This window comes from Tetrao urogallus (genome assembly GCF_951394365.1).
Source record: "Tetrao urogallus genome assembly, chromosome: 7".
Classification (NCBI taxonomy): domain Eukaryota; kingdom Metazoa; phylum Chordata; class Aves; order Galliformes; family Phasianidae; genus Tetrao; species Tetrao urogallus.
Window position 1 is genome coordinate 41145763 of NC_136820.1, and position 72089 is coordinate 41217851.

General features: G+C 40.3%; 3 protein-coding genes across 3 annotated transcripts in view; 1 reads left to right on the forward strand and 2 right to left on the reverse strand.

Annotated features, from left to right (window-relative positions):
* Positions 1-21845: 21845 nt before the first annotated feature.
* WDR37 (WD repeat domain 37) lies at positions 21846-49702 on the reverse strand (the record flags this gene model as incomplete). The annotated part of the gene is made up of 13 exons (XM_079538665.1): positions 21846-21977; positions 23057-23171; positions 23560-23694; positions 33189-33330; positions 33829-34066; positions 35386-35462; positions 37674-37718; positions 39894-39965; positions 41347-41482; positions 44005-44069; positions 44221-44316; positions 46509-46605; positions 49565-49702. The coding sequence occupies 13 exons, from the start codon at positions 49700-49702 to the stop codon at positions 21846-21848; spliced, it is 1488 nt and encodes a 495-aa protein (XP_079394791.1).
* Positions 49703-63208: 13506 nt separating this feature from the next.
* Positions 63209-65843, forward strand: IDI1 (isopentenyl-diphosphate delta isomerase 1; the record flags this gene model as incomplete). The annotated part of the gene is made up of 4 exons (XM_079538105.1): positions 63209-63350; positions 64273-64365; positions 64932-65062; positions 65526-65843. The coding sequence occupies 4 exons, from the start codon at positions 63209-63211 to the stop codon at positions 65841-65843; spliced, it is 684 nt and encodes a 227-aa protein (XP_079394231.1).
* A 2414-nt stretch (positions 65844-68257) lies between these two features.
* The window catches only part of GTPBP4 (GTP binding protein 4), a gene marked incomplete at both ends in the record, with an annotated part of 10057 nt that continues 6225 nt past the window's right edge, over positions 68258-72089 (reverse strand). The window contains 6 exons of the mRNA XM_079538710.1: positions 68258-68410; positions 68957-69091; positions 70218-70283; positions 70676-70873; positions 71470-71570; positions 72010-72061. Of these exons, the coding sequence (XP_079394836.1) occupies positions 68258-68410; positions 68957-69091; positions 70218-70283; positions 70676-70873; positions 71470-71570; positions 72010-72061 (705 nt within the window). The remainder of the gene's footprint in view (positions 68411-68956; positions 69092-70217; positions 70284-70675; positions 70874-71469; positions 71571-72009; positions 72062-72089) is intronic.

The window sequence follows — 72089 nt, forward strand, 5'->3', positions numbered from 1 at the left end:
CGTGGCTTTCCTAAAATGTTCTTTTATCTTCTGGGAGGATTACTCAAGGAGTGATGCAGAGATCAGAAGTAGTAATCTGTCTATACATTTGTCTCACTGCTTACTTATCTCTCTTGAAGCAGTGTGGCAAAAGCAAAGATTGACTAAATCTGAAAATATCCCCTTGTTCACTGAAGGAGTGATGCAGAGGTCATGCTGTCCCAAAAGTGTCATTGAGATGTACCAAAACATAATTTTGGCCCACTGCTGTACAAGACCATCAAAGTAAGGCATAACTGTTAATTTAACACAACTCCATTGTCTTCAAAGGACTCAGACTACTGTAATGGAGCAGAATTCACTTTATGAAGGAGCCAGGGTGTTAAGGTCAGATGAAATAGGTACATGAAAGCACTTCATCATTCCTTCTCCTTGTACTTCACTGTGCAATTCAATAATTTGCACCACTGAGTGCCAAAGCAGCCTGCTAGTGTCTCTAGACAAGGCTGGCTGAGGATTACCCTCTGAAATGACATTAAACTGGTGAAGCATTTTAGTGCTTATAGGATTGGCCAGCGAGTGCCATACTCTAATCCTGCTTCAAATTCTTCACCTCTTTTGTCATATTTCCTCCAGTTTTCATGGGGAGAAAGCTCTATGCAGCCATTGCAGTGAAGATTAGTCTTTCATGAGAAGATGGGAAGGACAATTCAGTGATCTCACACATGGCACAGCAGTTCAGCACCTCTGTTATGGGAGCAGATCCGTAACATTATTTTCAGATGTTTCTCTTCTTTTTTTATTTTTTAATAAGCAAGCTCAGTTTCTGATGTTGATTCTTTCTCCTCCTTGTCTCTTGCTCCAAGTGTCCCCAACAGAAAGCAGTAGCATAAGTCCCAACGTTTAAGTGTCATAGTGACACATAGGTCCAGTGCTGCTGGGGTACCCTGCCAGCTAATAGAAACAAATGTAAAACAACACATGAAAAAACAACAAAGGAAACTAAAAACACATTTTAAAGTAAGTGGCACTCCATCTTTTACAGGAAGGTATGCAGTAGCTACTGACATCATAGTTACTGGTATTATCATCACTGATGAACAGATTGATACTTCTTCCACCCTCTATGGTGCTATCTTAACACTGGGGATGTTCTATGCCACGTGGGATTGAACCAACTTGGAGATGTTGGGTATTAGAGTTACCTGGAGACCCCCAGACTGGTTGGGTTGTGCCTGGGGCAGTTGGAGAGGGTGTGATCATTTGCTTTCACTCAGCCTTTGTGTCTGCTTCCCTCACCTGTAATAGGGCCATAGGAACCATCAGGGGTGATTAATGCATTATTGTCACCAGTGATAAGAGAGCACGGTCATGAGCCCTCCTGGCCTTTAATAACTGCAAGCCAAAGAAAGGAAAACAGCATTAATTTATATTCATTACAATAAATTAACAGACTAGAGCCCTTCAGTCCTTTACGTCCCTCTCCCCAGGCTCTGGCAGCAGCAGCTGGTGTTGAGGAGATGGTAGGGGCTGCCCAGGAAAAGAAGCAAACCAACCAGCTGCCCCCAGGTCTGCTTACAAATGAAAAAGCTCTCAGTGTATCCAAGGGGCTCCTGCAGCTCACAGGCTTTGGAGCATCTATGTATTTGTGTGTATGTCTGTGAATATATACAAATATATGTTATTTGCTTAAGAGCTACTTCCCGTGTGCCTCATCAAGACATTGGCTCATCATTTGGCCAGTGCCCCCACTACCAGTAAAATAGGTATAAGAGGTTGTGTGTCTCTCTGTTTAAGCCCTTTTTCCCTTCTCTTCCCTCCTCCAGCACATCCTGCCCTCTTGCTGCCATTCTCCCAAATGGCTTCAAATCACTAAGCTGGCAGAAAACTGACACAGCAGAAAATATGATAAATGCTTTTAAGGCTGGAGAGTTGAAGCCGTTTTCCAGAGGGTCAAAAGGCTGAGGAGCTGTGGGAGGCAGGGAGGAGTGGGGCACAGAGGGGATTTCCCTGTTCCACAGACTCATCCTCAAGCACCAGTAGTTTCTTCCTTATTTCCCCTCATTTGGCAACGCTGCACAATTTGTCTTTCCTCACCACCTCTGAGTGCCTTGGACCCATTCTGGGACACCCATAGGGAAACCGCAGCCTCGTGAAGATGCTCCGTCAGCACAGCGATGCTCTGCACTGGCTCTGGGGAAAGGAGTGAAGTCATCCCAGCCCTAGCATTAAATCAGCAACACTGGCATTTCCAGGGATGCTGGTGAGACAAGGCCAGACTTCTGGAATGCTGATCAGTGCATGCAGGATGGTCTGCGAAACCCAAATCTAAGGAGGACTGTTGTGGCTTACCCTGACAGGTGCCTCAGCACCACATAGTCATTTGCTCACTCCCCCAGGAAAAAAAAAAAAAAAAAAAGAAAAAAAAAAAAAGCAGAACTGAATGTATGTAACAAGTGCACAAGCAATTGCTCACCACTCTCCAGCTGATGCCCAGCTATCCCCCAAGCTCCAGAAGAGACTGAGATGTCCTCCCACCCCCTTCAGAACTTCTGCATGATGTCATACGGTATGGAATATCCCTTTGGCCAGTTTAAGTCACCTCTCCTAATTCTGTTCCCTCCCAGTTCCTTGGGATTTTCATTGAGAACAGCCTTGGCTCTGTACAGCACTGCTTCACAGCAGTTATGAGCATCAGTATGTCAGGAATACTGATTTTCCCCTAGAACCAAAACATAACATCATATCACACATGGAAGAAAACAATTCTGTCCCAGCTGAAACTAAGACAAGCAGCAGCCTTACAGCTCTGCCTACTCCCTGCACTCCTCTATGCCTACCTCACTCTGAGCACATCATGGCCTTTCTATGGCATTTCACAGGCAGAGCTGAAGATTAGTTCCCTGGAAACAGATTTTTATACATAAGTGTATGGGAACTGCTGAATCACAGCCTGAACCTCTGATTGATCTCCTGAGGTGAGCAATGAGTCAGCCACAGGGCACAGGTGAAGGCAATTCAGCTGTGCTGCCAGAAGAGGTGGAGCCTGGCTGTGCCTCTCCTAGGGCCATTTAAGAGCTGGCTACCAGTGGGGAAGGATCTCTTCTGAAGATCCCCTCCTCTGGCATTTCATAGTAAGCCCCAGGATACAGGTGAGCATTCTATCTATTCTCTTTTGTTATAGTAACTGTTTACCCAAATTCTCTGGTGTATTTCATAATTATAACATCTGTACATTCATTGATTGTACAATAGGTCAGATGCTTATTCTCAAAATATTCATATTGGAATATGCTCTCTGGAGGTGTGGTGGATGTCTTGTTCTTGGAGGTATTCAAGGTCAGAATGGGTGGCGCTCTGAGCACCCTGACAGAGCTGTATGTGTCCCTGTTCATGGCAGGGAAGTTGCACTACATAGCCTTCAATTGTCCTTTCTAACTCAAACAATTTTGATTCTTTTATGTTATTATCCATAGCATTTCTAGTCCACCCCTTGTCCTTACCACAGCAGTGAATCACACAGGTTTATATAATCATCTCTTTCTGATAGAAAACCAACAGTGTGTTAAGTTGGCCATAGTGAAGCCCTGCAGATAAGCAGCGCCTCTACAAGACCACATGTTCTTTGGGCAAAACAGCTTCCCACGAGCTTTCCTGCCACCTACACACAGAACTCAACATAAAGGGCTCTGCCTCAGTGAGAAAGATTGTATGCAATGACCCTGTGCCCAAGGAATGAGTCAAATGGTAGGGTACCCTCCAAACATCAGTTACCGTTACCATCTGGCTGGCCCTGGATGTTCGGAACTATGTAGCTTAGCATAGAGCATCAAAGTTTTTGAACAGATCAAAGCACCCACATGATTTCTTTATCAACAAATAAGGAAGGATGGCAGCTAGACTTTTTTTAATAGAATGTATCAAAATAAATGTAAAATCTGTTATTATGTCATATGATATTATGGTGTGTAACTGATAATTGTGTTAGTAACATGTTTGTTTATAACAAGCATACACACACATATTTTAAAACATGCACACTACCTGAAGCAACCTGTCTTCTTGTCACTTCAAAAATGAATGTTAAAAACACTACAGTAAAATCCCACAAAGCACTACTCCAATATGGGTTTGTTTTTTATGCTTCCCAAGAACAAAATCCAGCCAAGGAAGGCCCCAGTCCTTCCCAAGCAGCAGGGCAGCATTCCTCCCCCCTCTCTTTCTTGCGTGACCCACAATGAAGCAGCCAAAGTTGTAGGATCCACTCTTGGCTCTCATGGCTGCCTCTTCCCTGCTGTGCTTGGGGCAGACCTGTACCAAAGCTTTCAGGTGTGTGTCTCTCCTGCCTGCCAGTAACATTCTGAAATGCTCTGTATTTCACTGCTGGAGTAGTTAGGTGCAACATTTATTTTTTTTTCAGATCTTTCTATCCATCACCCGGAACATATAGCTGAGATGTTTGGCTCCAGTACACTTACATGGTAATCAAATCATTAGCCTGGGGGAGGCATAACACATTAATGACTTCAGAAATGTTGGTTAAATTCCAGTCCTGATCAAAGAGACCAGAATTTATTGTCATTCCTCTAATAGCTGTGTGGTAACCAAAATGAAATCAATTTGATGAAGATAATTAGCTTCCCATCTCTATCATCACACACTTAGAACAATTAGGTAGAATGAACTTCCCCTGCTAGCAATATGATACTGTTAGCACAGACTAAAATACTTCAATAGCAACAGTCAGGAAACCTTTACTGAAACAACTGTTTCTTAAATTAGAAGTTGCTGGTTCACCAGAATCTGAATGTAGTCCCAGGAGACTCAGTACCATGTGCACCAGGTCCTGGGCAGAGCTCACAAATGGACACTGGAAGAGGTCTTCTAGAGCAGGCTGGCATCATTTCAGGACTTTGCCTGGGCTGTTGGATGTCCACAATCGGGTCTTAGAACTCCACCTTCCTGCTCCTGATGAGGGGAGGCAGTGACCACTGCTGGAGCAAGACTGGTTCCTCCATGCTGAGCCAGAGCCATTCCACTGAACACAGCTGATGGCTTCTGAGGAAGCCTGTTCACTGAGCCCAGGTGATGTAAGGGAGGATGCTAAGGTGAAGCTCAGCAACAATTCGGGGCAGGAGGGTGGCTGCTCTGCTCCCACCAGCTGGGATATCTGTAGGCTCTGTATCCCACCTCTCCCATTTGCCAATCTCTGAGCACAATTATTTTTCTTACTGAGAGGTCTTTGTATCAGCTTACAGCTGAGCAGGAAAAGCAAATTATACATTTGCAGAATATATGCAGGAAAACTACTTCCAGTTTTGTACTTATTGGACCCAGAATTTCTTTTTGCCCTGTCTTACAGACAGAATGTATTAGCGCCCACGCTAATCAGATAATGGGAAACTTGATTTGTCCATATACTCATTAACAAGCAGTCAAAATGCTTTTCCAGTTTTCAAAAAAATAAAATATTCCATTTGTGAACACTGAGCTGATACTCCTTTAATTTATTCTGAATGTCTGAAAACATATATAATTGCATGGGCTTTAGCAGAAATGACCCGTATCTTTTCAACACAGACCTTCAGCTACACAATAACTGTTGCCAGCACTTTGAAACAGAGATGAAAACTCAGTGACTTAGGAACACAAGACTGACTTCTGGTCAAAGATTCTGGAAACTTAACCCAAAATTTCATTCTGTGCCTGTCAAAGAAACAAGATATTTTACTCCTCATGTTATGCCATTTGGAAATAGCAGTCTTTGTATTTCCTTGTATTTTAAAACCTTACATTGTTCTATATCTTAAAAGACAACTTTTCAACAGAAAATTACTTTTTACTTCACTTCTATGCAACTTCTGCCTTTGCATTTTCAAGAAGTCCCTCTAAGTATCTTCATGTTGTTTAGTGTTGCACAAAAATTGGCATAACATTTGATACAGGCTTTCCAACAGCACCTCCAGATTTCACAGTGAGAAGGATTTTTATAGATGAGGTAGAGGCTCTGTTTTCCAAAATAAAATCTGCTATATGCTCTTTTCTTTCCCCATTGGGCACGCCTTTTGCTGCCCTCAGATTCCCCCCTAGGCACATTTTAGATAAGGGCGACCTATGTCTCCATATCTGAAAGTCTCAAAGTTTATCTGGCTGCAGAAATTTTGGAGACAAAGTAGTGAAGTAGACAAGAAAGGCAAAAGGGAAAAGGAAAACATTAGCATCACAGTAAATAGTGATTCTCAATCTCGCTCAAGGTGAGGTGGAAAGAGGTCCCAACTTGAGGGCTGGAACCATAGGCAGACACTAATACTGCTCTTTGGAGAAACTGACTTATTTGATTCTTCCTCTATCCTGGAAAAGGACTATGAATTAATCCTCTCATTTTATGTATAATGAACAAATTAATATAAAAGAAATAAATCTACCATAAGCTATGAAATGTGAAGCCATTTAACTGGCTTAAAAAGGATCTGCTGATGGAGGCTGAGAGAACATTCCTGAGAACCATCAGTGCCGCTTATACTGTTCTTATACCCTTTTCTAGAATCATCCTTAATCTATTGTCAAAAACAAAGGGTAAATAGAGGTTGGCTTGGCCCACTAAAGCCATTCTGTAATATTTAACTTCTATTTTTTTTAATTGGTAATCAGTCCAGAACCAAAGCAAGCATCCCTTATGGATCTTGTAGGTCATTTCCAACCTTGGTGATTCTATGCTTCTATGATCTTATTGTTCTCAGAATGTTTTACTAGACCTTGCTAGACCTTGAAGCTGTTACTTTAATTTCTTTTCAGTTGGATCTACTGGTGTGTAGTAGAACATGACTGTAACCTCAACCAGAATCTGAAGAGCATAGTTTATGTGCAAGGCACTATGCGTATTTGCCATGAGTGAATCAGGAATGAAGGCTGTAAAGCAATTAGACCTAGGAAAAGGTGATAGAACTCTCAATGAAGAAACCACACAAATTATTCCTGTACTTAATCACAGACTCTGATATTCTCAGTGGAAATACTATGATGAATAATTAGAGCAAATGACCAGAATTCTTGTGCAATGAGCCCTGTGTTAATTGCCCAGTGTCCATTCAAATACAAAAAGTACTAATGAAGCACACAGTCTCATCATCTTCAGACTGACTTTTGATAGGTCTTTGTTAGGTCTTTGTTAGAAGTTATTCACCCAAGAGAAATAGCAGAACATGGTGAACTCCAGTACAGGGCCCTGTCTTTCATCTGGAAGTGAATGTCCTTCAGTGGGACCTGACTCAGAACTCCCATAGAGACCCCAATCTCTCCCCAGTTATTGCTCCTTTACTGCATTGCATGCCGCACACATTTGATAGCAGTGATGATGGATAAAGGGTGCTTTTTTTTTTTTTTTTTCTCTGTTTCAGTGGGACAAGTGGTCATCTCTAAGAGACTTTTTACTGACTATGGGATTTAGGAGATGATACTCTCATCCTTTCAATGAAATGAGGTGTAATGCAGATACCCTGCCCATTCAGAAACTCACCAGAGTTACCACAGCCAAAGAGTAAGGCAAGCAAGGAACATGTGCCTTCAAAGCAGAAATGGACGACAGAATGCTTTTGGCATTGCTGACTGTTTTTTATTTATTCCCCATGCAGGAAGGGGAGCATCTGGAGATTCTCTGGACCTACGTGAAGGTTAGTTTGATCATGTGGACTGAAGTCTAATCTGAAACTTTGCAAACAAGTTATTTTCATACATCACCTTTAGTTAATCAGCCAAATGCCCCAAAATACCTGCCCCCCCCCCCCCCACACACACACACACACGGCACTCAAATTGGATCTCAAAAGCTGTCTTGAAAGAGTCAGCCACCTGCTGTTGGTTGGCAGTGGAGAACAGCAAGAGTTTTTGTTTCCCCCTTCCTCAAAAATTATTTGAGATCCCTAGATGAAAAGGTATTCCAAGTGCAAAGTGGTTTTGCTTATAAAGTACTTAAGAAACACAAGTCTGCCTCGCAGAACTCATTTCAAACAAATGAACAACATTTGAAAACATATTATGGACATTATTTCTTCTCCAGCTGAACTTCATCTCTTGAATTTAGTCTTATGTTATGGTCTGATTATTCTCTGAAAGAATTAAATTGGAGAAGGGAAGAAATGAAGGTATTCCCTGGAAATCCTTTCATTTTATTAAAGTCTCTGTTATTGCTTGTGTTGTGTTTGTCCAAAACACTCGTCAAGATTTCATTACCCCAATTTAAAACAGCAGCAGTATGTCTAAATGCGGTTATGACTGAAAATGAAAGCATTCTGCAGTATTTCCAGAGAGGGCAAAGCATGCTGCTTTCCTGGGCTGAGTTTAAAGAAAATAGGCTATAGATAATATACACATTAATCCATCAAATATCACACTACAAAGCGGCATTAATATGCTAAAGGAGAATTTATAGCCCCAAAGCATGAGTGAGTCAGACAGAAGTTACCCTTTCAGCTGAGTGACCAACACTGATCAGTACAGAAGTGATCAAATGTAACTGCTCATTAAGCGCCATGAATGAATGGCCCTCTGCAAGATTAATTAGCAGCAGCAACTTCCCCCAAAAGAGCTTGTAGAGGGACTCTGTAAGAAACCAGCCCAAACGTGCTGAGGCAGAAAGTCAGTGGAGCCTCTTGACACTGGTGTGTACAGAGTAGTTGGGAAAATGAGGCCTGGTTTCAAGCAGCCCAGGAAGACCTGTACAGCCCAGCATACTACAAGGCAGGTGTGGAGCATGCACAGAAAATGAAACATTGAAGAGCAGAGAAAAGGTGCCCACAAGAGATGGCTTTCAGGAGCAGTGGTTTGCATTGTTGCCCTGTGTGAGAAAATGTTCAAGATCTGTGAAAGGAAGGCTCAGGCAAGGTCTGTCACCTTGGGCTGATGGCCGTAGGTTGGACAGAGCAAGAAGTCAATGTATTGCATACCCTCAGTGTGAGGTATTACCCCTTCATTTGCCCAGTGTTCAGGACAGGGAGGAATGGCAGCTCCAGCCTGGAAGGGAGAGGTTCTTAGATGCTCTCTTGGGTTCAACCACAGCCTCATCTACTCATCTTTAAAAGCTGAGAGCTGAAAGGCTGTTTACAAGAAGTGACTGCTTATGATCTACTAGCTTATGTTTTTCTAGGAGGTTTGCGTGATTTGCCAGCTCGAGGAGCACAAAATAAGTCTAATGACTGTATTCCAAGTCTTCAAAAGCATTTCTAAGGCCTGCAATCTATAAAGAATATATGACGGCTTAGGTTAATAGCATAGGGTGGCTGCCACTTAGCCTGGGACTAGGTTGTGATAAACACAAGCCCATTGCACAGAGAAAAAAAAAACATATGAAGGATGGAAAAAATGAGATAATTATATGTAGATATCTTACTTTTTTAAACCACATCTTATCCTAGGAAAAGCATGATAGCTTCCCACACTTCAGAACTGCCATTTTACTCAAAATATGTTGGAACATAAGCAAGAAAGGGATGTAAAAATATAAGAGGTTTGGATTTAGATTTGTATTTCTGTAAATGTTTCATAAAGACCTCCCAGATACTGCTCACTTATTGGGAATCACATGGTTACTTGAAATTTTGCATACATACCTACAGAGCATACATGGGAGTTTATCTCCTATGATAGCAAGACCACTGGTTATGCTGGGCTGCTACTGCTCTTGCTGAGGCTGAGTGTTCAGGAGCTTGTCCCATTTAGGGAATTACAGAGCAAGATCTTGGCAGAGCAGACAGCATGAGACAAAACTGGTCCATAAGTTTACAGGGCAGGGTTTAATGAACTCTTTGAGTCCACAGAGGGTAGCAGTGCCTTAGGTGCTAAACATGTTTGTTTATTGCTCCACCAATTCTCCTCTGTTAGTTAGAGTTTATGCTCTGGCCAAATGAACAAGTTTTGGGGCAATTTTTTGTCATTGCTCTGATTCAGGAGAAGATATTTTATTGAGAAATTGATTGCGTACCAAAGGCAGTATTGGAAATATTCCTGTATCTGTGTAAAGTAAATCTTCTCATAAAGTTCATGATGTTTTCCACCTACACGTTGCTTTTATAGTTGGAGCTGGGACAACCTGAATATTTCTGTGCTTTGGGTTATTTCCTTTCTGATGTGCCAAATAACAGATATCTCTTTGGACTGAAAAATACATTTTGGTTGACTGCAAACTCCTAATTTCATTCGGGTATCTTTTTACTTCTCAGCCAAAAGTAGTAAATACTGCTTTGTAATTTTGAAAAACTATAGTAATTCAAAGCAACGCTGTTTTCAAGGGTAGAAAATGAAAATCACATTGGGTTGGGCCAATTGTTTTTTGCCTAAATCCCAAAAAGACATTGGAACACAGGGGCGTGAGAGCCACCAGGGCTGGCACTGCCCCACCTCTGGTTTGTAGCACAATGCCGAGCAATGCCGCAGTTGACTTACTGCAGGCATGCACCAAGACCCTGCACCCACCTGCCAAATAAAAACCTCACTTTAGTGATGAGAAAACTGTTCTTCTGATCTATGAGAAACTAAACAGCATAGAAGAGTCTGATTAAACACTTTGCCTGATTAGCTAAAACACTTTTACTATCTTTAAGCACTTAAAAATCAAGCTGAGATCTTTTTACTGTTTTTTTTTCTCAACATGGCGCAGGCTTTCCACTCCCACAGTAAGCATCAGCTCCCAGACACCTGGGGTTATCTGGCCCATGGAGTCACCTCAGCACCTTGCCCCTCCAGCCTCTGTCCTACCACAACTCATTCCACCGCTCTGGTCCCACCACCACCACCTCATCCCATCACTGTTGGTCCTGCCACAACCCGAGCACCAGACACGGGGACACAAAGAACAGGGGACACCCTGGGCTTGATGGCTTTTCATGGTGTCCTCCGGGAAGAGCTATCCATAGTGTAGTTTAAAATTACTGAATCAATGGATGTCATTAATATCTCTGGTAGGATGCAATTGTATATTGGCACTACTTGCATCTGCTGTCAGCCAGATGTCTGCGAGATGTTTTATTCTACAGAAAGATTCACGTCTGGGTGTTCAATCAGTAGAATATTCAGTGTGTGCAATCCCAGAGACCAGCACATTAAACTCAAAAATATCTAACACCGCAAACTTACATACTATACATCTAGCCCTGCAGAGCAACAGAATTAACATGATGTAAATGCTGGAGACACAGCTATTTAAAACCAAAAAGCTTCTGTGCCTTTAAAACAGCTAAACTCTACTTTCAGCGTTATGCTTTACTAAATATTGTGATGGAAAAGTTAATGGGAAAGGACTAGGTGAGCCAGGGGAGGGAGTCACTTTTCTTTTTATCAGCAGATCTAAAATTATGCTACTTTCATGGTTGTTTTAAGATATTTTGTCGACAGCATTTTTCAAAGCAAAATACCACCACTGCCCTGACAGACCAATTATATTCCCTTACAATGTCCTACAGGCATATGAATTATGAACCAGCGCAGTTCTGCCTGCCTCCATAGACAAACTGAACATGCATAATTGTGTATTTTCCCCATCCGCGTGTCTCGGTGTGCCCCCTGGTGGCTTTTCTTCCCAACGACATCGCTGCGTGCTCCAACCTCCCATGCTGGGAATGCTTGAGGCCAGCACTTCTGCAAATGCACACAATGAGAAATTTCAGGAAAGAAAATTAAGGCAAATGCAACCTCCATCAGCTTAGTGGTAGGAGGCAGCTGCTGCCGCGCACAGATCAGAACAGAGCTGCTGTCTTGCCACAGCCCAGTCACTTCTATTACTCTTCCCTGAAGTTCTGATGTAGTTTGGTGCATTTGTCTTTGAAAATCAGCACACTTGGAAAAATGGAACACGGAAAGCTGATGCTGTTAACAAAACTGCTTTGGTATAAAAGAGATGGGTTCTCTTACAGGGAAAAATGGTGCAGTCCAAAGGCTGTGATAATTCACAGCACACATTCTTTGTGAAACCCTTGGACCGACCAGAGATGCTCTCAACACACATGTAAAGGGCCAATCAAACAAGCACCTGGGCTTCACCTGCAGCAACTGGTGGAAACATCAGCCTTGGTTTGTGAAGGTGAGAGCAGTGGCCATGAGAAGTGAAGATATGTTAAAGATCCCTCCGCTCTGGAGACCTGCATAGGGTCAGTTAGGAGACAATTGAGTACCAGCAGCCTTTTCATGGACAGAGCTCACAAATAAATCTGGTTGGCATTTCACCAGCATCTCACGGACCCAAGAGCCAAAGTACAAGCCCCAAAACTTGGAATTTACATTGGATTTAATGACATTTTCTTGCAATAAGGGTGGTGAAACACGGGAACAGATTACCCAGAGACTTAGTGGATGTCTTAGTGAATGTCTTTGCAGACATTCAAGGTCAGGCTTGGGGCTCTGAGCACCTTGATGGAGCTGTAGGTGTCCCTGTTCATTGCAGGGGAGTTGGACCAGATGGCCTTTAAAGGTCCCTTCCAACTCAAGTGATTTTATAATTCTATAAGGTAGTCAGACCCCAGAGCAAGGAGCCTCCCTCCACAACACTTGAAACTTAAAAAACTATGTTTTCAATCATCTTCCAAGCACCCCCAGAAAGGGGATCCCAAACACGTCTTCACAGCTGACCACCACCAGTCCCAATCTCCATACCAGAGCTGACATTTCCACCAGCTGACTCATGTACTTGAAGAAAAACCACTCCACGGTATCAGCAAATATTTTGTATAAACCTCTCTGCTTATTGGCATTTTCATGCAAAGTCCACACATGGATAGAGCTGCAGCCTGAGTCCACTACTGAGCTCCTCTGCCTTGAGGCTGAACTGCAAAATGGCTCGACTTGCCAGGTTAAGGCCTGTGTTTGCATTGTGAAATAGTTTATTTCCAGCATGAGCTCCACACCTTGTTGGCAGAACTGTCTGTGTTTGGAGGTCATCTGTTCCATTGCTTCTGGAGAAGAGGAGATAATTTTAAACACCTGTAATCAGCTTATTAACAAAGTGGAACAGAAGTTAGATACCATTTCTCCCATGATTTTATACTTGTAAACTTCAGGAACACAAGTCAGAGGAAAAAATCAAAAGAGTATTAAATAAGGATCAAGATCAAATTAAGCCGGATTAAAATAGCTCTACATGTTATCGAGTACAACACAAGCCTTTGTTTCAAGGTGGTGTGGACATCCAGATAAATTAATCTTTTGCCTTCAGGATAGGAAAATAAACATAAAGGAGGCTATTTACAGAACAGATTCATTGGATCAAAAAGGAAAAAGTTAAATATGGACTTGTTCTAGTGTTTGCTTTTACCTTTCTCTCACAATTCAAGTCACTTTGAGATAGGCACTAAAAATACCTTTTTTAGTGGAAGAGAGGAGATCAGAAGGGGACATCTCCATATCTGTGACTTTCCAGTGAGAACAGAAATATGTTATATTTCAAAGGCACTTCTATGTGGCTCAAGGTAATAACTCAAAGTAGATGAGACTTGCAAATACTCAATTGCTGAAGAAACACTGAAGCCAACAGAACAGCATAGATTCAAGGGGTTCAAGAGAACTGAAATACATCTGGATGCATAACATTCATCCAAAACAGAGTACTTGTAATAGTATTGACATTAAACAGTGTTCCTAGAGCACCTAAAGCAAGGCACATCAGTACTATAAACACACATGGTAACTTGTTGGTTCAGGACCTTACTCTCAAGGAGGTAACTGAAACATTGCACGTCCTTACAGCAGTGCACCTGAGATCCAATAACAGGAAGTGCTGTCCCTTTGGTAAGAATATCATCTTTCTTAAATTTCAGTTATTAATCCAATGTTCTACGAGACTGGGGGGAGGACTTTTGGCTTACTTTGCTTTTCTTTCAGGGCTGTAATCACCTTGATTTCTCAGCCTTTGAAGGCATCAGTGAGGCTCCATCTGAGCTGAGACCCATGCCCTGAGATTTACCTGGTTCCTGCTCAAATGTTCCCAATCCTCAGCCCCCTGGTATCACCGCACTGAGTCACACCATCTTCCTCCAAAAGAAAACTGGCAAAGACATGATGTCAGCTTCCCTGTCCCACAGCCTGTTCCTCCTACTCTTCCACAGACACTCATTTTGTCTGGTTTTCCATCTTCTAACTCCTTCACTTGCCTTAGTGACTCAAGCCTATCGCCTTTACACCCACTCTCATCCTCTTCTGAGCATTTTCTGTCCTTTTCATATACGTTTCTCCTACACACACACACATCAAAGCTTTCACCAGTGTCTCAAAAGCTGAACTGGGAGACACCAGGCCCTGTCCTGTGGCACCACAGGGCCCCGCCACTGGCATCCTTCTGGGCCTCCATGATGACACACAAACCCACCTCTTTCTACATCTGTTCCTTCTACCCAAATACTGGTTGTCCCAGCTTCTCCCCATTCTGGTGATGAGGAAGTAGTTTTCTTTTAGTTTTAATGCAGTGCTCCACCATTTTGTGATGTCGTCACATCCTTCTTTGCACAAACGTGTCCTTGTCTGTGAAGGACAAAGCACTAAGACCCACTTGCCATTTGCTCATGTTCCCCATGCTGCACCTCCAGCACCCACTTGTCCCCAGTGAGAACCCCAATGAGTCAACAGAATGGCTGTGAAGGCATCTACAGGTTATGATGGCAATGATGATACTGGGCTAACTAACACTAACTTCCCTTACATTGTTCTCCAGAAATCCCTCAACCTACTTGTCTCTATTCCCAACAGAACAAAACTCAAGGATTGGAGATGGTGTTGCTTGGTGACATTCACCTTTATTTTTGCAGGAGTATGGCCCTGTCTACTATTTCCTCTTTCCTTCAGTGCACTGCCCATAGTCTGTTTATAGTATCTTCTCTTAAGAACTTGTCAGTGCTTTTTTCAAAATAAAATACTAGCCTGACAAAAATTGAATTATTAAAGATACCACTGAAAGCACATGCTTGCAACAGAGCGAGCAAAGGACAAGAAAAACACAGCTAAAAGGTAGATGCAGGGCCCCTTCCAGCATGACTATTCTGTAACTGCAACATTCAATTTTGCTCCAAGAGCTGAAGAGATGTTCTAAGCAGCAAGACTCAAATGCAGATAAAAACCACTCAAATGCAGAGCAGGAATGAAATTGTGTGAACCCACTCTTAAAAATGCTCCTCCCAGAGGCTGGGACCCCACCTGAAGTGGGAAGAGGACATACACCCCCAGCTCTGCAGGAAGCTGCCCACAGCCCATTCCCCCTCCAGCCTTGGCTGACAGCTGCCTTCTCACAGCTAAGGCTCTTTCCACCTGATTTTGGTACTTTTTCATTAGTACTTGGTCACAGAAGCTGCTTCCCATTAGCTCACCCACTTATTGATATTCAGTGCTACCCCCAAGTTTAGCCCTGGAGAGATCAAACCATAACCCAGCACACTGTGCAGAAACGGGGCACCAGTTTGAAAGGTCAGATCCCCATAAGGATATGATTTGATTCTTCCATTTTGCTTATAACAGAATTATTGGGATTTTTATACATATATTTGGATGAATTCAGTCACCCAAATCACATAACAGACTTGCTGAGGACTACAACAGCACCCTTAAAGACCATCTAGTCCATACACCCTGCAGTGAACAGGAACACATACAGCTCAATCAGGTGCTCAGAGTCCAGTCCAGCCTGACCTTGAGTGTCTCCATGTGCCATGACTTCTGCACTGGTTGGAAAACTTTTGCAAGAGGAGCAATGAGAATCTGAAAGAATGTGTTTACTCAATCAGTAAGCAGCTGTATCTGGAGCTGACAGAACACAGCTTCAGTTTTCTAGTAGTACAATCCAAGGAGCTTTAACTCAAGAGGGAAAATCATCTTTCTAGCTTTCATATATTTCATTGAACCATGCATTTATGCTCAAGAGCTTCTCAGTACGTTAATTTGGTAACAATATAAAATGCACGCAAAATCAGGGAATGGTTTTCAAAAATAGGTACCTGAAGTGCCTTATTCCATACTGAGGTATGCGAGTCTGATCCCCCTCCTCCCTAATGCTTTAATCCTCCCCTTCAAGTTTTATCATCCTATCAACACGAATATAGCAGTTGTTGTTCAGTGTGTCAGACTGTCAGATCTTTTCCTTTATGTTTAGGGGTACTCTCCTTAGTATGTATTCAGCAATTGCAGCTTCAGAGGACAGGCTGTTCCACCAAAAGATGCTGGTTTGGTTTTGGACACACAAGGCTGCAAAGTTTTAGATAAGGTTTAAAAACGAAAGGAAAATAAAAATCAGGTTTCTATCTCTATCCACATTAAGCACTTGGGAAAAAAAATGGTAACTAAAAATATTTAATACTAAAGGTACAATTTCAGAACATGACCTTCATGAAGCCGACCTGTTGCATTCCTTTCCATCAGCTAACAGTTTTGATGTAGGCGCAAAACACCATGTTTCCTGAAGACTGACTCTATTCTTAGGTGTGTATTTAGTCTAAAAGCCATTGAGGAAAACTGAAATCAGAAATTTGAAACCAAGAATGATCTTTTTAATCACTTGGATTTGCAATGGAGTGTTTTCAAACTTTGTCATCTAAGCGAGAATGTGAAGGAAGAGCTGGTTTCATCTTTCCCAGAACAAAGGTAATTACTGGAAATAGAGCGGTAACTCCCTGATGCAATCTATCCATGGAAATGCCTCTATTTTGGCTTGGTTGAAAAGATTCTTATCACTTCAAATTAAATTGAGATAAACAGAATTAAGGCAAGTGTTCATTTTGGTCTGGAACCATGCTTAACCTTAAAATGCAGAACGTTTCTTTGTAAACTAGCCACGTTTCTTTGGAACATGTGACATAGAACAGTATTTATTTCTTTTTTTTTTTTTCCCCAAACCAATTGTTCATGCAAATAGGAAGAGATTTCCACTCAAGAGTGGTTCCTAACAAGACACATCATGCTGTCATACCTCAAGTTGGTAGGACAGAGCTTGTTTGCACGTAACATTTGTGACCCTGCACTGCAATCCGTCAGCTACTCGAGTAATCACAGCACCATTAAAACACTTGAAGTAGAAAACTGAAATTAAAATAGTGTTTTATATAACTGAGTTTTTCCTGAAACCAAAGATATTGAAAACAACAACCTGTTGTTATTAACACTGAAAAGATCTTTAACATCTAGCAGTACCCATTCTAAGCTCTGGATGCCTGTTTCCAGCAAGCTCAGTCCCTGCCCTTCTCTTTCCACTGGAAGTAGGTGGGAACTGTGCAGTCATCAGCAGCTGATAACAACACCTTGAGAAGCACCAGGTCACCTTATTAATTAGCTTTGCTGTCATTCCACAGGCATCTGATAGCTAGAAAACCTGTTTCCATTTTCAGTATATATATATATACTATATATATATTCAGTATATATATATATAGAGACAAAACTTTTCTACTTACAGCTCCCTTCTTTCATACATTGACACTTAGGAATGTCCTTCCTAAATGTTCCTATTTAGGAAGAAGTATGAATGCTTAAATTCCTAATTCCATACATAGCACTAAGCCACTCTTTAAAAACTTGAGAAAGCTGTATGAAGAGCCAAAGCTGCTAACTGAGGCACTTAGGTGAGGTAGCACTCCTACTCACCAGCCTCACCTCTTTGCTGCTGAGAAATGGACACTGATGAGCAGCAACCACAGAATGTTTGCAAAACTGCCCTTCTCCAGTATGCTGCCTCTCTCCAAGTCACTGGGACATTCTGACCAGGAGTTAAAGTTTGAATTAAACCAGATTTCTGGGTAAGCTCCTGCAATTACTTCTCAAAATTATGAGCTGTGAGAATTAGCAAAGGTAACACTACTACTTAAAAATTAAAATATCTCAAGGCTGATTAAGCTTTCAGGGATATACCTCTGTCTCACTGGAGCATTAAATAAAAATTCTGTGTCAGTCAAGAATAGAGCTGCAGTTCTCCTGCAGCTCTTCAAGTTAGAGTAGACGTTCTACTGAAAACATTCATTTATGCATGCTACTTACTCACAGATTTATAAAAGAAATACATCTATGCTTCAGTGTACGCTCATCTTCAAATCCCGTCAAGCCAAAGAATGAACAGAAATAGCCTTTGTAAAAATATTACCTGAGACATATGTATATTACCTAAGACAAGAGAAGATAGAAGTATCACAAGTTCAAATCAGTTGCCATAAGCTCCAATTTAAATCCCTCAATTAAAAGTTACTTAAATAAATAAATAGAGTGCAATACTCTATCTCAATCCAGCCCCCAGGTCAGTTTTGTCACCTAGTAACTTTGGTCTTTTATTTCATCATCATCAGCAACACTAAAAGTCATTTTCCAGAGGCCTAGAAATCTGAAGGTTCAAAATGTGGCACACTCAGATGTATTCTGCACTTGGGTACTGGCTGGCAACACTGCTCAAGCACCTGGAACCAGATGACATGGCCCACTGAAACAACAACCCTTTTCAACTCTGCAAAGCTCTGTTTCAAAGGATATGGGTGCAACAAGCAAGCAATATTCAACCTACAGAAATAATGATAGCAGCTTTTAGACCATTAAAAATATTGATTTATATAATACTGTGAAAAGTCACACGGAGACTTCAGTAATCTGCAAAACAAAACGTATTTACAAAATAGCTCATACAAAACCAAAGACAACAGTACAAATACCAAGACTGAGCACCTGCCTATGTCAGCATGACCAAGTGCATGCCCTACTTCAGGGGCTCACCTGGCCTTCTTCCTCAGCTGCACTCATCATTGCACTGATAATTAACTTTTTGAGTAAGAGAGCAGAAAACAGATAGGAAAATCATTTGATTACTAATGAGATATTAATATTAACCTTAATGCAAAACAGAAGAACAGTAACTTGCAAAAAAAAAAAATGTTGAATGTTTTAATGCAGTTTTGAATCATAATGAAGATTAAGATTTTACATCTATAAACAAATTAGCAGAATAATAAAAAGTGGTTCCACATAACTTATAAATTCTTTTTCCAAAAAGATGGTTTTCACAGATTTAGGCAACAAATAAGATGCTGCATTCCAGATCTTTCTGATTTAAAAGCACACAAAACTTGTGAAAACTGATGTGCATTATTTGAAAGACACAAGCTTGATTTTGCCCAGTGATGAACATTCTGTGAAGTTCTGAATATTCTGCACAATACTGAAACTGTAACTGCAACTCTTCTCCATTTTATGAAATGTTGGACATTGTTCAATGCTGAAAAAGCTCTCTCTAGAATATCCAAACCTATGAAATGTTTCTCACGTGTTTAATCAGCGCAGTACTGTTCACTACCACTGCTAATGTGTGATTTGGCTTCAAGGGAAGTGGAAACTGGGGTTTAATCTTCAGTACAGTATATAAAATTAAATGAAGAGATAGTTTATATCTAGTTGAGTATTCGCCTGCTCATAAGAACGTGGCTGTAGCACCTTGTTTGATATTTCTTCAAAAATGAACGCATATAATTGTCCCATTCTGGTGCCAGAGGTCTGTTCCTCTGGTGATATAAAAAGTTTGCAGCAATGATTATCAAACTACATAGAGTCTCATGGTCCTGTATTACATCTGTATACTGGAGACATTTAAGCAGTCGATTCAGGCTAGCAGGACCAAAAGCAGCGACCCTCTCTCCCTCGCCGCACATAACTGACGGTCGGGCCATCGCTCAAGATGTTACACACAAGCTCTGCTACAGAAACTGCTTGTGCTGGCTGGAGAGAAACTTCTCTCTCAACTGAAAGAAAATGTGAGCCTTTTTCCTTAAAGAATAAAATCTGTCAACATCAAATGGCTTTAAAAATCCAGAAAAAATAAGTGAAAATAAATGCTGACACCATCTTTAACCCTTTTTATCAGGAGACTTAAAGCTCTGCAGCCACTTTCCTCAACTTCACTAGTTCTGGTACTTTAAGACTGCTTCAGTACAATTCTGTATATAACTTCTACCTCAAGAAAAAAAAAACAGAAAAATACACTATGGAATTCAAGATGAAGCTACTATGATGGCTCATACTACAAAGATATTAGACTCGTTTTCCATTACATACCTTGATCTTCCACAAAACCAATTCTAGGACTCTAATTTCCCTGCAACTATTCAATCCCATCCCATCGCACTGCAACGCTTTTACATGTCAGCCAACAAGGAATCCAATTAACACATCAGCCCTGAACCGCGTTGTAGAGGACACGAGCACAGTTACAGCTTCACATATTCCAAAGAATGAGATAAAAAGTTCCAATTACTTATCTAATGGCAGCCCAGCATAAACTTTCCCACTGTAACAGCACACTCTTAGCTTACCCTCACCCTTCATCTTCCAGTGTGATATGTCAAACAGTTAGGGGCAGGATCTCCCTCTAGCTAAAAAGAAGTGTCTGACTGAAGCAGCCTTCCTGTTCTTTTGAAGATGTCAGCTGCCATTTGCACTTACATAAATAAGCAGCAGTTGTGGTATAACACCGCACTGCCAGTGCAAAAAAGGCTGGGCACAGTGCGGAGCAAAAGCAGAGTAAGATCATTGGGGAGAAAGAAGGGAGGTCTACATTAATTATCCCGTGTACGACAGTATAAGGACTGCAACAGCCCCTTGCCACAGCTGAGAACACAAAGGTAACAGATGATGTTTACTTATCATATTGCTCCATTAGCCTTAAGTGTTAATTATGTTAAGGATCACATTAAGTATGATTGTCTTTCCTCTCATGTAAGTAAACAGTACTTCAGCCAGAGACCAAAAGTGCTTTTTCCAGGCTACAGAGAGATTCAGCGTATCTTGACCAACATTCACTTTTGAGGTAGTACTAATTTACTTTGTATTGCTGGCTCAAAAAAAAAAAGAAAAAAAAAAAAAAGAAAAAAGGAGAAAAAAAAAAAAAGAAAAAGAAAAAGAAAAAAGGAGAAAAAAAAAAAAAAGAACGCATTTAAAGTATACTCATTGTAGGTATAGGAAAAAAAAAGACAAAAAAAAGATAAAATTATATCCTTTCTGGGCAGATCACCAAAAAGAAGCAATCCTTCTTACAAAGGTCAGCTCACATTCACTGGTAAAGTCAAACTTTCATAAATGGTTTATAACAATAGCTATAAACTAAAGTGCTTCAAAATTTGCTTGACTGGATCATAATATTCTGGATTTTTGCTAGTGTGAAATGCCATGAGATTTTTAGAATCACTTTATATAAGAAGGGCAGAATGAACATTTTCTTTTTTCCAAAGAAAAAGTACAAAAAGCTTTCAGAATACACCTTGCAGTCTATAATCACTACAAGTTGTTTATATTTTCCTTCTCAAGTCTACTATTTCTCCCATAACTGGACTGAAAATGGAGTTGAAGTAGCACTATACTGCAGCACTAAAAATAACTGTTCCAATTAGATGCAAACAGGAAAATGTTTACAATCATACAACTAGTGAAATTCACACTTCATTTCAAACTTTTAGCCCTGCAGATTCTTTTTAACACAAGGCAGATATGTAGATCATGGAAAAATGTAACAGACTGCTATACACTCTCTACATTAACTACATCAGTTTCACATTTATGTCACAAATGTAATGCCCTACTGTTTATCTATCAAATGCTAAATAACTTATGAACACTTATGTGCTCTATGCAACAGTGAACATATTGACCAGTGGATGCCAAAACATAAAAGTTCATACACAGGACAAACTAATTTAAAAAAGAAAAATCACATTTTCTGTACAACTCATGCAAACTGTGCACAATGTGGTAACAAGAACAACATCTGCTGAAGTCTCCATTTAAGGAAGAGCTTTTAGACCAATAGCAGACTGGTATTCAGAGAAGTCTGCAGAAGTACAGCAGTCCACGGCAACATAAAATGCAAAAATTCTTCCAGCATTTCACTTTTCTTGTAACAAAGCAGGGATATTGATGTTCCAGCCAATAGCCTGACGATCAAATCCACAGGTGAAGAGGTTACATATTGGGTGATCTTCACTCCAGGCGGAGCAGCACACCATTCTTCTGTGGCCCTACAACAGATCAGGAGATGTCAGTATTACTTACAACGTTTTTGAAAGCTTCTGTGTCAACAAATTGGCAAGAGTCAAAATGGAAACTTGCTAATGCTCTACATTTTCATAAATAGAATTTGCGAATCCTAAAGGTCATAGTTATTTTCATCTGCAAGGTAAAATCTTTCTGATAATGAGACTGCTTAATGCTGGCACTGGGTCCAAAAATACCGGAGCAAACAAACAGGAGTTCCAAAACTTGAGTTTTTCACAGTATGCCTGCTATCTAATTGGCATTTTATTTACAAAAGCAAACTGAATTTTGATTTTACCACTTTTGCTTATAAAAGCAACTTTAAAACTAGAAACAATTTGCTGGCAACAACTGTCTTATGAACCTGCAAGATGAAGTGTTGATTTTTCTTTCTGTCAATCGTGTTTGTAACTCAGAAAGGCTAACAGTACAGTGGGAGGAATGTCCTACTGAGCAAAAATAATGCCCTATGCATTGTTCAATAGCAACAAGAATACCCCAAGGAGGATTCTGACAAGTGCTCAAGTAAAACAAATAAATAAAAAAATCCTCCATTTCTGTTGTGTCAGCTTTAATGAATACTAAGGAAAAATAAAGAAAAAAAAAAACTAAAAATCACAGTAACGAAGGTAAACAAGAGGTAAACAGTTAACAGCTCTTCAAACCCTTTTGTACATTCTGTCAGCTGTATCTACATGCATCCATGATGTCCATAAAGCTTGAGCAATATAGGACAGTCAGATTCACACCAAGACATGAAAACACATTTAAAACGCTCAAACATTTTTTTTTTCTATTTCACAGAGAAGGCAGACATTACTACCATTTTCACAAGGGGAAAAACGCCATGAGACTCAGTTCAAACACCATTTCAAATGCCAATGAAAAAAATCTAAAATACGTCACTTATTTGCATGCTGGTCATTTTCAGTTACAGTCTACACGTACAGTTGAGTGTCTTTCAGCATTTCTTCAGCTTCTGCACTAAAGACATCAAACCCTATTTTTATCCTTGTATAAAGAGAAGAAGAGACATACTTTAAGGGTACAGGAACTCCATTACCTGTCTATTACTGCGAGGGAGGCGTGCTAATCGCACTCCTGACATGTCAAATAACCTAACCTGTCGGTTGTCGTGGGGAAGGGCAATGATTCTTTGGCCAACACATACATTAATCCTGTGCAGAGAGAAAAAAAAGGCGGGTTATGCATACAACAGTGAGCCTGGCAAACAGAACTCGACAATGCAAGTTTAAGATCTCAAGAAGTGATACAGCTCAATTCCTCCTGGATAGAATCCATGCCAAAAGTAAAGTGTATTAAATTGTTAAGATAGTTCATTGTGCCAGATATTCTAACAGGCTTAACTTCTGCATCCAATATAAACGTCTCAGAAAAGCAATGCAGTGTATTTATTGAAAATGAATGCTGACTAAAATCTCTAGTTTATTAAACCACTTCAGACCTTTTTCAAAATCTCATAAATCTCACTATACAATTCTAACTACAGTGACTAAAACTAAATTTCTCTTAATTAAGAAAATAATAATTTGAAGGTCTGCTTACCTATTTACTGCAGAATCCGTACGAATGGTAGCAATAGGAGACCTCATGTTTTTCAAATCCCAAACTTTTACAGTACGGTCATCACTACCAGAAACAACATTGTCTCCCACAGTAAAAACTGCAGATGTCACAGTGCTAAACAATTAAGAGTAAAAAAGAAAACTGTCAAGCCCTGAGGTTTGTTATTAAACTAGCAAGCGATTTAAAGTTTCTGTTCCTATGCTTCCATTAGAATGTACAGCTTGTTTTTCCCCTTCTCCTTCTGTGGAGAGTCAGTCTGGAGGCATTTCTCATATTCCATTTATAATAATGGAACAGGAAATGCATAGCTCATTAAACCTTAATTCACTTTTGAAGTTCTGTATTAATGTGAACATCAGACACCTACAACTGAATCACTAGTACCCAATAAAAGACTTCCCCATGTGAGATTGTAACCAACGCTATTTTTAAAGCAATCTAAACATGGTACTACACACAAGCACAGAGCTTCCAGAGTAACTCTGCTAGCAGCAGCTATCTCAATCTAATAATTTCAAATTCTGATTTTAATCCCTGTTTTACGAGTAGCTTAATTCTAAGTCAGGTAAGACGCATGGCAAGTAGTAACATCATGAAGCATGAGCAGCCAGTCCTTTAAACGTCACTCACTATGGATACAAATGGGCAGTCAGCCAGAGAATGACTATCAAGAACCTTTCTACCAAATAGAAACACAAACTACTCCTTCCAGGAACCATATTTTATGTACTTTTATGTATATGTAATTGTTAAATATTAATTCTATTCACATACACAAAGGATTTTATTACATTTGGATTTTATACTTTCCAAGAACAGCATACTGCTGAGCCGAACTGAAAAATTCTCATGACTTCTTTTCTACATCTTTTACCTATTATTTCATAGTAAGCAATTAACACTTTTGTACTGTTTTCAGTTAAATACTATGCAGATTCTCAAATGAAAACCAATTATTTTCTGTGCTCAGAGCGCACTAGCAAAGCATTTTTTCTGCGCCTAAAATCATTAGGGAGGCTTCTCAACTCTGTTTCTACAGAACTGATTTAATGACCTATCTTGTAACTGGGGTCACGCATATCAATTTCGTAGAATTTAGTAATTTTAATTTAAGTTGTCAGTCGTTACTGTCACTTTGGTTGTTCTGCAGAAATCTGAATTCATGTCCTATCCAAACTGCTGATTGAAATTAGCATTAGCCAGGTCACAATGGACCAGTTTATGTGAGCCTCTTAATTTAAATTGACACCAAATTAAGTTTTAATTAGGATGAAGGTCCACTTTACTCATGACACCAAGCTTCCTAATGCATTATTAGAGTGCAGCTAAGCTATCAGAGAGATGCTTATAACAAGAATCAAGAGGTCTTCACCTAATCTTCTGGAATTCATGAACCAAAAGACAAAAAGCCAAAAGATACATGAAGGCCACAGCAGATGAATCTTTCAAGAGGCACTTTTGCATTTGGGAAGATAATTCATTCACACAATCAAATTAATGCAGACTAGAGTTTGAGTGTTCTTTGCACACAACTTGATTTCCGCTTGCCTAACCTACACAAATCTTACTAATTTTCTTCATTTATTTTCTCACCAGTTCTTCACATAAGCTGCAAAAAAAAAAAAAAAAAATGCTTCACACCTCCATATTGCTGCAGCACATTGAAATAAGGTTTAGAACTTTCACACTATTAAATCTGTACACTTCACACACACTGTGAGCCCTCCTTATACATGACAGTATGAAGAATTCGAGTCATGGAAAGGCTCCACGTGAGTGAATACACACACAGTATTTTAGTATTCTGCTACCAACACACAGATATGATCTGTTTTCCCATCATACATTTTATTCCAATTATAGCTGGAATATGTTCTGAAACTGCCTTAAAATAACCCTCCAATTTTGGATGCTTTTTTCCACAACTTTAAACAGTTTTCCAGCTTCTTTGATCTCATATTGGTTCTCCTTTATCGCTTATCACTGTCAAACATAGTTAAGTCTTTTTGACCACATAAAGTTCTCTTTCTTAGATTTATCATCTTTCAAATGAAAACAGTCAAAGCCATTGCCATGCAAACAGAATGTCAGTCCTAGATTAGCTCAATCCTTCCTGCTCCTGTCAAAAGAAAATGATTTTCAAAATAAAACAAAATCTTCGTCTGCACTACTTTCAGTTTAACTATTCATACAGATGCTACTGGGCGCATCAGGAGAAAGTCTGTAAAACAGAAGAGCTGTGAAGCTTCCCCTGTAGCACTCTGATGACTGGGTAAAGGATAGACAGGCAAAAGAAAGGCCTGGAGCTGTTGGAGCAGATCTAGAGGAGGGCCACAAAGACGATCAGAGGGCTGGAGCACCTCAACTCCTCTGTGAGGACAGGCTGAGAGAGCTAAGGCGCTTCAGCCTGGAGAAGAGCAGGCCTGGGGGACTCATAGCAGCCTTCCAGTACCTGAAGGGGGTCTACAGGAAAGCTGGGGAGGGACTTTTGGTAACGGCATGTAGTGACAGGACATGAGGAAATGGTTTTAAACTGGAAGAGTTTAATATCTAGTCTGATTTAGACTAGATATTAGGAAGAAATTCTTTACTGTGAGGGTGGTGAGACACTGGAACAGGTTGCCCAGAGAGGCTGTGGATGTCCACTCCATGGAAGCATTCATGGCCAGGCTGGATTGGGCTTTGAGCAACCTGGTCTGGTGGGAGGTGTCCCTGTCTATAGCAGGGGGTTGGAACTAGGTGATCTTAATGGTCCCTTCCAAACCAAACCACAATATGATTCTATGAAAAGGAAGACTGCCTTGCATTTTTCCACGACACCCTGACAAGTGTGTTTAGTAGTCTTCATCCACTGACTACCATCCCAAAATTCATCACTGAAAGGCACTGCTGACTGGGATATGCACTGTTTGCAAGCACAAGTGACTACAGAAATAGCCTTTCTTGTTAAAAGCTCAGAAATCAGAGACTAGATGTAAAAGCCCTACTTACTGCAAAATAGCAACAAGAAAGCCTACTTCCTGAGTAGCAAGCAAAGGAAAGTCTGTGATGGGAAGAAATAAGTTGACAGAGCAGCCAATACACCAAAAACCTTTCGGTATTGCCTCCCTGACTCCACTCACATCAAAACATTAAAAGACATCGATCTGCATTTTCACTTGGCCATTTTTACTTTCCATCATTAGTAATCTTCAGTTTGTTCTAACTAAACTTAAACCTGTGGTTAACATATCCTTGGCTACTTTAATAAAAAGTGTCAACAAAAGATCATCAACCCTTGTTAAGGGAATGCTAGAAGACATTAGGTTTTTAATAAATCAAACAGATGACAGGTATCGTAGGACAGTGGGGAAAAAAAAACCTGGCAAAAAAGAAGCAGTCTTATGACACTTCAAACCATGGGTCCCAGGAGGAGTTTGGTGTGCTACAACTATTCTCCAGAAAAGCTTCAGCCTCTGCCAAACCCCAGCAAAACTCATTTATCTTGTCGTAGGGAGCAGCCGAGCGTGTACTTCCAGCTGACAGCACGGCACTTCCTCACCACACACCACTGCCCGGCCTCGAACATTCTGCTCCCTCCGTGGGTCTCAATCAACAGAAATACTGTAGTGCTAGCACTCCTCATTAGGCCGAACAGCTGTCTCCCCAGTCATACTGAGACACAAAACTGTTTTGCATAACAATCTGCTGAAATTTCACACACAGGGAGAAAAAAAAGTGATGTTGAAAATGTTGGACCATGAAATGCTGATGCAGAACACTTACTGGCAATGCATCAAAAAAAAAAAAAAAAAAAAAAAAAAAAGTGAACACTTCTGTTTCCATTTTGATTTGCAACCCATACTGGGATTTGCAGTTGAATGCTTGGAGAAAACATGCTTTCCTGGCAGCAGAACTAGCGGGCACATGGACTAAGTTCATGAGTGCTAACAGGCACGAGGGACTAAATTCTGGAGGAAATGAACTAAGAGAGCTTTCAGATAAATATGTACACTAAATCATAGTTAAAAAACAACATTTAAGTGTTCAAATATGGGTCTTACATTGTAAGTGGTAACATTCAGGAACTAAACCTGAAGAAAGATGTATATTCTATTAGGGGAATAAAGCACATCCTTACACAAAGCAGCCCACAGCCTGACGGGAAGCCAGGAACTGGGTTTAAAACCCACAGTTATGGACAATAGATGCCAGCCAAAAGGACTGCTGCCCTGGACACGTAAATACTCTGTGAGGAACACACCAATACCTCCACATCTGAGTGCACAGTTAGGTTTTAGGAGCGCTAACGGACCTCAATGCCCAGAAGACATAAGCATACAATTCCCTAAGTCTATTTCTGAGTTTATCTCCCAATATGAGCAGAGCTTTTTCCTCCAACTTGAGAAAGGCTAAGAACAAGCTATGAAAAAGTAACATAGAAAAGGTGGGAGTTGAGAGACTGTTGTTAGCACTGAAATGTCATTTTCTAGCAACTAAATCAACAACGCCTATTCCAGAGACATGTGCTTCATGATACCCAAGAGAAAACAACAAATATCTCCTTTTCTTTCTAGCTTTCTTAAAATAATAAAATGATGCAGTACTGAAAACCAATCAGTAGCTTTTATGAGAATTACTCAATGGCAAGTTAGCAAATTAGTTATGGTGTCTTTAAAATCAATTTCATTACCTTTAGGATGGAATAAAAAAGGTTCATTTATCCCTGCAGTATTGCTGCATACATTATGTAAGCTTTAGAACAACAAAACACTATAAAGTGTTAGACTCCACTGAATAGGATACAAAGAAAAGGTCTTTGGCCACACTCTTATGTGGGTCAATTAAAAAAATACACACACACACACACACAGAGCACTTTTTAGAGCATGCATTCATAAACAGAGTTTAGATTGGCTCTGGGCAGCCTTGTCTAGTGACCCTGGTGACCCTGCACATGGCAGGGGATTGAAAGTAGATGATCATCGTGCTCATTTTCAACCCAAGCCATTCTATGATTCTCCAGGATTTACTGCCCACATCTTTTTTTGAAGTGACTGCAATGTCTAACATGAAGGGCATTCAAAATTTGTATGTTACATATCCAATCCCCTAACATAAAACGTGTAATGGATTTTCTTATTTTAGCTTTTAACTTCAATTCCTTACTCTTCTAGCTTAAAGAGGGCATGCCACTGGTTATACAGCAGAGAACTGGCTAAGGTAAGATCAGTCACTTAAAACTTTTAAGTAGCATTTCCTGTAGGAAAACCTCCCTGCAACTGATTTTCACCACAATCCTATGCACTTTTCTTTTATAGGGCGCAGCAATTAAAAGTCATTAGCTTTTCATTATTTTCTTAAAATAAAGATGAAAAAGTATTTCAAAAACAGAAGCAGTCTAATTTTCCTCATTAAAAAAGTTACAGAACCTAATATCAACTCCATAACCTCATATTTTAATGCCTTCCCCTCATAGTTTGACTATATATTATAAGTTGACTACTACTAATCATTGTGTAGTAATTCAAGTCATGTTGCCTTTATATGAACATGGCAGTGACAGCCTAATTAAACAATTTTTAGGAAACAGAACAAGGCAGTACCACTAAAGTAACAGAAGAATTATGTAGTTAGTCAGAAAGGTTTGGGAGAAAGCTGAGAAAAATTCTGCACTTCCTACAGAAGCTGAACCGAAACCAACTCATGGGGAATGATTAGGAGCAGTAGAAAAAATGGGAGGTAAAGTATCACTGATGGCAGGAAAAGCTAAGTTAGGAACAGGAATATCTCCAGAGGAACCAATCTTTAAACTGGTTGAGCTCCACTGAGAGCAGCAAATTGGTGACATTTTGTTTGTCATAGGAAGCCTGTAAATACTTCCTTCTCACTGCACAGATTTTAGTCGAAGATGCAGAACTTGTATGTAAAACAGCATGCAGTTACACATTCATTTCACTAAGACACATCAGAGAGAATGAGAATTAAATCTTGAGGAACAAAGAATCAAGGAAAGCCTGCTGACCTTAGCAAACCTGAGTGCCCATGAAAATAAAAAGAACTATTAGTATCTAAAGAAATCCATTTTGAAATGAATTCCAAATTCACTAAATATCAGAATTCAGCCCAGCATTCTAATGAAATCACTACTCAAATATTTTTACATCTTTTTAATTCAGATTTTCCAGCAATCGTAGGATTTACAAGATAAAAAGTTGAAGAGGCAAGACATATTTGCTCTTCACTAGCTTCACAGTTCTCACAATAAACAGGAAGGAAGTAAAAGGCTGTTTATGAGGGTTGATAGAGATAGGACAAGGGGCAGTGGTCTTAAGCTGACACTAGGGAGGTTTAGGTTAGATATTAGGAGGAAGTTTTTCATTCAGAGAGTGGTGAGGCACTGGAACAGGCTGCCCAAGGAGGCTGTGGATGCCCCATCCCTGGAGGCATTCAAGGCCAGGCTGGATGTGGCTCTGGGCAGCCTGGTCTGCTGGTTGGCGACCTGCACATAGCAGGGGGTTGGAACTGGATGAGCATTGTGGTCCTTTTCAACCCAGGCCATTCTGTGGTTCTATGATCTAGCTGATGTACTGGAGCTTTCCATTCCTCTCCTAGAACCACACAATCTTAATGAAGGAAGGAGGAATGCAGTAGTCAGGAAGTACTACAAGCCACCACCCACTGCAGCGCAGCACTGGGGCTAGAACTAAATGATTTCTGAGGGCCTTTCCAACCCAAGCCATTCTAGCATAATTTCTGGAAGGCTCTAACCTAGGAAGTCCATTCAATTAACATGGAACAAGTGAGTGGATGGATGATGACATAAACATAAGCTTTTCCAAGGGTTCTGATAGACATCTCATAGATAGATAGGGATTAACAGTACTAGGAATAAAAGTTTGTTGTGGTGCACACACAAAATGCAGAGAAAAAGCATATTTAATTAAAAATTAGTATTATTTCCACACTAATTCATATTTTTAAACTTGTAGGAAATAACAAGGGAGGCAAACAGGAGGTGCATCAAACCTAAGATTAAATGTGACACAAGTTAGGAACTGAAACAGTCATATACAAGGAAAAGGTCAACAAAGTTTACAGATCTTCAAAAGACAACCTGAATGCCCTTTAGGGACTCAGCTGAATGCAGACTTAAAGTACAGAAGTATTATTCAGGTACTGACTTGGCCTCTGGATTAGTAAATGCCAAAACATGTTGGAAAACATGCTTTGTTTATAAAAAACAAATAAATGAAACCGTTATCATCACCTAAATATCTATTAATACAGAATGCAAAACTCTTTCATATTAAAAAGGCAAGATAAAATCCAGTTACCAGAAATTGAAGCTAGTCCAACTAGGAAAGCACAAAAAGTTTAACAGGGAGATTAAACACTGGAATGAGCAACCTACAGGATTTAAAGGCCTAAGTTAAAATCATTATCACTAGAAGAGCCTCATCTGCAATCGGACAAGTCCACTACAACTAATTCAAAACATCAAAAGGCATCAGTGTAAGAAGGCCAGCACAGGGGTGACAGTCACAACAGGCTCCTTCTGCCTTTGCTGAAGAATGATTTTCTTGGACTGTAGCAGAACTGTGACAGCAGTAAACTACAAGAAACAGCCCACTTTTAACAGTGAACAGTTATATGCTCAAATACCAAAATAACAGGTAATTCTTAGTCCATTTACTTTAAATACAAACAGTCCCTCATCACTGGCATACATACTTATTTTGAGAGCATATCACTGTATAGTACAAGGCAATGCACAGTAACTGTTTATCATTTTTTTAAGCCAATTAGCTTTATAAAATCATACTCAGCATGTAAGTCTCTTAGCCTCTCAACATCAGTATCATTGCATTATATCTCTAATAAATCATGTGCCATTTTGACTAAATCTTAAATCTGATTCATTACAGCTACTAAGGAAGGAATTTGAAATTACACTATCCACCTATGCCTTTAATAAGCAAACAGACACAAAGTATAAAATGGCAGTGAAAAAAAGCAAATCTCATCAGGTTTGAATCCTTGGTTTTCTGTCTAATTTCCAAAACTAAAAATTGCTCTTGGAACCAGGAATCATGTGCCTGACACAAAGTTTAAGAGACAAAAGTGGTAGGGTGGCCAGCTATCACCCGACTTCAGAGGCTGGAGCTCTGAGCCTCTTTTTGAGGGAAGTTTTTTAGAAGCTGTGAGCTGGAGCTATGGACACCCAGTCTGGCAGTCATGGCAGAGCTGTGGTGCCATCTGCTGACAGGTCTGCTGCCTCTGCTCACAGGCTCCACAGACACTGAAATATTTAGTAAAAACTGTTTTTCCTCTTCAGATTCACATTTTAGTTCCAGTGCATTGAGAAGTACTCACGCCCAACGCAAGCATTTTACAGCATCCAAGAGAGAAGCCAGCTGCAGTATCAAGTGCAGCACAAAGGAATGAAACTTCTGAACCACCGTGCATTGCTAGGATTTGATGATGGTTTGGATCTCAGATCAGTACAAAAAGGCAGGAACAATCTTAACTGTATGTGTGAAAAAAATCTGATTTTCGGAGAAAACTCCTAACTGTTCTCTTTGAAACGTTATATAGCACTACTTCGTTTTCAAGCCAGCAGCCATAGCTTATGGTGTGATATTATTTATACATTATATCTAGATAAAATTTATAATTAAAGGTGATTTAAGGTATGAGGATAGTTAGTTGATTTTTGTGTGTGTGTGTGTGTGTGTGTGTGTGTGTTAGTTATGCTCGTAGATTAGGGGTAATACAGTTGATCAGACATTTTCTCTGCTTGTCACAATACATGAAATAAATCACCACACTACAGAACAGTTAAGGTCAGATGGGACCTCCGAGAGGTCACAGGGCAGCTTGGGTTGGAAGGAACCTTAAAGATCATCAAGTTCCAAACCCTGCTGTGGGCAGAGTCACCACCCACCAGCTCAGGCTGCCCAGGGCTGCATCCAGCCTGGCCTTAAACACCTCCAGGGATGGGGTAGCCTATTCCACTGCCTCACCACCCTCTGAATAAAGAATTTCCTCCTTGCACCTATCTAAATCTCCCCTCTTTCAGTTTAAAGCCATTCTCCCTTGTCCTATCATCTATCAGATGATGTAAATAGTCAGTCCCCCACCTGCTTGTAAGTTCTCTTCAAGTACTGAAAGGCCACAGTGAGGTCTCTTGTCCAAACTGAACAAGCCCAGTTCCTTCAACCTTGCTTCACAAGAGAGGAGCCCCTCTAGTCACCACTACGGCCCTCCTCTGGACCCACTCCAACAGCTCTGTATCGCTCTGCATCTTTTTTACATCGGGAGCCCAGTATTCCAGATGCGGCCTCACAGGTGCAGAGCAGAGGGGAGCAACTACTTCTCTTGCCCTGCTGGCCACTCCTCTTGTGGTGCAGCTGAGGATACATTTGACTTTCTGGGCTGCAAGCATATGCTGCTGCCTCACGTACAGCTTTTTGTCCACAGCTCATCTGGTCTGTGAAAGCAGGTCTTACAACGTAGGAAAGTTAACTTAGTACCTCAAAAAGAGAATATGAACAGTTTTGTTCATATTAGCAACCAAATACATTTATAACTTGTAAAAAATAAAAATATTAAAAACTGTCACTTACTCTGTGTGGCCCTGAAAGACATTCACAGAATGGATAGAAGGATCTCTGAAATCCCACAGGCGGAAGGTTGTATCACGTGAGGACGTCACCACAAGACGCTGGGTGGGATGGGTACAACAGTGTGTTAGCTCTTGGTCATGCCCTACAATCACAGATGAGAACATATAAGGTAGTGAAAACAAGACTTTTCATTTCCACACGTGCTTGGAATGGAACGCTGATAGCCTCTTTTAAACAATCAGTAAAAGTGTACTAATTATTTTAAACTCTGATGCTACTTGTTGATGTGAAGTTTAGAACTATACTTAAAACCAAAAAAGTGCTACTCATTTCACATGACGATTAAGAAACTGCTGCTACTTAATATGCCATAAAGACAACAGAAATACTTTGCAAGAATGAAAATTTGGCTATATTCAGTTTAAAACAACTGTTCTGTTGGCTCTATCACATGCTTGAAAGAACACAAAGTCATGCTCTGTGAATTTACAAGGTTGGAATTTTAGAAACCACTGCAACACCAAGCAGCAATGTAAGTTGCTCACCATATTCACACCATACTTCAGAGATACAACTTTCACAATAAGGGATCCCCATAAAAATAAACCACCAATTATACCTTTTTTGAGTGAAGAAATACCTGTAAGAGAATGGACTAATTCAGAAGTCTCTACATCATACAGGTTTGCTGTCCTATCCCATGAAGCTGTCACTGCTTGCTTCCCCCCAACAAGCCAATCAGCTGCTATGACCACTCCTTGATGACTTTTGAGTGAAGTTAATGGAGCTCTAACAGTGGGACAATCACTAGAACCATCTCCATCTCCATCTGGTTCATCTTTATCTGAGAACTCAAATTCATCTTCTCCAGACACTTGCTATAAAATTCAAGAGGAAAAAAGAATGAAAACAAATGGAAAAGAATGCCTCTAAGTTACATTTTACAGTGTAAATGCTTCCAACTCCATGTAACATGAATGTGGGTAGTGAATTCTGCAGAACCTCGTCTATTTAAGTGCCTACTTCAAAATCATAGTTGAAGGGAAAAGACAGTTGAATTAAATGAATTTTTAATAACTTCTTCATTTTAAAATCTCTATTGAACTGTTTAAATACCTGTCCAACATATAGTCTGGCAAGCCTCTTCTGTAATTCCTCTCCCTATATTACCCATGAGTTTCATTCCCATGCATATTATCAAGAGACTTTTCCCTTTAAATTTTTAAAGGCACCGGTCTTAATCTTTGGGAAGACAACCATTTAGAGTCATGTTTTTATCTCTTAGAATCAATATCTTGACATTGCCTTTTGGTCTTTAAATAACGTATCCTGTATGTAAACTGGATACGAAAGAAAAGCATTGATCTTTGAACCCCACATTACTCACGCAAGACAAATGCACTCCTCTTTCACTATTTTTGGATGGGAAAAGGTAACATTTGCACTGCTCTTTCAAAATAAAAATTCCAAATCAACTCATCTGAATCAAGCATTTGCCATGCAGAAATCTACCCACGCATTTCATATCACATGGCCACCTCTTGCCCCTACTTCATTTACTGAGAAGCTCATGCTACAAACTACATGTCTTCACAATTTAGTAAGGCTGATTTGAAGCTGCATATAGCATTTGCCAGCCAGAAAATGTTGTCCACAGGCTTTTTTTTTTTTTTTTCTTCCTGTCAGCAATATCCAGACAGTGTGATTAATGCTGGCAAAGGTCAATTAGAAATCATATTAAATATATGGTTCAGAAAATGCCAAAGATACACACTTTATCATCAACTTTGAATTCATAGCAACTATAGTTTATTCAAATACCTCAGTGAGGTATGTGACAAAAACTTAAGAAGTTCAGAAATAATTTTATTATTATTTATGATTTTAATTAATTGTTGCGAAAAACTGCACTTGCCACTTCATTTACTTATACCTTATGTGCTTATTACCTTAATTGACTTTTTTTCAAGGTACTTGGGCATTGTAGTTTCTTCAGAAACATGAAAGGAATTACTTTTTTTTTTTAAAGATACAGAAATAGACATATTCAAATAAAACCTTAAACCCCCACCTTCTGCAATCCTGAAATCACGTAATTTTTAATTATGTATAAATGTAATGTTCAGTACTACCATAACACCCACATCCAATGAAACTGCTGTGCAATTAGTTTAGTTGAAGCAAGTTGATTGCTTACATTGCAGTCTGCAGTTGGCTGAGGTGTAGGCAACTGTACTATGTATCTCCAGATGTGAGCTGTCTGGTCTCCAGATGCTGCACAGGGAAAAGAAAGTAAAAAAAGAAATGGAGAGGGAGAGAGAAAGGGAGCACTGATTAAATGAGAGTATTTCCATGAACAATCAAAACAAGCTTTCATGTTACATATTTGGCAACACTGTTTGCATGGCATCTTTTTAACAGACACTGTTACAACCTTTTTGGTAAGCAAGTCTCAATATTAATGAAATGGTTACTTCCCTGACTTCAACACAGATGAGAACAAAACTCATGTAAAAATTTAATTAGCTACCAAATTGATCATTGCTGCAGTGAAAATATCCACTTAAATCCTACAAATCAGAACACTAATTTCACTGCTTTTCTAATAAATTGGATTTGAAGAAAGTATTTTATACATCAAGTACCATCTTTCATATGCTATTTCCCAAATATGCTGAAGTTCCTCTTCATTCAATGATTTCATCTACTAAATGTTTCTAGCCCATTTTTTATGAGAAAGCCAAAACAGCAGGAATGAAACTATTCAGCCTTTACATTAAGCAACTCAGCTGAACTGGTACCAGTTCACAGCTCAGTAGTTGATTTCAGGATCTACTGTACTTAACTTACTAACTATACTAACTATACTAACTTAACTAACTAACTTAACTTACTAACTAATACTAACTATACTTAAGGGATGCCATTCAGAGGGACCTCGACAGGCTGGAAAGCTGGGCTCGGGTGAACCTAATGAGGTTCAACACGGCAAAGTGCAAGGTTTTGCATTTGGGCCGGAAGAACCCCAGGCACCCGTACAAGCTGGGAGGAGTGGTCCTTGAGAGCAGCTCGGCAGAGAAGGACCTGGGGGTCCTGATGGACGAGAGACTCAACATGAGCCAGCAGTGCGCTCTGGCAGCTCGAAAGGCAAATGGGATCCTGGGCTCCATCAGGAGAGGGGTGGTCAGCAGGGACAGGGAAGTGATTGTCCCTCTCTACTCGGCTCTTGTGAGGCCCCATCTGGAGTACTGTGTCCAGGTGTGGAGCCCTCAGTACAAGAAAGACATGGAGATTTTGGAAAGGGTCCAGAGGAGGGCGACTAAGATGATCAGGGGGCTAGAGCACCTCCCCTATGAGGACAGGCTGAGGGAGTTGGGCTTGTTCAGCCTGGAGAAGAGAAGGCTGCGGGGCGACCTCATTGCAGCCTATCAATACCTGAAGGGAACCTACACCCAGGAGGGGAGTAAACTCTTCATAAGGGCTGACAATAGCAGGACTAGGGGAAATGGATCCAAGTTGAAGGAGGGAAGATTTAGGTTGGATGTTAGGGGGAAGTTCTTTACGAGGAGAGTGGTTAGGCCCTGGAACGGGCTGCCCAGGGAGGTTGTGGATGCCCCGTCCCTGGACGTGTTCAAGGCCAGGTTGGACGGGGTCCTGGGCAACCTGATCTAAATGTGTATGTTTGGTGGCCCTGCTAGGCAGGGGGGTTGGAACTACATGATCCTTGAGGTCCCTTCCAACCCGGGTGATTCTGTGATTTTCTTTTCTATGGACAAAACAAACATGTTTCTAATACTCAGGGGCAGCACTGAGAGTCCTACACTGAGGTGAAAAGCAGTTTGTTATGCATGTGCACAGGCTTGGCACATAAACCATAAAAACTGCGTTTAAAAAATTTCTTGTAAAAGACCAAGAAGGGTAGAAGACAGCTCATTAACTCTGAATGATTTCTGGGACAGCAAGTCAGCTTACATAATATTGTTTATGGTACTCCAACACTGACTACAGGTAGCATATGTAAACAGGAAAATCTAAGCAGTCACACCTCTTTAATCCTAAGCGTACTGCAGCAATTGCTGGGCTGCACAGTCCACAGCATTAAACACATGAGATCACCTGCAAACTCAAATTTATACTGATGTTGACTCTCTGTCCTGAAAACATCCTTACACTACCATTTGTGTTTTCATTTTTTCTTGTGCATATTCAGTAACTTTTACTTTACTTCCAGAAACATTAAGTAATTCAAAAGTATTAAGATGTACGATTCCAAGTGACCGAGCACAAATGTCAGTATGGCATGATAAACATAGATAGAATGATGTAGGTCTGATCTCTTATTCCTTAAAAAATAACGATAACTTAATCAACAGTGGTACTGACAAAGTAGAAGAGAGAGGCCCCTACAACACCAGAAAGACAGTAGGAAATGACACACTTATTTTTCCAAAATGATTAAATAGACGCTAAATGAAAAACCCATACCTGTAAGAGCCACTTGCTCAGTTGGATGAAACTTTATCGAGTTTACTGCAAAAAACAAAACAGAGCTTTAAGCTAGTGTACTAAAAGAATTACTTCACAATTTTTTATCATTACAAGCATTGAGACATCAAGAAGACTTCAGTTTTAATTGACTTTTTGTAGGATTGCAACCCCTTAGTTAAGAGAAACCATAATATTGGAGCACATCAGCCTATGCAGTATCAACAAAGCAGTCATAGAATGACTTGGGTTGGAAAGGTCCTGTGAGATTTAGTTTCAGAAAGTCATCACAGATACCACAATATACATTTTCTAGCAAATTATTTCCTGAACCTACTACAAGTGTTTCATGTTAAAGAGGACAAACAAACTACTTTCAAGCAATTGTGTGCAAGCTGATTGGAAATAATGCTCTAGATCTCCATAAGGTGAATTTAATTATTCATAACTATTCCTAACCTAATCATTAAACTTCCTCATTGTTGCTAACGACTGCAAGAACAAATGCCTAAAGATCCAATGCAAATAACAAAATAGATTTCAGTCCTGCAACTACATGTAATTGAAGCACGATTGTTTTAAAATACAGCCCTGCAAGAATTCTGTCAGCCTACAAAGCTGCTCTTCATTTTTTATTTCAATGAATAAGTTTTAATTACATTACTAAGCATTTTTATTTGCTAAACCCATAAGCTTTGCTTCAACAGTTGGAGAAAGAACTTAAAAATCATTTGTGTTCATCATTTAAGTAAAATAGATGCCTATGCTCTCAGGAGAATGCTGGAATTTGCTTAGTATCGAGTTGAAAAAGATACTCATTGTTCACACTAAATCACCTCAATAGCGTAATAACTGCTGACATCCAACATTTCAAATCAACTGTCACACATAAGCAAGCGAACAAAGTTTTACTGAATGGAAGCTACATAAACTAGAATGTAACACTGTTCTTTTTTTCTTTGGTTTGAACAGTTTACACACATCTATTTAAACATAGTTTAGAGCCTTTCGTTGATTTCATCATTATCCAAGTAGCAATTGATAAAAAAAGAAGAAAAAAAAAAGAAGAAAAAAAACGCATCAGTGGTTGGAGTTTTTAAACCACATAGGTGGTGTTCCCTAGGGCTCAATTTCAGGACCAGTTCTCTTCAGTGTTTTTAATCAATCACCTTGACACAGCAGTTGAGTGCACACTAAGTAAGTTTATGTATGATAATTAAGAGAAGCCACTGATTCCCTTGAGGGTTGAGAGGTCTTACAGAGATGTCTTATTAGATGGGCAACCATCAATCGTATGAAAAATTTAACAAGAACAAATGCCAGATTCTGCACCTAGACCAATGCAATCCTGGAAGTATATATAAACTAGGGTACAGCTGGCTCAGCTTTGGATCAGAATGAGCCAACAATGTGCCCTGTCAGCCAGAAGAGCCAACTGTATCCCAGAATGAACAGAATAGCTAACTGGTCAGAAGTAATTGTCCTTCTATATTCAGCACTGACGTGGCCTCACCTCAAGTATTGCATGCAGTTTCAGGCTTCACAATACAAGAATATAAAAATAATAGAAATGCCCTTCTTTGGATGGTGAAAGGACTTGAGGATATGACTTATGAGAAGCTGAGGTACTTGTTTGTTCATCCTGGAAGAGAACAAGGGGTGACCTCATTGCTGTCTGTAATTCCCTCACAGGGTATGAGTGTAGTGGGAAGTGCCTACTATCTCTCTGTAGAGAGGCTACAGGATGAAAAGGAATTGCTTAAAGCTGTGTCAGGGAAAGTTCAGATTGGGAACTGGGAAATAAACTTTTTCACCAAGAGCACCGTAAGTCAAACACTGGACCAGGCTCATCGAAGAAGTGGTGACAGACCTAAGTCTGTTGGTATTCAAGAAGCATTTAGACAACACTCTTAAGTGCATGGTTTAACTCTTCTTGTAACTGTGTCCACAAATTTCTGAATATGTATTTGTTTATTCATTCAGAATTTACAGAACTATCTTAATACTCCTCTCTAAAAAAAAAAAAAAAAAAAAAAAAAAAAAAAATCACATTAGAAGATATTCCCTGTAAGAAGACTGATGGAATTTTACAATTAATTTGCTAATGGTATTGGCAAACCACGAAGTCAAACCACAGTAAACTTTTTTGCAGGTGTACAAAAGGCACTTCCCCCTCCCAAAACCACTGTTTCCAGTTTTCACAACATGCTCCCATCTTACCTGATCCAACATGCCCTACATACTTGACAAGGCACTTCCCTGTTTCTATGCTCCACAGCAAAGCAGTATGATCTATAAAGATTGAAAAGTAGCAGTAAATATTTGTTACAAACATAGTTTTCACTTTTACTTCTGATTCAGCAAGCAAGTTAACTTGTACTGTAAGGCACACCAAAGGAAATAAACTTCAAATCCAGAAAAGGCCTCTTGATCATTATCTTACACATATATTTGAAAAACGTTCCTATCATTACAACTTAACACATCTCTCAAAAGAATTAAATGGAGCTACCCCAGTCAGAATTATTTTGCATAAGTACAGAAAGGCAAATTCTATTTGTGGTATTTTTCCTAACTTGAGTATATACTTATGTATAATGTTCTGAATGAGACTAAGAAACACAAAGAGTTCAGCGATGAAAATCCCAATGAGTCACTAGGAACAAAAGTTCTATGCACAAACTATTTACTTTATGCCTAGAAGTCTCAAATGCCCTGCCAAACACTATGAAAACTTACTTAAAAAGGACTCCAAATGTCACTATTTTACCCACCCACAACCTCAAGTGAATTATTAACACAAGTATTTTTTAACCAAGGAAAATTTTAATCCTGAATTGGAGAACGGCTGTTTCCAAGTTCAATCAGTACAAAGACAAAATGTGCCTCTCAGTGGGCATATAAAAATGGTTACAGTTCAGTTTATGGAGCAAAAAAGGTTTCTGGTCCATAGTATTTGTGTATGGTAAGTGTCTTCAATTTCTATTTCCTCTTCAAAAGACTGACAACTCAAACTGACCAACTCTAACTGATTATTATTTATTTCCTAAAATTGTTGCAAACACACAAGCCTCTAGACTGATTTTTGCATCATCACAGGTACTACTGAATAAGTCAGTAAATGTTTCCTCTCTTCAGTAGAGAGTGAGAAATCTAGTTAGATGCTTAACAACTGACAAAATAAGGTTTTTAGCTGCCTCTAGATCCTTAAGCAACAGCCCAAAGAACTTGAGTACACAAGAATATGCAAGCTATGATCCCAATGTCAGCTGTTCTTATAATGCTAAGTAACACTGCTAGAGAATCTTACAGGGATCTCTGAATAGAGGAGTACAGCACTGTGTGCAAGACACCTCTTCAAGCAAGCAGCTCCAAGAACCTTCCTTTTACACCATCCAACAAGCTAGAGCTGGCCCTAAGGGAAGAGTGACCTGCACCAAGGCTAACTGACATATACTTAAGAACAGCGAGGATGTTTGAATTTTCTACAGGATAAATGCATTTCAAGGAAAGTCCAATTTATTTCTAAGCTACTGAACTCCTTTAAATCAACTCTTTCAGAGTACAGTTCAGTGGTGGTATGAAGAATTCAGGTATGCTCTTGATGAACACTTGCTTTTATTCAGAGTTTAAACCAGAATTGTCCGAATGTGCAAGCAACACAAAAGCTTACCAGCAGATGCAGTTCCCAAAACCACTGGCTGAGTTTTCGCAACACTGACATCCCAAATGCCATCCCTGTGGCCAATATATTCCTTTACCAGTTGACAGATTGCTCTTGATGTTGTAGTTTTAAAACTGGATACAATCTGAAAGAGCAGAAAGATCACGTTTTTCCCACACAGACACAAGATTAAGTAATTACTTCACAAACAAATAGATACTAAGTTGCTCATACTCATTTTCTTACCGTTCACTATTGCTAAGAATTTGTCATTTGATGATAGAAAAGCGAGTTGCAATGCAAACATACTTGATTTCTTACAGTGTGCCCCTGTTTACATAAGGCTAAACTACTCTGTACTGTAGTAATATAACCTCACTGGAGTAATCAGTTGTACAAATGCAGTGTGAACTTCCCATCAGGTATAGGTTAGGATTATTAAAGAAAAAAAAAAGTTTATTCCCAAACAACTTCATCAGACAACTTAGAGACAGTCTGTGAAGTCGAGTGTATTGTCTTTGATAATACGCACTATTCCAGTAAGGTACAGAAACATTCCATTTCACAAACTCAACACCATTTTTTTTTCAGAACTGCAAAAAGCTAACCACATCAAACACTAACCTAAGAGCACGTGCCAGGTTCTGTGTAATAACACATTTTCAAGGTTCAAACATTTGGATAAATCTGACAATTACATTCCCTCAATGTTAAGGGAAAATCAAGAAGATTCAAATTAGTGCGTGCATAAATTGTACTAAATTAAAGGAAGAAAAAATGTAGCAAAAATGGGAGAACTACAAGATACTGTAATAAAAGAAAACTGAAACCTCCAGACAATAAAGGTATCACATTTGCAGAAATTTTCAGGTAACAGAGGACAGTAGTACTTCTAAAATAAACAAACTTTCTTGCTTTCTTGTAACATTTCCACGGACAACCAAAAACAAGACTGCTAAAAGATTACTCAAAGAAAAAAAAGAAAAGTTAAAGTTATAAATATCTTATTATTACCCCCCAAATATTTATCCCACAAATTCATAAATGTGCTTTGCAAAAGACTTTCTGAAAAGCTTTGTTAAAACAAAAACAAACAAACAAAGCAATTCTTCAGCGCTTTGCTCAGCATGCAATTATGGGAAAGTATCTATCTACATGACCTGTTGATTCAAAACCTTTGAATACTTCAACACAAACCACATCTTCAACTTCATAAAGATTAGGAAACTAATCATATACATTCCAAATGTATATTTGTATATTTTACCAAAAGGTAAAATACAAAAAACATAAAAGGTTAAAATCCTATTTGTTTGTGGTAATAAAAAGTGTCTGAGGAATGTCATTAAAGCAAATTAAGGTTTTTACAAGTTAAAGGACATCTTTAAGTCTTAAAACTAGGATATTCCAGATCCTGAGCATGACAGCTTTCCAGTGGTAAAATGACAATGCCCTGTTGGAATTTCAAATTAACTGTTAGTGCGCATTCCTATTTTATATCAACAGAAGCAACAACCATTAAGGCTGCATTGAAAGGAAAACAGGTTAATGGCAAAAATTAATAGTTCACACTACAGTTTCATAAGTTTTTACTACAACCATATGGATGAGACTTTAACACTGAACGTGGTCCTTGAACTAAACTGAGTAACAGATGAGAAATGGAACAGTAGAATTAAGTAAACATTTAGGGACTAACACAATGCTCCTCTCAGATTTCAAAATAAGTTTCTCAACTCTCAATCCTGCATTCAAACTACATTTGCACACTGCTATTCTAATTTTGAGTCAAATCCTCATGCAAAAGTTCCTGGGGAAAACCCCCTCTCCTACTAATCAACAAGTACAAACGTTTCCAAAACTGCTGCACAGTTCAATCATTACTTACTGGCAAGGCCATAATGCTCCTTTTTAGTATAAGCCATTTTCTACAAACAGGAGGAGTCAGAATTTCAAGGACATACATACTTATAGACAGCTATAGATACTGATTTAATTGATAATTTCTCTACACATGAGATCTCTGGGGTTTTTTGTTTGTTTGTTTTTTAATTCCTACTAGCTGTTCCTCACTTTGTACACCAGTTATTGGCTCAGGTGGTGTCAAGGTCATTTCTTGGTTCTTTACGTATTCATAAACATTTTTCCAAGAAAGCAAATGTTTAAATGCCATGCAACTTTCTACAGACCTGAGGAAAGTTTTTATATTATTTCAGCAGATCTCACAGTTTCGTATGCAGATAACCAGGTAATATCTGACTGTGTTTCAGCTTTGCCCTATTTGTTAAATCCATATAACTTCACATACTGCCTTCTATACAGAGAACTCAATCCTCTGCAAGTAAACTCAGTCAATTCATTTTCATTTCCCTCATCAAAATGCTAATTCTCTTTAAAGAGCTACTGCTCGTGCATATGCACGCAAATGTCCTCCCCCCTTCACCATCCATTTTTTTTTAAATAAGTAGTTACTATAAAAAAAGGTAATGGTGTGATAGAAGTAATGAGAAATTGATGCATCCAAGATAAAGATACTGTTCTTCCCGAAGCAGATCTACATAAAAAACAGCACTACTTAGTTTAAAGAAACTATAATTTACCACTTAAGACAGCCATATTAGTCTCATGAGTACACACTAATGAGTAGAGATTTAATTTGTCTCATACCTTGCTAGTAGATGCCTTGTAAGTTGTCTTTAATTTCTGAGAAAGTTGACTGGTACTATGGCTGGCTGTTGAGACAAATAAATACAAAGGAAGATATTTCAAACAATATTAGCTTATTTTTATAAGTAACTCGTCAACAGATGCCAAGTTTGGACCAGCCAAGTACAAAAAATTACATTCAAAAATATGATTTAAGATTCTTTGTGGTTCTCTGACCTTTTGTTTTCAGTTGTCCTTTGCTCAGTTCAGCTCCATCGATTGTCTGTCCTTCGGCTGCTAAACGCTCATTAAGTGTATCAATCTCTCTACGTACTGACAACAAAAAATTCAAATTAATACAAAAATAGGAGTACCATTAACAAAATCATTAACATTGTAAATAAAAAGTGTTACAAGAAACGTGTCTTCCTGAGGACAGGAAAAGAGATGAACTTCAATTTTATAGAAGCAGTTCTCACAATGACATGAACAAAATCTTCCAGAGATCTACCTTGACCCTGATTCCAAGGAAAGCATTGTTGGCTTCTAATTAGATATTTTTACTATTAAATGTGACTAAATGTTAACAAAGCAGTTTCTGTAAAATATATGGTCCACCTACACTGACTCAAATCCAACAGAAGGCAGAAAACTTACTAATTGTGCAGCTAGTACATTTATGGCAATGTATGTTGCTTCTTGACAAAGACTTTAGTAACCATCAAATAGTATTCTTCCCTCACCTCTTGTTTACAGTTAGAGATTCCACAAGAAAGGACCCCAAAGATACATTTTATTCTTTGAGACTCTTTAAAAATCAGAAGAATAATGTATATATTTTACATTCAAGTGTTTTAGAAACATTAAGTACCATCAGATTATTTTTTGCACAAAACACAAGGTATTCATTTGAAACAAGAACGTGCTTTTCTCTCAATTACTTATAACCCTTGCCAGTGTCATTTGAGCAACAGAGCAATGGTACAGTAAGATCAGGTACTCTTAAGAGATTTCCAAATGCTTAGCTGGTTTAAATAGTCTGATTTCACTTCACAAAGAACATTCCCAGTGGCTCATAGTTATTCCCTAAAATCTGGGCTGATAACTTTAAACATCTTCCTCAGGTCAAATTTCATTGAAAGTCTTTAGCCAGGCAGTTTTCAGCTTGTTCTGAAGAAGAAGGCTAGGTCTGCCTTTCCCACAAATTCTTACAACTTCCTCAAAAAGGTCGTTTGTTCCCAGGCTTTGACACAAGTTCTGATCTGGGAAAACACGATCCATTAGGATCGTGGTTTTTCCTAATTTCTGAAAAATGCACAACAGAAGTCTCAGTCATAAGCATTATAAAAAGCCAGCTTACACTTGCATACCACCTCCAGTTTGCTGGAAATGAGCAAAGCAGGATTTTCTTTCCTGTGTTCCTAGTAACAAACATCTAAACTTACTAAACACAACACGAAACAAAGACAAGCTTGTAGTAACAGATGACTAAAACAAATAAGTCAGGGAGATTAAAATAAACAGCTGAAAGAATTAAGGAATTAATTAAGGAATTAGAAGAGACTAGAACTTAGTTGTAATAAGGGAAAGAGAATACATGAATAGCCAGGAAGGAAAACCTGAGATTCTCTACTGAATGTAACTGCAACACCAATGAAGGAGTTAGACCAAGAGCCAAAATAACTGTGAGCAACTTGGAAGTCATCCTGGGAGCTGAGAGATCACGAATGCCAGGAGTGAAAAACAACACTGTGGTGAAGGAGAAAGATGCAGAAGTAAAAGAAATGGGATTGATGGAAAATTACACTCTGAGGGTTACAGGAGAATTCACTGTTTGCTTTTCTGATGAGCTTTTGAAGCTTCATGAATGTTCTGTGTGGGGGAAAAAAAAAAATCCAAGAACAAACTTTTCTCACTTCCAGCCAACTTAGCAGGAAACTGAAAGTCAGGTGCGCAAACTTCCACTAATGTAAAAAATGGTGTAGTGTTGAAAGCATTTAACCAACACAATCTCAGCTTTTTGATAGAATAAAAAAGCAGCACATTTCCAATAACAAAGCAAGAATGTTACTGTAACTTGAGTGTTTGGTTTAACAGTGAGAATAGCTAAAGTGTGGAAAAAAGTTTGACGTGGAGCCAATGTAGACAGGTTTGACAATGCAGAAGCCAAGCTTCCAAAACCTAACAAGGAAAATTTAGCAGGGACTTTGCTATATAGCTGCTTGTGTTATTCTAGATTGTACATCACTTTGGATCATTTCAATACGTTACATTACATGTCATATTTTTTTTGCAGATAACACTTGGAGTGTTTTACTGAGTGCTCAACTTCAAAACTCATGAGCAGCTGCAGGTGCTGGCTACACGATGCACTAATAAGCACTTTCAATACAAGTTCAAAACAACTTTTAAATGCCTCACAGAAAAACTCAATTGATTACATTACAGCACTCAGTGCAATCTTTTCAAGTACTATATCCTAGATTCAGTGAGTTCTTAAGTTGCTGGAAAAACTATATACTCACATTCCAAATTTTCAATATACAAATTTTCAAACTCCCGCTCTATTTGTCCAAAAAGTTCGAGGAGCGTGTTCCGAACAGAAGATGGTAGTTTAGAATCCTAGGAGGCAAAACACTGGGTTTTACATTTAGTTACATATACATACACTAAGTTAAATATGTAACATATTTAACACATATACATATAATTAAACTTAGCATTAAATTGAAGATGTATATACATGCACCTCCAATTGCGTTTCAACCATAAGCCCACTTTAGAAGTTTCCTACCTCCTGACAAAAAGAAAACTTAAACCTTCTTCTGCAATGTAACATAAAATAAAAAGACTGGGGGACCTTTCTGTACAATATAAGGTAACTCATGTTACTTTACTTTTTTTTTTCATGTACTCTTTTCAAAGGACAAAACTCAAGTGCACAGATTTTTTTATTATTTTTATTTTTTACTATTGAACAATATGCAAGTAAATTCTACTAAAAGTATTCTTTTCTTCAGTTGCTGATACACTGCAACATGCAGCTGGCTTATGCAGTTATTACTTATCTAGTTAGCCAAATGTTTCAAGAAGAGTTTCTGCTTAGTGAGCCTTATCCTAACAGTAAAAAGGCCCAACTACTCCTTTCTCTGAAGGCATTCAAGGCCAGGCTGGATGTGGCTCTGGGCAGCCTGGTCTGCTGGTTGGTGACCCTGCACACAGCAGGGGGGTTGAAACTAGATGATCACTGTGGTCCTTTTCAACCCAGGCCATTCTATGACATTCTAGAACATATTCAATGACCCTTCAAGCATAACTGTCATCTCAGCATTCACCTATCAAATACATCAGGCGTGTGCACTTAGCAACATAAAAAAAAAAAAAAAAAGAAATCGTGAAAAAGAAAAAAGTTTTTAATTTCAAAGTCTTGACACCAGCTATAAAAAAAAAGAAAAAAAATCAGTCTGCTTCTGCCACAATGCAAATCACCACTATTAGAGGCCTTAAATTACAGAAAAACCATTACAGAACATAACATTAATACGGGACATCACCCAAATTACAGTGAACATCATTTCAAAGGAAGTTTAACGATGATTATGGTTTGTTTTGTTCTTCACTGTTCCAGCAAAGCCAAACCAAAAAGAAATTCCTTCTGTTCTCGTAAACTGAAACACGAACAAATGCGCATGGTAGCCATTAGAGGGCAGCAGGCATCTTTGATCAAGTCAGCACTTAAGCAACCACAACTTAACATAATACTGTAGTTCTTATGTTCAGGATGACTATCTCCAAAAAGCCAGATAGGTTATTTATGGACATGGAATTTAAGGACAAGAGCAAGAGATATTACTAATAGATGTGCACAGAGCACACCTGCTTTGAGCATGATTCAGTCTTTTTGATACTTTCAGCTTGCTACTTTCAACTCATAGAAACAGGCATAGTGCTAAAAGGAGCAATTTGTGCTCCTCACAAATTAAGCACTGTTAAGAGAAACACTGAAGATTGAACAAATACTTCAGATTCAACTACCCACGAATTCCAGATTATAAAAGAAATTCAGTTATCCTACTAAAACTTCAGAATATAGGGAAGGTTTTTAACTTCCTTCTCAGAGCCTGGAAGCATTAGCAAATCTAAACCAACATGGTTGGTTAAAGTAACCAACATGGTAAAAAGGAAAAAAAAAAAAAAAAAAAAAAAAAAAAAAAACACATTACCCAGATCTCATGTCATTTATAGCTCCATTGTGATTAATATTCATTAATTTTCACTAATATTAATTGTGGCATTAATATTCTCTACAAGTTAGAATTGGCCAGTGGGCTGTTCAAGGTTAAATCAACAAATTAAGAAAGCTAACCGATAAAGCATTTAAAAATTCTACATATCATAGTGTAACACATTTGTAGAGTTTGATAAGAAATACCAAAATAAGTTAATATTTTTGTTTTCTACACAGATATGGTAGCAAGGGTTGATCTCTCAGCTGTCCTTTGTTCCTGAAGGAAGGCTGCAATTGTTTTCAGTTACAGGACATGAGCAGTCTGCTGTGCAGGAAAGTATTTAGATACAACTTTCGGATGACAAAACTAATATTGTAGTTAACTGAATAACAGATTCAGTAGGAAAGCCTGTCACACCAGTGAAATACAAGCTGTTCATTTCGGAGTACCAGCAGACAGCTCAGAAGAGAAAGTGAGGTTTCGCACAGCAAAACAGTATTTCGAAATAACTCTCTGATACAAATCAAGTCTTACATCATCTTTGCCAGGCCCACATTTACACTGCATATTCAGTTTGATACTAAGTAGTCTCCTGGCTGTTATTTGCTTATGTTAGCCAGCACTGCTTGAAACACTTCCTGTAGGAGTCTTCGTTACAGTTAATTTCCATACTGTAAGGTGAAGCATTAGGCTACTGACTACATTTACTACTGAGGCTGACATGATTATAAACATTATGGAAGTTTATGATTGTTGTTCACTTAAATTTACGTGCACAGAAAAACCGCATCTGCAACTGAAATGAGTTCAAAAACAAAACAAAAAACCTCACTGAAAAATGTAAGTTAGCTCACACCTGTCAAGCAGGCAGAAATACAGCCAAGTAGAGAGGATTTCACTCTGCAGGAAGGAAAGCCAGACTGCATACCCACCAATACCTTCCCTTTCAAAGTTGTAATCACAAATATTTCAGTTTATTCATAGTCCTGAGTAACTACTATTCCAAATTCAAACTTGTGAAATCATGAATCAGTCTTCAACTTTGAGATGTGGGGAGATGCAGGGGGAGGCACAGCATGCTGAACAGGGTGTTTCTTTGTTAAAGGTTTTACCACTCATGTAAGAATATGTAAAAGCTAATAAAAGGTTTCATGAGCCTGGAAACAGCATCGATCGTCCTTCAAAGATGGTCAACATTGAAAGCAAACAAGTCTGTTGTTTCTCTGGCTTTACTACATGTATTTCATTACTGATTTTTGTTTTTTTTCCACATAGAATAAACTGTTCATAAAAAAAAAAAAAAATCCCACCCCCACTAAGGAAGTCACCTAAGCAGAGGTGTATTACTTTACCTGCCCTTCCAACATGTCTCTCTGCAGTCCTGCCCGTTCTTGCTCAGAACTGTTGGTTCTTCGGATTGAAAGACTGTGCGATTTGCGTTTCTGCTTTGCTTGGCGAGCAGATGCACAGCTTCCACTTTCTATTGGCATTACTTCAAAAAAACAGCTTCACAGAGGCTCCTACGATAAACTAAGGACAAGCATTAAACGTCACCAATTGCTCTGCCAAAGCAACTAAAGTTTAACATTCTACCTCCAAACAAAAATATTAGGTACACTACATTTTGGAGTTGTTTGGGGTGTCATTAAGCAGAGAGCTCCTTGTTACTTAGAGCTATTTGGCAAACAACATCAAACTCAGAAACATGTAAGTTACTATACAAATAAAGAACAGGATCGTTTTCTGCACTGCTTTTGATTTAGCTAACAAACCACCACAAAAGGAAAAGAGATTTCATTGCCTTCCTGACTTTGGTGAGTACCAGCAGCAATAGCCCCAAAACGCTTCCAGGAAACAATTATTACGCATACCATATTTCACTGCAATGCATGCAAAATTAAAACCCAGCTGGAAAATGAAAGCAAACAGACATGATAACTTAGGGACACTGTCAGGTTAGGAATGTCTAACGCAACGTTAAGCACTAGTGTACGAAATTGAGTTGCATGTGCTTGTTTACATGTAGCAGAAGTCCCGTCCAATGACTTTCCAACATTTCTGACAGCTCACCGTTTCACCTTATTAGAAAGTAAAAGCGCATTTGACTTATCAGGACAGTGAAAGTGAGCCTGACGTCGCTAGTTTTTAAACTTTGGCAGCTCGTTAATGTCAAATATGCATTTAGTATCCTTACAACACCTGACAGTATCACTGAATGGTATTACCATGCATGATCTACTGCTTTCCCCTGCTTAAGAAAAATCAAATAGTGTTTGATTTCTTGCATAAACAAGTGGAGATGTTCTTCAGTCAAAATATTTTTATTTTTTTTAAAAAACAAACCATTTCTGGATTATTATTTTTTTTAATTAAACCCAATATTCAGCAGAAATTGCTTTTAGCTTCATGAGGTACCAGCTGTTAAAAGTTCCAAGGATTTTAGGAATTATTATTCTTTTTTTTTTTTTTAATCGTGAACATTGAGAACAAAATAAAAATTCATTCTCCAGCATAAATGATTTCCAAAACAACAGTTACAACTTAAAATAACTGCAACAGACTGCAGAGAAATAGGAGAGCAGAGTTGGCAAAGCTGACAAGGCAACTGAGCTTCCTTTCAGACAAGTTGATCAAAGAAAAATATAAACCAAACCCAGGGCCACTTCCAATTTAAGATCTGCCAACACACCAGATCTCAAGCTAGGAATGAGCACCAGCACTATGAAGAAGATCCAGCCTTAACCAGTTTAGTGAATTCAACATGGTATTTTCAACTTTTTAACGTATCGTAAAGCCAAGGAAAAGCATCACTTACTAAAAGAATAAAAACAGCTTTAAGTTTGCCTTTGTTTCTATACCACAGCATAAAAATATATAAGGATATGCAAATAAGACTAGATTTAACTAGGGGTTTTATAATCCTCACATATTCTCTATAAGTACTCAGTATTTTATTAGCTACTGGAACATCTGAATTCCAGCAACCTGACACCAATCCCACAGGGAATCTAGAACAAAAACTCAGGTTGTCCCAGTATCCTGTACTTCACTGAAAGGATTTTATTAATTTCCACTGGACTCTGCACAGTCCTCCCCTGCACCTAATCCCACTGGAGCTTTTCACATGTGATTAATCAGCAGTAACTAATTAGCTATATATATATACAAACCCAAAAAGAAAGTAAAGAACTGCCATTAGGTAGTTTCTTATTTCACTAGGTCTCATTTTTCCCCGTGGCTACACGCCTCTATCATAGAAATACAGGGCTGAAAAAAAAAGTCAACCCTGTAATCAAGTTACTGCCAGTTTTCTGGGCTTCACTGGGTATCTTCCTGTTCTTGAACATATGGCTAAGAATTAGGAACAGGCTTGCAGCACTCATCATGTTTGCATTTCTTTTCAAGCTATGACTGGACACCAAACATGACTGAAGATTCTCCTCTTTTCTATTCTCTGTTACCTCACTTGGGAATCACTCTTTTGGTGCATTTCAGGTTAGAGGTTCCTGCAGCATGGCCCAATGCAAACTGCGTGCAGACAGATGCACTGAACAGTTATACATCTATACATACACACAGTTGCATACAATCACATAAATCAGCTTACACCACTCACTTAAATGCCACAAAAAGAAATCTAACTTCTAGTTCCTGACAGCTACTGGCTTCTAAGCTGTGGGTATATACAGAGGCATTAATATGGTTTATATTTACTCCTTACTATGCATTGTTTTTACTGTGTCAACTTCTACTTGCCCTCTGCTGCCAAGCTACTTCATTTCAGAGCACTTCATCATGAAACACACTGTTCTGGACTGCTCCGGGACACACAGATTCAGCAGCTACAGAGCAGCACACTGTGCCATGTAGAATTTAAAGGGACACGGTCAAGGAGGCAGGACGATTATTTTCACAGGGTGAAATTCTCACATGAAATACACAGTAGTTTCTACTTCCACAGCGAACAGAACAGGCCAGATACGAAGCACTCGCCGTGCTCTGCTCATGCCCCAGCATGACCACATCCATGCACTGTTTGGGAAAGCAAGCATGCACAGCTCCCTGCAGCGGGCTGCACGCAGCCAGAGCAAAGCTGCAACCGAGAGGCGACAAGCAGGCATGTGCACACAGAGACAGGAAGGAGGAACAGAGGGGGTCCGGCTTAAATGTTACCGCCTTTCATGTTACTCTTACTTCCACCAAAAGGCCACGTCACCTTTTAGTAAGGGAGCAGTAACAACCAGCTTATAAAAGCCAGACATAAATCTGAGTACAGAAGTCATGACGGTGTCCCTTTAAACACAAACTTCTCTTTGAAATTTCAGAAATGTTTTCAACACTGACCACAACAGTAAGCAGCTGCAGATTTTCCAAGAGTTGATTTTACAGAACAGATCCTTGGCAATACGATGCTAAAAAAAATAAATACATCAGGTGCTCATTTCTAGCAGTTACCTGATTCCCCTCATTACGTAAGGTTGTCAAACAGCGAGAATTACCTGTCCAGAATATCAGTGTCATGTTACATATCCTATGAAAACCACATTAAATATTGATTAGTGAAACAGTCAGTAGTACACAAACCAAAGTATTTCACATTTTTGAAACATCTGTAGTTAGAACACAGCAGATGATGGGAAGGGGGCAATGGAGTAGGGAACACACGTCAAGGCTGAGCGACAAATTTGAGTCGAGCAAACTAAGAAAAAAGGCATTAAAATGACCCCTCACATATCATTAGTCACACAGTGTTAATCAGAACATTCAAATGTTACAAACGGGTTCTGAGAAGTTGCATTCATTCTCTGCCTCCCCCCCCCCCCCCCCCGTTATAAATAAGGCAAGCAGTGTGAAATATCAGCAGGAAGGATGGGAATAGCTTCCTGAATAAACGAAGCTGAATTCACAGAAGCTAAAAATAGAATACATAAAAGTGAAAAGTGCTTCCAAAAAAAATAGAAAAGGGAAAAAAGAATGGTATAACTAATGTATGTTCAGTAAAGGCACACAAGTAAAGGTAAACGAGCACCCCATTATTACAAGTGAGCTTCTAAACCATGCTGAGCATTCCTGCTCAGCCGTGCTGGAAAATGCCATGTTTGCATGGTGCTCCTCACACAGCGATCTGTCAGAGCCTCAAGAGAACAGCACCAAATGAATTTCTGACCAAGTCAATCAGCAGAAGCGGGGGGGGGGGGGGGGAAAAAAAAAAAAACAAAAAAAAACAAAAAAAAAAACACCACATGTCCTAGAAAAGAATCCACAGGTGATTAGAAAAGAGACCATAGGTGATTACTACTTCCTGAATGTGAAGACATTCGGTATTTCAATTGCGCTGTTTAATTAAACTCAAATCATACTTTACAGTCTGTTAAATTAAAGTTCTGTCACCTACCTTTCTGTAACAGATGTTACCATGTATTCACAAGGAATAGTTCATTAGAGTAACAGTAAACAGCAGATGTGTGCAGCCAGTTACCAATTTATTCAGCTACAATAAAGAAATGGCACTGAACAAAGATGCCTTTGGTCTTGTTGTCAATGCACACTGGTCTCACTACTCAAAAATTAATTCAGTGCAGCAATCAACCAATTCTACTTGCATGCTTCTACTTCTGAACATGGAGCAGCAGGCTGCTGAAAGGAACTCCTGGGGTGTGGATACTGCTGAAGCCAGGAAGAAAATCTGTTTTAAGAAGTGTCAGAGCTCAGAGCAAACAGCTACAGTACTGCATTTCCTTTTTTGTTCATTCAAAACAACATACAGGTCTGGAAAGGGAAAGCATCCGGAAATTTCAGCACCATTTCTTACCCAACATCTCCCTGCTCCATTTTGTTTAAACTTCAGCAATACCAGCACTTACTATTTAAAGGATTGTATCAAAACAAAACAATTGTACTGGATTTCTGTGTGCTCTTAAATCTGTCAGGTCGTTCTGTTGCAAACATGTTTCAGAACAAAATTCCAGTGCATACTAAATAAGAAACAAAGGCTTAGTACAACAGAAATTACTGTCCTGTGCAACAAGAACACCTTAAGAAATAATGATGCCAATTAACGTGTTGTTTTCATCCAGCAGTGAAGGAAGGGAAGGATAGAAGAACTTTTACAGTTATTAAGTTCTTAATTACATATAACTCAGTTTTGACAGCATTTCTTGTGAGTTAAGGGAACTTGAAAGTCAATCTACATACCTTCAACCTTCATTAATATGCAAAGGCATCAAATTTAAAAGAGTGAAACTTCCATTTTGAACAGAATCAAAGAATCTGTGGAGGTGGAAGGGACCTTTAAAGGCTACCAAGTCCAACTCCCCTGCAGTGAACAGGGACACCACAGCTACATCAGGTTGCCCAGGCCCTGATCCAGCCTGACCTTGAAAGTCTCCAGAGATGGGGCATCAACCACATCTCTGGGCAACCTGCTCCTCATCACTCTCAATGTAAAAGACTTTTTCCTTACATCTAGCCAAAATCTGCCATCTTTAAGCTTGAAACCTCTTCCCTTTATTCCAACCCTGCTAAAGAGTCTGTCCCCTTCTTTCCCGTAGCTCCCCTTTAGATACTGACAGGCCGCTATCAGGTCACCTCAAATCCTTCTCTTCTCCAGGCTTAACAGCCCCAGCTCTCTATCTGTCCTTGTAGGGAGGTGTTCCATCCCTGGGATCACTTTTGTGGCCCTCTGGATGCGCTCCAACAGATCTATGTCCCTCCTGTACTGAGAACTCCACATCTGGACTTCAGTGAACAATTACTTTCAAGGACACTATATATTCAAATGTAGTTGGTTCAGTACAAATTCCAAGAGTACAACATTCCCAAGAAAGTTCAGGTTAAACAGACTTCTTTGTGATACTAGACGTTTTTCTAAAGATAAATTTTTGGAAACAAAAGCACTTCAGATCATCACAGATGATGCCAGAACCACTGATAAGTGCACTCAAACATTACAAAACCCACTCAAGCATTACAATGTGACTTGTTTATTCCTGAATTTAGTACTGCATGCTTTCAAACAAAACTGGGTTTTACTTGACATGTCAGTGGAGAAGTCAGCCACCAGTGAAAAGGTGACAACCTCCTTCATAAAGAAACTGCAGAAATGAATTTTAATTACATTATGCAGCCTGGAAGCCAGTGATAAAGACTGCAGCACATTAGCAGATATCCACTCTGAGCAAACTTCTGACACAAAACTGAAGTGTGAAGCAGTCCAGTTTTGCTGCTAGCAAGCTTTGATGCTGCCAATTCGACTATGTCAGCAAATGTTGCAATCCCATCAAAATGCATCACTGACTGAGCCTGCCAACTACCACAGCAAAAAAGCTATATCCTTCACCATATGTACTTATTCTAGCTGATATTAAACAATAACTACTATTAAAAATAGATGATTTTTTACCCAGGATATAAAAGAAACCTGGTTGGGTCCACTGATATCATCAGAGCAAAGAACTCTGAAGTAGAACTGCTGAAGTGCTGAAAGCATACAGCATTCCTCAGAGGGCTGAGTTAACCACACTCACTGAATATGCTCTTTCAATTAGCTTAAATACTACATGCAACATACCATACAATCTTGCATTAAACACTGTGAACACCTATCTACCCAAATATGTATTGTGCTTTATTTTATTAATGAGTATTGATCAGCTGATTTTTCTTGGACAGTTCAATAAAGAACATCAAGTCCTGCTAAATGACTTTCTGCTAGTTCAGTCCTAAAGAGCAGCCTCCAAAAATGCTTTGTTTCCTTTCCTGTCTCGCAGACCCTTTAGCTCTCCAGTATTAGCAAATCTCTAACAGCTCAGGAGCAGTCTGGCTGCATGTACAGGTATGCAAATACAAGACCCAAGGGTAAGGAATCCCAAGGAAGTTCAAGCTCAAAGGTGGTTTTACCTTAAACAAAGGTATTTGTTTAAGGAAGCACTGCAGCTCATTTAGAGGCCAGAATCTTACTGTGCTGTCTCTAAACAAACAATGATCAGGCTTTTACTACCAGTGTAGCAGATGAACTGATAGTATGTTTTCATGCAAGCAGAATGATCTCTAATACCTTCATTTAGGAATACATCAGTTGCTAATAAATTAAAATATTTTACTGTTCAGATAGCAACAGAAGCAAGCAGCTCTGACATTAAGTCTAGCACACTCAGCACATTTTCCTGAAGTACTGATAAGCAACCTTCACACAACACACTCTCTAAGTATTTCCTCATATGGCCTACCAGATCTCTGGACAGTGTGCAACAGCACAGCGACTCCCCAGACCTACTGCTCTGCAACACTAAGTCTCACAACCATCAGCAGGAATTACCAGATGGTGAAAATACAACAAACTCCTCTGGCTTGGAAGGAAACTCTCCGTATTCCTGGTGTTGACCCACTCACCTGCAGAGGCTGGAAGCAGCAGCATCCCAAACAGGCCTCATAGCCTGGACTTCATCTCCCAAAACAAGTTGCAAGCCTTTGCTCCAGGGCCTACAAACTCCATAACATAATCCTACCCTCATCACAAACATACCAATAACACCACCACTTCTCCCTGTATGGTGTAGTAACTCTGGTTTGCAGTTTCTAGTTCACGCAGAAGCTTCTCATTTTCACCCCGCTCACAAGATTCCTCACATGACTTACCAACGCTCTCAGGCAATTTGGTCAAGAGGCTCTGCAACTATTAAGAAGTCCTAAATTTAAGTGTAAGACAAGGTATGAGCATGTCCACATCAGACAGCCTCAGAGAAAGTTATATTTAAATGTAACATAATAGACCTAGTTTAAAGACAAGTGTTCACATAGAGAAAGCAGCATTAAAAATACAAGTGATACTGGCCTTTGCCTTGAATTCTAACATCTCATGGATGCACTTCTCAGTGAAATTGCCCCAGCCCACAACACACAAAGCTGTGTTAACATTATTACAGAAAGACACGTTAGGGACAACACCTGCAAGCATGAGATCTTATCAAATATAAACTATTTGTATGAAAATATATCTTTGAAATCTTGAGGTTACCAGCTTGCTTTTTAAAATATCACGTAACGAAAAACGACAACAGCAGGCTTGCCTGGAAAATTGTTTCAGAAGTTTGTTTATCGAGAAAAATAGTGCTGTGATGTTCCAAACGGAGTGCCTGAACAATAGAGTGTGCATAATATCAAGGTGTATTAGTGACACTGAATCACTCCAAAGTGGTTCCACCAGTTCTTTAAGTAAATCTTCCAGGAGCTACTGTTATAGAATGCATACGTAGAAACATTGTAACGAGTCAAAATTTGACAGGCTGGAAGAGGCAATTGCAAGGATAAGGACAGGCAGAAGTTTCTCTTCTCAGGTACACCGAGAACAGACAGTCCTGAACAGCGACTCAAGGCTCAGCTTGAAAAAGTTTTCCTCACCTCTGCACAAGCACAATCTTCATAGCTTCCTCCTTCTACACCTGCAAACTGAAACCTACTCAACCTTTTAATATAAGAAATATATTCATTCTCCTCCAACATTCATTTCCACAATACTGAGCTTGGGCAAAGAGAAAGAAATACTGCAAACGAATCACGATGGAGGTGAGCCATACGCAGCCCAGTTCCAGGCCGCCTCCCGCTGCCCAAGGGCAGTTCTGCCAGCAACCCAGTTCTGCCAGCAGCCCAGCTCTGCCCGCTGCCCTCGCCTCCCATTCCCGCTCCATCTGCGCACAGAACAGGACTCAGTCCGTGCATTACACAGCCGCCGCGCCTGGCCTGTCCTCTCACACACAGCAGTACACCTACAAAGTTCACAGCCTCCTAAGCAGGCATCCCCATCTTCGATTGCTGCAGGACCGGATGATCCTACAGCCTGAGGCTTAGCGGTTACACAAATAATAACAGGGTAGCTCCCTCTTTTAGGGATGGCCGCGCAGGTCACCTCACGGGACCGCGTCGGCAGCAACACGCAGGTAACGGCCCCGGGCCCAGCCCGGCTCCCAGCCCGCCCGCCCGCAGCCCTCGGGGAACCGCTGCCGGCCGCGGGGGTCGCGGCGGGCGGGAAGATGGCGGAGGGTCCGCGCCCCGCCGAGGCAGAGGGGAGGGGGCGGCGCGGCCCCGCACTCACCTGTCAGCCCCGGCGGGCGGGCGGGAAGGGGCAGGGCTGCGGGCGGCGGCGGGGGGGGGAGGAGGAAGGCGAGGAAGGGAGGGGAACGGCGGCGGCGAGCAGCCCGGCGCCGCGCTCCGACAACGACGCGCCCGTCGGCTGAGCGGCCCTCGCGGCGACATCCGGCGGTGGGCGGAAGCAACGCGCGGCTCCCGCTCGCCGCCCCGGCGCCATGGAGACCGGGCCCGCCCCGCCCCTCCGTCAGCGCCGCGCCGAGCGGGTCGGAGCGGCCCGTGTGGGGCTGACGCGGTGTGCAGTTGTGTCGGCCCGAGTCCCGCCCGCTGCCTCTCTTCCCTGAGCAGAGCGGGGGCAAACGGCTGCCCCAGTGCCTCTGGGGAAACGTGCATAAAGCACTGCTGGGATGCCTTGGTTTTCGGCAGGGAAATGCCAGATCCGTAGCTCTCGTTTGTCTGCAGTGTGGCAGGAACAGTAAATCAAGGGCGAGTGCTGCGTTCTGCGAGCAGGCTGCTGGCTTTGAAGCGTACAACCCATAATTGAAATGGGATTTGTTCCTTTGGTGATTAACGCTCAGAGGCCTCCACCTCACATTCCTATTCATTGCGGCAGATGATGAAAGTCAAAAGAGGCCGCTGCCTAATTATTTCCTCTCCTCACTCAGATGCCTGCAGCCTCAGAAGAGGTCCGCGGAAAGGCCAGAGAACATGTGCCTTATTGCAAGGGCTAAAATGATTAGCACATTTTCTTTTCATGTCCTTCCCAGCTACAACTGTGCCAGCCGATCTCTTTTGTATTCTTTTTTCCTTTCTACCTCCTTTTGTGCGCTCATGTCTTAATTGTACCGACACAGACAAAATCCATGTGGTTTAGCTACATACTGGCATCTAAATAGCTTCAAGGAGAGGGAGACAGCACTGGCAGAAGAAGATGGACAGGAGGTGAAAGAGGGTGGAACACAACCAGATGCCAATGTTGACCATTTTGAATTCTCTCTATAATCAGTGCAATTGCAGTTATTTCAGCCATGTTACCCAAATCACAGCTGAAGTTCCCAGTGATTCAATCCCCACCTAAATGCTTAAGCCTTATTATCCCTACCAAAATCAAATCATCCTAATATAATACTACCATATCATTACATTTTTATGGAGGAAGAAATAGGGGGAAAAAAAAGTCCAGAAATCCGCATCCAAGATTTCCCTGCAGTAACACCCTCTCTGCAACACTCCCTCCTTCGCTCACTCTCTAACAGCAGGGGGCAATAAAGATAGCACCATTTCTTTCCTGAAGAAGCAATGTGAAATACTGCAGTAAGGAAATGATGATTAAATGATTTTTTCCTCGATAAGGGCCAACTCTCACCTGAATACCAGCAGGCCTCATGGAAATGTGTGGCAAGTGGCACTGCTATCACACCAGCCCTGTGACCCTTTTGGTTCTGATAAGCATTCCAAGGGTAGAAAGGCACTGTTTAGTCTACAGCAGCAAGTGCAGACCAAACTGCTTTTCACAAACTACTTGATTTTTAAAAAGGACATTTATATAACTACATAGGAGCCTAGAGAAATATGGGGCAGGGTTAGTCAGCATGAAGTTTATCAAGAGTTAAGTGAGGGTTTTGTTTTGCTGCTGTTTTGTTTATGTGGGGTTTTGTTGTTTTGTTTTTAAATAAACATTAGTATAGTGGTAAAAGTCAGGGGTTTTTGTGTTTTTTTTTTTTTTCCTGGATATCACCTTCCAGACCATCTGCAGCTCTACTTCTTTACTCATAGCTGGATTGAGAACGCATGATACAAGGTTTAGGAAACTAGCAAAAGAACAGAGCATTCCAACTCCAAAACAAAACAAAAAAATTCCAAGCCTGCAAAAGTAGCAAGAAAAGGCAGGACCACCTATCTAGTGCTCAAACTAAAAGAAAGAAAAACAGATTTAGAGGAGAAAAGCACTGTAGGAGATCATTTCTTCCTTCATAAAAGAAACTTCTTAATAACTCCTGGCTAAATGCGCTGTACTATATTATTTATCATCACTTCATGCTGTGCAGGAGCATCCAGAAGCTCTCCATCATAACATTTTCCATCACAGCTGTCTATCCTCTGAAGCAAGCTGAAAGCAATGCACTCTCCTGAAAAAGGTGTTCTAAGAATGAAGGGCCAAGCAAACTGCAGATTGTTTAGGACAGGGAGGTACTACCTGCCAGAACTGATGAAGTCCAGGCTCGTGTTGGCACTGCGTCCTTCAGACAAATATTTTCTGAAGAGCTATGACTCTGGGCCAGAAGCAGACTTCTAGAAGGATTCCTCAGGGAGATCAGGAGCTGGGTAGCTCTGTTGCTAAAAAGAGCAAACTGGCAGTCTTAAGCTTTAGAACAAGTGAGCAGGAAGCTTAAAAAAAAAAGGCAGACTGGATGTGAAGAATGGAGAAACAATATATTTTCTTTGGCAAGTGTAGAACTGAGGATAGGTTTATTCCACAAGTCTGTGTGTTGTAGATTGAAGTCCAATGCCATGATACTCTGCATTTATTTATCCTGTAGTTTGCTGCCTTCTAGTTTAACTTACTGGATAATTAAGATGTTCTGCTCCAGTTTGTTGGATTTGCATTTCCCTTTAACTGAGCAGACAGTAAAATTCAATCAGTGATTTGAAGCTGTTTGGATTTTCAGGTGAAATGAGAGACTTTCCCAGCAGTGAAAAGAAACTGCTTTCTTTGTTTTCCTTCTTGGTATAGTGTTTGAAAACAATCAGCAGACTTCAAGAAACACATAAATTAAATGAAGTCTTAAAGAGATATACGTGTAATTTAATGCATGTTTCTGTTTATGCAGGGTGGAGCAAAACTTCTGAGGTTTCAAGGTAGTGTACAGCATTACAAAAGCTAAGATGTTTTATTTTCAACACAAATAGCTTGTTTGAAGGCTGGAGGAAGGGGAATGAGTGAGATGAAAGATGATACAGATGACATCAAACACCTGACCCTGAAAGTGCCTTTAGTGAAAAGCTTGGGAGATCTCTCACTTGTCTGTTTTGTGATAAGGGTTTGTTTTGACTCTGCTGTCCTTTCTGCCTGCTCGTTTATCTCTTATTATCCACTGGGAACTGGGACATGTTGCTCACAAACATCAGTACAGGTGAAATACTTTGCTTCTCTGCCCAGAGCTAAAGTCAGCTTCTAAAATGCTTCATTACTAGGGAAGAAATCTCGCCCTCATACTGTAGGAACACTCTTCTGGTGTGCCTCCATTGCACAGCCTGAATACTCACTGTGTGTATCTGCACGTGTAGAATGACCTGATCTGAGCAGTTCACCTTGACATCTTGCCTGTGCTCGATTCCTGTCCAGAAAAGGTGTTTCTTTCTTTTCTCTGTCCCTGAAAAAATCAATGAGTTGGGCAATTTCAGTGCTTGACCAACACCATAACAGTCTTGTATAAACTGCTGCTGACAGTGAGATGCTCCTTACATCCCCGCTGCAGCAGGCTGTAACCTGCACGCATGCTCAGCCTCTGCGATGGGCACAGCGCTGCTGCAGGGCAGAGAGCAGCATTCCTGAGCAAATGTGCTGAGCGTCAGCTCTGCCTCACTTACAGACAGAGCCTATGGGCTTTGGGGCAGAAGCTTCTTTGCCTACACAGCTTCATTCTCAGGAAAACGTGCTGTCAACTAGGCTGTCTCTGTATGTGATGCTGGATGTCCTCGGCAGTTAGACTATTTTAGACAGATTTGTATAGCTAATGTATGGTTACATTAATAAAAGGAAGGGAGACTTGCAAATCTGACAGATCTAAGGAAAGGTTGAGGGACTGGGATTGTTTAGCTTGGAGAACAGAAGCCTGCGGGGAGACCTCACTTCCAATACTTGAAGGGAGCATATAAACAGGAGAGGGAATGGCTGCTTACGAGGGTGGGCAGCGATAGGACAAGGGGGAATGGTTTTAAACTGAGATGGGGGGGTTAGGTTAGATATTAGGAGGAAGTTTTTCACACAGAGGGCGGTGACGCACTGGAACAGGTTGCCCAAGGAGGCTGTGGATGCCCCATCCCTGCAGGCATTCAAGGCCAGGCTGCATGTGGCTCTGGGCAGCCTGGTCTGCTGGTTGGCGACCTGCACAAAGCAGGGGGTTGGAACTGATGATCATTGTGGTCCTTTTCAACCCAGGCCATTCTGTGATTCTGTGATCTATCTTCCTCTGGAGCAATGAAACCAGCAAGTGAGGTACAGGGCGAGGGATGTTTACGGTACCACCACGAGTCCCAACTCCACTCGCTCAGGACAAACAATTCAAGACAAAGCACCACCTCACACGCCAGAGCCCGCGGCCCTTCCACTCAGACCGCGGCTCCGCCCCGCTGGGCTGGCTCTGGCCGGAGGTTTCCTCGCTCTTATTGGCTATCTCTCCGCTATTCCCTGTTCTTATTGGCTAGCGCCTCCACCCAGCCGTGTCGCCATTGGCTGTGCTCGACGCCTTACTCCGTAGTGAGCGAAAGCCCCTCCTCCCGGCGGTCCCGCAGCGCGGTGGGGCGATCGGGCGATCCGGTGACGTCAGCGCCCGGACGCTCCGCTATTGGCGGCGGCGGAGTGACGGCGATGTGGCGCGTGGTGCGCCGCGCCGTTGCCGCGGGTCGCCGCGGGCCCGCCGTCCTTCGGGGGCGGTGCTGCCGCCTCAGCGCGCGGGGTCACCGCGAAGCGCCGCCGCCAGCCGCCCGTCTGCGCTCGGAGCCGGCCGTGAGGTGAGGTGAGGTGGGGTGGGGCTGCGGGCCGGGGCCGTGCGCGGCGGCCTGCGAGGGACAGCTCGGCCGGTACTCCCCGGGGCGAGAGGTGTCCGGCGGCCCGGTGACACGGAATCTCGCAGCCCCGCATCGCTCTCGTCTTCCTCGCTGCCCTCAGCAGAGCCCGCGTGGCCGTCACGATGCCCGAGGTGAGCACGGAGCACCTGGACGAGCAGCAGGTGCAGCTGCTGGCCGAGATGTGCATCCTCATCGATGAGAACGACCGTCGGATCGGGGCGGACACGAAGAAGAACTGCCATCTGAATGAGAACATCGACAGAGGTGCGGCCCTGCGACCTTCCGCGGAGCCGGGCGTCCTTACGGGATGCTGACAGCTAAAGCAGGGCGTTTGTGGGTGGAAGGAGCACGGCTCCTAAAGCCTTTCTCCATAGCAGAGCTGCCCCAGCCCTCTGACCATCTTCACTGCTTTCCTCTGGTCCTGCTCCAACGTCTCCACATCTTTCTTGTGCCTGCTTGCTGTACTCCAGATGGGGTCTCAGGAGGGCAGAGCAATGGGAGGCGATCGCTGCCCTCGCCCTGCTGACCACTCCTCTTGTGATCCAGGGTACCGTTGGCCTTAAAATGTCATATTTTAAAATAAAACAACGTGGAGGAAGAACACGGTGTTCCACTTCAGCCAATTCTATTAGGAAAGGGTTTTTGTTGTCATTTTAATTGATGGGCTTTCCTTTGGGTTAATCGTATCAGAACTTTGCAGTTTGTGCCCTCCATCTTTCTGGTCTAGGAGAATGTTTTCCAGAAGAATTAGGAACAACAAATACAGAAGTTGTGTTGAGAAGGAGGGAAAATAAGGAGGCAATTGTTCTGTAATTGAAGAGGTTTATTTTCCAGTGCTATTTTGAAATTCACGAATCTTCTTTAAATTTCCTGTATCTTTTTCAGCATTTTCACCTTTGTCGTGTCTTTTTTTGAATGTTGAACCTGTCCTTAGCTTGCCTGACTGTCCATCTTAAGACTGGTGAACGGACAGAGCTTTGTGTAACTCTTCTGCTGCATTGTTCTTATGTTTAGCATAAACTGGCACAGAAATCCAAGGGAAAGCTCTCGAGTTTTTCCTCAAATCCTTGCTTTTAAACACTTGAATTGTTTTGAATTTAGTTTACCAGTAAGTTGGGCAATTCCAAGCCTTACATTTTCATATAATTCTTGTCCTTAAAACAGCTTTCTGTGTTTTGCTTTTTAGGTTTATTGCACAGAGCATTCAGTGTTTTCTTATTTAATACAGAAAATAAACTGCTACTGCAGCAGAGGTCAAACGCTAAAATCACATTTCCAGGTAAGTACTGAAACACATTGCACATGGAATGTATTGCTTTAAATCAGTGTTTTAAGATGTGCCAGCCTAATTTTGCAGTGTAACTCCTGCAGAACGTAACATAAAGTTCTAAAACCTTTGCAGTGGTTCCAGGATTTACTGAGAAGAGATACTTTTAAGAGCTTGGGATGTGCTTTTATTGTGGATGAAGCAACATAATGAGAGCTCTAGCTTATCATTATATGTGATCTTGGGAAATTATTGCTCCCTGGCTTGCCTGGTCCTGTTTATAGTAAGGATAAACACCATACACTCACTTGTCACAAGACACATTTAATGACATTGGAGAAATTGTTTTGGTAGATGTGAAGAGTGAGTGTTTTAATTCCTCTGGTTAGGAACAAAAGAGTATTTGGTAGAGACAAATCCAGAAGTATGTATAGAAAGAAGGGATAGAAATATTCTCCCTTTCATTGTCCTCTATCAATGAGAAACAAAAATGTGGTGCATCAATTGGCTGCTCTATGTCTCAGGGCTTTTGTAGCAATTTACAGTGTCAAAAGTGTACTGATAAAAACTTCTTTCAGATTGCTTTACCAACACTTGCTGTAGCCATCCGCTGAGCCACCCACTGGAACTGGAAGAAAATGATGCCATTGGAGTTCGGAGAGCAGCACAGAGACGAATGAAAGCAGAGTTAGGAATTCCTATGGAGCAGGTAAAGGAAGGAGAAAGGAGGGGGGGTTCTTAGCAGCGCTAAGAATCTTCACATCTGGCAGGTGTGAAATCTGAAACTGAATTTAACTTTAGAAATGCAGAGGATTTGATGAATTGGAGAATTCTTCAGTTATTCTGGAGTGTCAAGGGCCAGTTGCAGATGTTTGTTCATCACTACTTTCCTAAGCGTACATTAGGCTCTGGTAAATATTATCTGAACTTTACTGTATTGGAGAAGTCTGGTCAAAATATTATAGGGTAAGCCCAACTAGAGAAATGCTGTGCAGTTTACATGGTCAATGTATAGTAACTTTTTTCATAATTTTTTTGTAAGAAATGCATTGCAATTGTACTCGAAAAAATGATTTCCTAGGAAGAAAGCAGTGTCTGGTAATTGTTCTGTGCTGCCAAGCAGCTCAGTTATTCTGCTTTGCTGCTGGTCCTAACGTGTGTTTTGGCTGTAGGTTACTCCAGAAGAAATCTTCTATCTGACACGAATTCACTACAAGGCCAAGTCTGATGGGATCTGGGGTGAACATGAGATAGACTACATCTTATTTGTGCAGAAGGATGTAACGCTGAATCCTGATCCCAACGAGATCCAGAGCTACTGCTATGTGACCCAGAAAGAACTGAAGCAACTTCTGGACAAAGCTTCGAGAAACGAAGTCAAGATTACTCCCTGGTTTAAACTAATTGCAGAGACCTTTCTTTTTAAGTGGTGGGATAACTTACCTAACTTGAACAAATTTGTTGATCATGAAAAAATACACAGAATGTAATAGCTGCAGTGAGAGATGCTGAAGGCTGAAGCGATGTCTGTGTGGTAATTCGTGACTCGAGTGCAGGGAAAATGGCCCACCTGGAGCATGTTTAACAAGAGATTTTGAACAGATGGTTGTAGCCAATGATTTTTCCTATCTCTTCACCTCTTCTTCCATCCCAGTAACATAAGAAACCCCCTTGATTCATCTTTCTGTTACTTCATGTGGTGCTAAAGAACCCTCAGCCTGCGTGTACCCCGTTTGCTCTCACTGCCTTGCACACTTACATGTGCTGTAAGAGTGTGGGCACTTCCTGCCCGGCTCCTTCAGTAGAGAGGTGCATTTTCAATTTTATATCACTACATCTTCAAGAATGCTAATTACAAACCCATGTGAGTTCTGCACTGATGTGACAGAACGAGTCTGTGAAGAAAAACAATTAATTCAAAGTGATCAGGAGTGTTTTAATTGCAGAACAGATCTCTGGCTGCTGTGCTGTGTAGTTAGTCAGACATGTGAAAACTCAACTAATTGGATCATCTGTGTGGACTGAATTTCACTTTGAACTGCTACGTGATGTGTTATAGCTTTAGATAATAAACACTGATTTTAAAACTAATTTTTTTAATCTTTTAAGCCATCCCCTGCCTGTTTAGTGAGCAAATACTGCACATCTTAATTAGAAAGTAATGTTTAATCACCCTAAATGCAGATGGTAGGTAACTGCCTACTGACCATAGCCTGTCCTTGGAGAAGGGATGTGCATCGGAGAGTCTTCCTCACCCTACAGAAAACAAAGGCAGCTTGAGACAAACTTTTTATTGCAACATCTGATTTCTTCCCAATGTCCTGGAAAGCTCAAATCTCCTGAACTCCAAAAGTCAAGATTGAGAATTTATAGGCATACATAAACTCTTAATTTTGGTTAATTACAAAATCAACTGGAGGGTAAGAGCTAAGCCACAGCCACCCCACATAGATTTCTTAAGTTCTCTGTGTTTTCTTGATGAAATAGGGTATTTTCCATACTGATTCCCCTTACTTGTGAAACATGATTTTAACTAGTCTGTCTGATGGCAAGGTAGATCTAACTTTTCTAGTTTGTTGCTTATCCCAGTTCTGTCCATAGTTCTACACTGAGAGGTTTTAGGGCCAAGCTTTTGTATGCTGACCTGAAGCTAAGAATGGTGGAGGAGGGAATGCAGCAATGCAGTGTAACAGCTGTCTTGAATTTGGTTTCATCAGCTGCACTACCTAAGTAGTCTCTTTCGAATACCTTTTGAAATACCTGCACTACTTTTAAATGTTCTGTTGAGGCTGACTATTAAAACTGTTAACCTAAAAACCTGGGCTGGGCTTTTCTTTTTAGACATGGGAACAAAATGCTGACTAAGCACTGAAGTGATATGGTTGGAAGTGAACAAGGTGTGGTTTTATTTTAACACGAGTTCAAATAGTCAACTCGGGGCAAACAGCCTGCCATAGAAACAGCATAAAGACAAAAGCAAAGTTTGGCCAAACACTTCTTAAAATCCCATGAACAGTTCTAAGTATTTTTTTCCTACACTGAACTTCCTTGCAGCACAATAAGTATTTTTAATAACAAATCACACGAAGGGGGACAGACTACAAGTGGAAATCCACAAAGGTAACACTGGTACGTGTAAGCTGACACCTGAACATTCCACAGTGCTGATTCTGGCTGTGTTCATTTTCTTCACTAATAGCTCATATAGTGCTGTATTTTGGATTTGTGATGAGAACAGTGTTGACAACGTGATGTTTACATATTGCTGAACTGAATCAAGGGTTCCTCTGCTTCTCACACTACCCTGATACTTCGGAAGCTAAGGAAGCACAAAAAATGGGGAGGGGACACTGTCAGGAACACTGGGCCCAAATAACCAAAGGATCCATACCACAGGAGCTTGTGATCAGCAATAGAAGCTGGGGAGAAAGGAAGAGGAGGGGGGAAATCCCATACTACAGGGCATCACTCTCAGCAATGAAAGCTGCTGGGGGAGAGGAGAAGGCATTAAGAGTTACAGCATCTGTCTGCCCCAGTAAGTAATGGAGCACTGCTCTGATGCAAAGGGCCTGCCAATGGGAAGCAGTGAATTAATTCCTTAGTTTGCTTTACCTGCGTGCACAGCTTTTGCTTTTTCTACTTAACCATCCTTGTCTCAACCTAGGAGCGTCATTTTTCAAGTCTATTTAGCAACAGCTTCTGCCACAGCTATTGGTAAGTCTCTCACAATCCTACTGACTCTGTGAGAACTCCAAACTCCTGCATCAGAACTCTTCCCCCCTGAGCTTCAACTGTCTTGCCCACAATACAAATGTGTGCTCTTGTTAATATTCTCCATTACAAAAAGGAAAACCAGGACTAGAACTTAGTTTTAGTAACTGTATGCTTTAATTTAGAACTCTGCTCATCTTCTCTGTGTTTTACCAGATTTCCTCTTTCCAGCCAGCAGATGTTTTGGCTTGGTGTCAAAGATGTGCCTGTCTGCCTCTCCTTTCCTGCCCAGGCGATTCATTTTCTTTTGAGCCTTCTTTGCCATAGTCTTGACTTTCTTCACCATCTATTTAAAAACAAGCATACAAACATGGTGAATGACTTCCTCAGTAGCTCAGGTAACTCGCTTTGCTCTTTAAAAAAACACTAAGGATTTTCTAGGACATGAAATAATACTTCGAGTAAGCAACCATCTGCTATCTATAACACTTTCAGTATGACACTAATCTCTCTTAAAAACAAACAAAACTCTTCCCCAACACACTAAAAATGCAATCATCCTATGCCTGAAACTCCAATCTTATAAAGGTAGAGCCCTTCTAATAGGTTATGAAGTACGTACAGCTTTTATCCTTCTTCATACTTAATATTTAAAAATGTGCTTTCTTTGTATTATTACATCTTAAGTTAATTAACTAAGCTCTTTTTTTTTTTTTTTTTTTTTTTTTTTTTTTTTTTTAAGAACAGAGAGTTCAGAAGATCAGAAGATGAAGCTGCAAAGAGGGATGAACTCTCAACTGCACAACGGCCCTAGTATGAAGTTTCCCAGAAACCAGTTTAAGTACAACGATGCTGTTTCATTTGCTGTAAGAGGTAATTAACTCCAACAAACCTTTTCATCACGCAGACCAGAGACATCCCGTGGTGGACGAGAGGAGCTGCGACTGCGTGCCACAGACTGAGGGGTTTCAGACTCGTCACGTTTACGTTTCCTTGTAACACTCCGAGACCTTCTGGCATAATGGGCCTGAAATCCAGAACAGTACTTGGGTTATTAACAACAGAAACAATCAGCTCAGATACTCCATCTCTAATGAGACCAATAGGAAAAAAAACACAACAGGAAGTGAAATGCTACAATACATTGTCAAAGGACAAATGGTTCTTTTGGATTCTGAAAGACAAAAAGACGTGAAGTTGCACAGTTATTCCACAGTACTGTATCTTACCAACTGTTGGTCATTGTCTCATGGGAATATTCAAGTTCTAGTGAATACTATTATATCCTTTTCAAAATTAACTCCAGTTTTATAACCCTTTTTTTGCCACTTCATCCATAAGTAAAGGATTAAAAAACAAAAACCCACAAAGGAATGAATAGCAATACAAAAGCAGTTCTGCAACAGCAAAAAAGCAGTGACAAAACCTGCTCTGATTAGTGGCTGTTTACAGGACAAAACCCCAAAGAACTATCAGTGTACAGCATAAACATCAAATTCCTCTGCACGGAGACAGCAACTGAATCAACACGGCATATCAGCCCTGAGAAGCACGAATGCTTATTTCAGATGTGCAATGTTGACATTCCTTGTTTCCAAAGCCCTTGTTCAGTTAACGAATTCAAGGTCTCAAGCTTCACACAGCCATATTAGTGCTGGATTTGCTGTACAAAATGGAGTAGTTCTTAAAATTTATGATAAAACAAAATGGCTCCCAAAGGTTCAAAATACTTTGACTGCCTTACATAAAAAAATCTCCAGCCAAGCTATCAAAACTTCAGTTATAAGTCACAGCATTAATGAACTGTAAAAGGATCAGCTCCATCTGTCATTATTGCTAATTCTGACACAGCTGTGTCTCACAAAGCAATCATGAAAATCGTTCAGCCAAATCCTATTCTTGAATCCTACACAAATTGCAAACAACGGGTAATAGAATGCAGTGTGTATATACAGGAGTGACACTATTCAAACATTAGCAAGTTTTCAGCCAGCACTCAAAAAAATACCAGTATCAACAGCCTCCTATTTTCTTCTCAGCAGATCCCATCTCTCTCATGCCAACTGCAATGTGCAATTCAAGTGTCCTTGAAAAAAATGGAGTGGAACTGATCTCCTTCAGATGAGCACAGTGTTAAATTAGCAGAAACTTACATCATCTTTATTAGTCATGTCAAGTCCAAGATCAGTCATTTCTTTCTCTAGCACCTTCCGCTGCACCTGGAAAAAGAGTTAGGAGATTGTGTGTGTTTCTTCTAAAGAATGTTTCCATCTTACTTTTGTCTTAATGTATTAAAAAAGAAAACACAAAAAAACAAAAAAGGCAACCCAATTAAACAAGCTGAGTTATGTTCTAAAGAGTTTTTCTATAATATATACAGAATCATACAATAGACTCACTTGTATAACAGGAATAAAAAAGGCCACTCTCACTTGTTTCATTTTGTTCGGCACCCCCCCATAATTTAGTTATCAGAGCTGTAAGGAGCACAGAAATGCAAACTGGGAGGCAGAGGGTCAAACATGAGAAAAACATCAGTGCCAGTACCCCAAATTCCTACACATTCCTACACACTTACTATGCACCAGCAACCACAGGGTTCTTTACTCACCTTTTTGGCTGTTCTGGGCATCCTTGGGCCTCGAGTGTCTTTTTCCTTTGACTGCAGGATTTTCAGTTTCTTTTTTTCTCGGATCTGTTTTGCCAGCTGTCGGATTTCCATCATCTCTTCATCTTCACTTTCTGGTTCGCTGTCATACTCCCCAGCAGCTTCTCTCAGCTCTTCTTCTTTCTCTAATTCTTCCAGTTTCTTAGAAGAGATTAAATGAAAATCGGGATGCTCACCAAATCTTAGACTTACAATCCTCAATGTAACTGTGCCACTTCTGGCAACACAACCTCAGAAAACCTCTCTCTGCATTTACCATGATTCTGGAGCACTAGCAAACCAGATGAACCCAACTGCCCAAGAATCTGTTGTCTGCACTCACAACTTCTTCTTAAGGACCAGCAAGAAATAAGGATGGGGCTTGTCATTACATAAAAATGCTGTAAATTGAGAATTCAGTCTATTTCCTTCAATAGCATGCTCCAGCAGACAGAAATTCGATGGGTTAATTTCTTATTATTAATAATACATTTTGATAACTACATTCCTTCCAGCAACAGTCACAGAGTAAGGAAATACAACTTTCCCTGCAAACCTCTGCTCTGATAAAATAAAGCAGTTCTCCATTCTCCTGAAACTGTGACTTTGGTCACAGTGTCCTTCTCATGGCAAGTGCAGACAAGTGTGGAAGAACTGGTTTACACAACACTGTTTTTATCTAAGAATATTATAACTTAGAGAAAATAACAAAGGGATGAAAAGGTAAAAAAGGGTGAAAAGAATGACAGCAAACTCACTTTCATTATATCTGGATCAATGTAATCAAGGATATTGTGGCCTTGCCATATCTCTGGAATCTTGTCATACTTTTCAGATGAATTCATCAAGTCCCAATATTCTTTAAAAAAAAAAAAAAAGAAAGAAAAAAAAAGTGTTAATAAAAAGATTAAGATCATTTTGAAGTAGAATGTTCAATGACAGAAGACAACAGATCACAAAAAAAAAAAAAACAACACACCCCTAAATGGGAAAAATTTCACAGCATCTCTGACACATTCAAAAATCCTCCCGATCCTCTGCCTGCTGCCAAATATTGGTCAGGAATCACAAAGTCCAATGCATCAAGAATTAATGAGATTAAAGGGAAAAATAACCCGAACCATCAGATCAGCCACTCAGAGGCATCAGAAATCATGAAAAGATCAGTGAACATCACCAGTTGTGGAACAGAAGGGCTACAAAAGTGGCACTCAGTTGAAAGGAATCCGTTTCAAGTTTTCTCCAATAAGATCAAACTTTCCTGACCAACAATAATACTGACTTATGTAGCTACTTACTCTGAAGATCCAAAACATAATCATCTCCCATTTCAAGTTCAAGATCTCTCTCCTGCAAAGACACACATGATTTTATATAG